The sequence below is a fragment of the Tamandua tetradactyla genome, chromosome 7 (assembly GCF_023851605.1).
Source record: "Tamandua tetradactyla isolate mTamTet1 chromosome 7, mTamTet1.pri, whole genome shotgun sequence".
NCBI classification, from domain to species: Eukaryota; Metazoa; Chordata; class Mammalia; order Pilosa; family Myrmecophagidae; genus Tamandua; species Tamandua tetradactyla.
In genome coordinates, this window is record NC_135333.1 from 81,533,998 (window position 1) to 81,606,086 (window position 72,089).

Sequence of the window (72,089 nt, forward strand, 5' to 3'; positions counted from 1 at the left end):
AATTTCTATTTATAAAACCCATCTCTGTTAGATTCTGGGAGTTCAAAAGAATCAGATTCTCTGAGGGAAGGGTTTGGAGATCTGTATCTTGTAACAAGAATCACGAGTGAGTCTCATAATCAGGTATATTTAAGAAATACTGCCTTACAGCAACATTTTTCCTAAACTTAAATCCTTCCTTTTTTAAGGAAAGCCTCCTTTCTATTGGTGTTCGAACTTTTGAACCCTTTGAACTTTTCTCTGGAGTAAATCTGTTTGCTTCTGAACTCCTTGGATGAAGCAAGTCTCTGTGACTAGTTTTCTTTTTATGAGCACTCTGTGATGAAGTCATTCTGCTTAGCTGATTCCAATGTTATCAATCAAGCTAAAGCTGTGTAAGCTCATTATTTAGGAAATTCATGGAAATTACTCCAACCCTGGGATTGGATAAACCTGGGTTTTAAATTCCATTTAGACAAACCTGGGTATTGATCCCCATAATATATGTAATAACCACATGACCTTGAGCAAATTCCTTAAACTCACTTACTCTCTTTAAACTTAGTGCTGGGTATAGGGCAAAATGCCCAACCCACAGTGATCATAGGGCACAGGAAAAAATGCCCATTTTGCTTTATTTTTACACGGAATTTTTTTATATTTTTCTTAGCCGCTATGACTGGTGAAACGCATATCAATACAGAACACATTGCTCACATAGAATTTCAAGATAATTGTGATGCTGCCCCAACTAAAAAGATACAGTAGTACTCAAGAAATAGTAGCTTTAATTACTTTTAAATATAATTTGGCTTTTGAAAAAGTCTTTGATTACCTGCAAACAAAGTTGATAGGGAAAAACAAACTTAACACCAAGCTGTGGACGAAAGGAAAATCAAGTTGAATCATCACTCTTTCTGATAGCTTATCTCCTATTTAAATAGCAAGAACTTTTTTTTCTTTTTTAACCTTCACCCTTTTGTTTTTCAATATTAGGAACCACAAACTAATGATAAGGTCAATAAATTCCAAAAACCAAACAGAGAAAAGCAGACTTCTTCCTTACCTGTTATATTGGGTTTTATCTATTACTCAAATCAGAAACACCCACAAAACCATTTTGCTCATTTTATTAATTACTTTTATTCTCAACAGTCTCTGGCCCACTGAGGATCCTTTCCAATGGTCCTGAAGTCCAAGAATTAGCAAGGACTCATATGAGAGAATATGTTGAGCTACTCGAAGTCACGCCTGCCAGTATTGCACATCTCCATTTTGTCAACCATGTTATCAGACAAAGGCGGTGATTCTTTTGCCCAATGGGCTCAAATGACCAATTCCTGAGACACTGGGGTTTCAAAGAGAGAAAAAGTTTATGACTAGATGTGTAGCAGGATAGCAGATGGCCTATCAGCCAAAAATTTGCAGTAATTCTGATAATTTTATAGAATTAAAAGATGGGCAGTTTTAGGATAGTGGGTACAGTGGCCCCAGATGATGTAATCAGAGGTGATCTAATTATTGAGCATGTGCAGATTGATTGTATGGTTAGTCACAGAACATATATAAGAAAATGGTGGCCTTGATATGATGATGGGTATGATTTTTAGTATTATAATGAGATGTAAGTGACTTGTAGGTCAACGTCTAAGCTGCTACCCATGTCAGGCAGGCCCTTTTGGTTAGATCTAGTCTCCTGGGATGGATTAGGTCTGGGCTGTCCCAAGACTCTTCATTAACAAACATTAGGGGCTGTCTTTAAAGATTATAAGACTTTAAATTTGAAAAACTGGATAAATGGGTACAAATGAAGGTTAGTCACATGGTTTTTACAATCACAGGGGCAGAAGATAAGGGCTATACAAATCATTATCAGAGATAAACGCAGCTGGATTACAATTTAAGATTTCAAATATTTCCTTCTGTCTACTCCATTATAACAGAAAGCAAAAAGGAATATCTATAAAATGATTATATCTATATAATGAATCACAATCATCTCTGAAATCCTAATCTCTTGGTTACAATGATAGCCCAAAAATGTTCTTCAATGCCAGTCAAACACACTGGAAAATATCTAACCTCTAACTCTGAGGGTAAAAATTTATGCTTCCTTTTTGCCTTCACATTTCTTTATATCCCAGAGCACACCTCTATAAGAGCTTTGCAATGCCTCTCTGTGAGGTGGTCTAAAAATATAGTTTAGTATGTTTTTATATATTTACACAGATTTAAATGGAAAATTTTTACATAGAGCATTTATATAATTATCTTGCTTGCTATGCTCCTCCCTATGAATGATAAAAAGCATATCAAGATAACATAGAAAACCTTGCTCAAGTAGAAATGCAATAATTTGTGCTAGCCCTCCAATTAAAAACACAACTATTATTCTAACTAGAAAAAATTCCTCCAAGACTTAAAAAGAAATTGATCAGAAATTAACCCATATGGCATGCTGAGAGAATTAAGAGAAAACATTAAAAAAAAAAATGTACTTAACAACAACACAGGGTTATTACATACAGAAGAGTTTATTTCTACTCACAGCAACAAAAATCTGAAACTAGTAGAAATTTTATTTTGATGCAATGCATCATAAAGCTCTGTGCAACCAGCTGTCTCTCTCAAACTTAAGCAGGATACTGTCAATCAAAGGCAAATGCCTACATTTTTTTTTCACTCCTGAAAATATCTATACACTAAGCCTTCCCTTTCTAAAATTATTCTGTTTTGACTGATACTGTAACTGTTGTTTCTTTAGCATTGTGTTAAGAGGTATGTTGGGTTTTTTGTTGTTCCCACAATTTCCATCTTTAGGTGGATGTTTCAAACCATGCTGCAGACATCTAGTTTCTAAACACCTTTTAAAGTCACAGTTGGCTAACACAATATCTTATCGTTAAGGTGGTGACTTTTATGCACAGCCTCAGAGGACAGTATGATGAACGATGTGTTCAAAACATACAGCACAAGCACAAATGATAATGGCATAAAAGTATCCTAAAGTTTTAAGACTTGAGTTTAAAATAGGCAGGTTTTAATCAACGTAGTGAGGAGACACAATCTAATAATCAAAGGTCCCAATCATATAGAATATTTATAGATCTTTATATAAGAAAGGCAAGACAATGAAGGATGTGTAAAATAAATGAGTGGCACAGAGCAATAGGGATATTATACATCACAGTTAAATTATTTCCTTGAAAAAATATTATATCAGCTAATCATCCCATCAGATAAATGGTCACATTTTCTCTGCATGGATTTTTCCAGCAAAAATTAAACATAGTTATAACTCACTTTTTCAAATTACCAAAATGATCTGTACTTGAACCACAGGAGTTCGGCATCTCACAGAATTACCTTGACTGAGTTATGCTTTAATGATGCCTTTAACTTCTATGAAACATTGCTAGAAGAAAGAGTTATAAGAAATTTGCCAGTCCATTTGCTGTTTAAAAACTCATTGGATCCATCCATCACTTAATGTCTCCCATAAAGAAAAGCCCTTCAGGGAAAAGTTTTCCTAGAATATGCTGCCGGATAAAACTTTGACTTTTTAAAGTAAGACCTGTGTTTGTTGCCTTTAAATAAGGAGAAACATGTACTTTATTATATTTCCACCTAAGCACTGACTACCAGAAGTCCACAAGTAAGTATGAAGCTCGATAAAGAAATTAATTAACCATATGGCAGCATTTCTCCATTTGTCCATGGTTTTGATATGCTCTATTTCAGTACCCTTGCATTAATATTCCTAACTGTGCTTCAAATTATTTTAGGGAAAGGATTGGTTATCAGTAAATTCTATAAATGAATAATGCTTCAATTATCCAGAGGATAGTTATCCAGCAGCAAAGGTTATTTGAAATATAGTTGATAATCAAAAAAGCAAAATAAAAGGACTCTAAACCATTCAAATACACTTGCAAAACTTTGCACTAAGGGTCACATATTGTGCCTAGAGAATGACTTTGTCCTTTACTTAAAGTTTATTTTGGCTTCATTTAGATACTATTCTGTCCAATAAATTTGGTTTTCTTGTTTCTTAGAGCACACCAAACTTGAAGCAGGAGTAAGAAACTGCTAAAAGCAGTCACACTGTTATCAGCAATAATTTGTAACTGACACTAAGGGAAGAGGGTAAAAAATGACTAAATGTGGTCAAAAGAGGTCAAACCTAGCTAATCCAAACCCATTTCACACAGAGAATAGTTCTTCAAAGTATGATCCTGAAATACATAAATCACCTGAGGATTTTTTGAAACTAAAAGGTCCTGACCCTACATCAGAATCTTTGGAGATGTGGCCCAGAAAAGTACATTTTTCACAAGCATATCAGGTAATTATTATTAGTTTGAGACTCACAAGTACAGATGCTGACAATTCTACATACCTCAGTAGGTCTTCAGGGCCTGACCATACATGAGACACAGAAATTAAAAAGAATATTTCAGAACATTCTTCTTTAAGAAGATGAGAAGATAAGTGATTGATTTTAGACAATTCACCCTTTTAAAAACATTAATATGCAAATATTTTAGTGTTTTGTTACCATCATGTGGAACAGAACAATTGCCAACACTTCCAGATGAATGAAGTGTTGTGATTTCAAGAACTGTGAAGGTAAAAGAGATTTTACCCTATTTGAAAGCTAACAGTTTACCATGCCACAGTTTCATGGATGCTGGCCAAAGACATGAGACTCCAGGCTCAAAGACAAAGAATATCATTACTCACAGTACAGCAAGAAGTGTGAGTTTTATATTTGGGTTAGTTTCACTAGTACACCAGGTCTTCTGGGGCCCCACAAAGGAACTCCGATGGGTTTGTCATAGCTGAGGAACCCCAAGCAAAGAAATTGCCAATATTCTATAATAAGAGTAAGCAAACCTGTTTGACCTTTGTTCTAGAGGGAAGCATTATTTATACTGGACAATAAACAAACTCTCTGCTCTCTGCTCTCTGCTCCTGAGGGAGACACAATCTTTATCTTCCAAAGCTGTTCACTATACAAATATCCTTTAAAAAAATAGTCTGAAACACAGGCCATTAATACCTGTATTGGTTTGTTAAAGCTGCTGGAATGCAACCAGAAATGGGTTAGCTTTTATAAAAGGAATCTATTAAGTTACAAGTTTACAGTACTAAGGCTGTAGAAATGTCCAAACTAAGGCATCAAGGGAGACATACCTTGACTTGAGAAAGGCCAATCTGGTAAAGCACTTGGCTGGTGTCTGCTGGTCCTTTGGCTTCTCATTTCAAATAGCTTCCCCAGGGGGAAGCTCCAATGTCTGCATCTCCAAATGTCTGGGTCTCATATCAGCACTCTCTGCTGGCTCTGTTGCCTCCATCAGCTCTGAAGATTTTTCTGAAATGATTCCCTCTTAAAAGACTCCAATAAGTAACTCCACCTTGAATGGGTAGAGACACATCTCCATGAAAACCACTTAATCAAAAGGTCCCACCCAACAATATTGAATCAATATTAAAGAACATGGCTTGGGGGGGGGGGGCACAAAATAGTTTCAAACCAGCACAGTACCTCTACTCACAAGGTGTACGGAAATGAAAGGGACCCATGGAACAATGTTTCCCAATGGTGACTTCTCTTTTTTGGGTCTGGAGTGTTGTGTCTTTTTCCTTTGAAAATGTAGGTGTTGTCACTTAGAAAAGAAAACAGCTCCAGACCTCTGAAGACTGGAATGCTCCAGGGCTTAGTTTTTTTCTTCTCAGCCTTCTCTTATCCCCCACAGTGATCTCATCAGGCTCATACCTTAAATAGCCCCTATACTGTCAACAACTACCAAAATTTATATTTCCAGCTCAAAATGTCCTCTGAACTCCAGATGTGTATACCCAACTGCCTACTGACACTTCCATTTGGATGTCTAATAGCCATCTCAAACTTTTATCCATGTTCTATCTGTGTGCTTCCCTAGTTCAGTTGACTGACAACTCCACCTGCCAATTGCTCAGGCCAAATATCATGGGGTCTTCCTTGATGCCTCTTTTTCTCTCAAATACCACATCCAGTCTATCAGGACATGTTGTTGGCCTTATCCTTCACATATATCTCACCACCTCCACTGCTGCCACCCTAACCTCATCCATCTTCTCTGTCCTTTATTGTTGGAAAAGGCTCCTAAACTGATCTCTCTTCCACCATTTTTGGATCCCACCTCTACCCGTACCCCACCATCAGCCCTCAATACACACACATATACATACACAGCCTATTCTAAAATCAGATCACTTCACTCTTCGACACAAAAGGCTAGATTAAATTCACCAGGACCACTCCACCCTTAGCTCACTTCTGTTAATGCTCCTTCCCTCCAGCCACACTGACCTTTCTGTTGCTTGAACTATTTTAGGCATAATCCTACTACTTAAGTTTCCTATTGTTGCTGTAACAAATTACCACAAATTTAGTGGCTTAAAACAGCTCACATTTTTCCTTTGATAGTTCAGTACTATACATAATATGCAGTATAATCTGAAATCAGTTTCTCCGGACTAAAGTCAAGGAGGTACTGGCAAGCCTGGTTCCTTTCTGAAGCCAAGCTGCTTCCTGCCTCCAGGTGGTAGAGGCCAGCTCACCCCTCCAACACCGGAGGTTCTGTAATTCTGTCTGCACCACGTAATTCAGGTGGTGAATTACGTTGTCTGACTCAGACAGAGTAGGAGTCTCAAATTTGTCTCCAAGAATTTGTTTTCTGCCCTGGAATTGATCTCGAGGTCTTATAACATTTCCAACCTATAGGGGATTGGCCTTGCCTTAAGAATTGTAACAGAAAAATTCATTACGATTCAATAATTACACAATTTCCTAAAGTCTAGGGCATTCGATTTTTTTATTAAAATTCTGCAAGGGGCTTCAATAGAACAGTCCAGAATAATGAAGTTCAGGCACCCAGGTCAAATCCCTTTTAGGGGCACTCCCCCAGTTGAGGATATCCATTTGCCTCTGCATCCTTGCTACTGCTCTGGTCTCCCTTCCCAATCTTGGCCACTGCTCAGACAGTGGCATGAGCGAGGGGCGTCACACATACACACAGTCCTGACAAAAACAAACAATAGTTTTCAGAGACAAAACATAATTCTCTAAAGAAAACATAATTTTCAGGACATTGTTCAGAGCAGATACACTCAGTTTTCCTGACTGTGCAGAACACTTGCCATCTCCGTCAGCAACATCTGCATCCTGTTACTGCACCACCTTTAGGCCTTCCCAACTCTAAAAGGAGGGGAAAAAAGATCAACTTTTGAAAGAAGCCTTTCATTTGCATCCTAAAAGCCTTAGTCAAGAGCTTTTTAAAACAAAGGAGCAGTTTACCCTCAAGGCTAATTTTAAATTGTCTGCAGAAAGCTATGAGGATTTTTGATTGGCAGGATTTTATCTGAAAACAATAACAAAAAGTTAAATTTGAGGTCCAGACTACATCTACTCAGTTTGTTGGTTTGTTTAAAGGTGTGATCCCTTTTCCATTGTGTCAATATAATGTTTCAAAAGGCAAAAAGGAAAGCAATTCTAAAATAGCAAAATCTTTCTATAAAATTTTCAAGTAATTTTCTGTAGAGCTCTGAGTACCTAATGAATGAAATACGTGCTCACAGAACAGCTGCCAACAAGGACTGTAGGTAGCATTCAGAGGTAAAAACAAACAAACAAAACCCAAGAGGATGGCAGAAGGGGTCTAGACCAAAGGCTTACCAGGTAATTAAATGTCACCTTCTCACTGAGGCCTTCTCTAGTCACCTTATGAAAACATTTCAACAACCACTTTCACCTACACAGACACACACACGCATGTGTATACACGGCAACTTCCTAATCTCATTTCTCGCATTCCTTGTGCTCTTTTTGTTCTTCTCTTCTTTGGTTCTCTCTACTTAAATGTCTATAATCTCCACTCCTCAGCTCTAGGCTTTCCTTCTCACTCTGCAGGCTCCCTTGTTGACCTCATCCAACCTCATGAGGTCAGCTAGCACCTGCATGGTAAAGACTCTTGGTCCTGTTTCTTTGGTCTTTTTTCCCTTCCATTTACCACAACACCTACATCACCAAGTGCCTAGAGATATTTACACGTGGATGCTCCACAATCACTTCAAACACAACTCATCATCTTTTATCCCCCCCAATGCTTCCTTCTTCCCTACTGGATCTTCCTCTTGAGTGTCTAACTTTAGAGTCATACCGCCATCCACTCAAGCACCATAGCCTATAACCTAGGAGCCATTTAACTTTCTCACTCTTCCATACCCTCTCTAATCATCAAGACCTGCAGATTCTACTTCTTCTATAATAATTCATATAGAAAAGAATAGAAGAGTAAAAAATTTTTTTCTTTTGGGGCCACTTCCACTCAAGCACCTATAGAAAAGAATGAAAGTGTGGAAATGTTGTTGTTGTTTTGGCCCCTTCCACTAGTTTTCATGTGACTTTAAAGGAATTTCAACCCTGAAATATATTAGAAGTCTTAAAAGCACATGAGAGGGCCACGGTGGCTCAGCAGGCAAGAATGCTCGCCTGCCATGCCAGAGGACCTGGGTTTGTTTCCCCGTGCCTGCCCATGTGAAAAAAAAAAGCACATGAGAAAAGCCTACTCCCTGAAAGTCTTAGCTGATCTTGAAATTACTTCAAATGGCTACTTGCTCCTTCCACTCCTTAATTCCCCAACCCTTCCCAACAACAGGAAAAAAAAAACAACAATGTTTTGTTTTTAGTGCTGTCAAAGGCTGTAGCTAAATAGCTATAAGCAGATGAGACTGATATGGATATATATTTGCCCCTTGAACTGCTGAATGAATATTAAAACAGTGTCAGATATCTTTTCCTACATAAGCTTTTTTTGATATATTTTTACTATCTTCACGCACATACAGTCCATCCAAAGTATACAATCAGTGGCTCACAATATTACCACATAGGTGTGTATTCATCACTATGATCATTTTTAGAACATCTGCATCACTCCAGAAAAAGAAATAAAAAATAAACAGACAAAAGAAAAAACCCATTCATCCCTTACACCTTACCCCTCTCTCTCAGAGACCACTAGTATTGCATTCTACACATTTTTTTACCCCTTACCTCCCCCCCCCCATTATTTATTTATTTTTTGTCCTTATTTTTTTACTCATCAGTCCATACCATGGATACAGGGAGCATAAGCTAAAAAGTTTTCACAATCGTATAGTCACAGCTATATAGACATACGCTCGTCTTTAAGAATCAAGGCTACTGGAAGACAGTTCAGCAGTTTCAGGTACTTCCCTCCAGCCACTTCAATGCACCCTAAACTAAAAAGGGATATCTATATCATGAATAAGAATAACCTCCAGGATAATTTCTCGACTCTGTTTGAACTCTCAACTGAGTTTCTAATGGTAAAATAGGAACAGTGTAAGGAGCAGACTCTCTTATTTAGGTTTTACCAAAAAAAATTCAACAATATTGGAAAATGGTTAAACATTAACATTTAGAAGATAATCTATGGCTATAGGCCAATAAATTCCCAAAAGGAATGGAGGGAGAAAAAGAGATTATAATATTAAGTACCCAATTTTTAAGAGAGACTGTAACCTTGCATTTCCCCACCATCCTGGTCGAGTTTTCTTTAAATGCCAGTGAGATTATGAAAGAAATCCTGGATTAACAAGGTTCCTAACATACCACTCTAAAAAGAAACTTCGGAATAATAGTGTGCCTGTCCTGCCTAAAATCTCTTTCTTTGTGCTACATGTCTAACAGGAGTTGTTCCAAGGCTATTTTCACTTTCCCTAATACCATCACTCTGAGAATGAAATACAGAAACGTATGTGTCTGGCTGTAACCTTAATTCTCTGTCTGCCTTGCATACTGTGCATAGAATAAGCAAATGTTTTGTGAGCCCAGGATGATGCAGCAACTATTTAGCATTCTAGGAATCGGCACAATGCTGAATACTGCAATTCATGTTTAGAGAAAGATGAAGGGACATTTCTCAGAGTAAAAAATATAGGATTTAGCCAAGCAAAAAAAAAAAAAAGCAAGTTGAGGGGAGCCCTTGGAAGAGATGAGGCTACAACGGTAAGGCAGGGCCAAATCAAGGAGAACCTTGCTGACTATGTAAAACAATTTAGAGTCCATACAGTAGACCTTGCAAGGCCATTGAAAAATTTGCCAACAGAGTAGACAAGGTGCTAATTGCATAGTGTTACCTTTTCTGAAATTACTATACATTTCAGCCAGATTTCATGAGCTATTTTAAAGTGATAATTCTCACTAGAAACTTGATAAATGTGACTACAGGATAATCATGCTGTAAACCATTCCTTCACAACTTACTACCCTCAGACTTGCTTGCTCTCTGTTTCGTAGATGCTTATTGTTTTCATCTTTGTTGCTTTGTGTGTCTGTTTACTTTCCATTACATTTATAAAAATCCATTTGGGAGTGAATCATCAGACTCCCATTACCTTGCTTTTGCCATACCTGATTTTCATTATGTACACATCATTTTCATTCAATAACTTGCAGCCAGGTACAAGTCACAGTTTAAAAAAATTGACCCTCTACAAAAAGGAAACCAAATGAAACACTAAAATTTCCTCCTTAATGCAAAGAGCAGGAAATTGGCTATAGTCTGGCGATATGCCAGGAAACAGCCCAGCCTTGGTTCCCAGATCAAGTAACAATGTTTGCTCAACATTTCTTTTGAAGGCCTATCCCCTTACTGTGTCTCCTAGGATAGTTTTAATGACATTTAGTAGGATTTCAGCTCTAGTTTAAGAGTTTCTGATTCTGTGAAAGTCTTTCTAAACAGGATTACACCCAAAGAATCATTTTGTCATGTACTCATTTCTGGTTTGTCATAATAATGCTTTATTCTAAACTCCCAAATAGTCATGGAAGTTACATTAAGGAAATGAGAAAACAGTCAGAAGCTTTTCTCATTTACAAGATAAAGCAAAGTCTAACCACAAACTATTTTGCCACTTGCATATTTTGGTTTTATTTTGATCATGAAACAAAGTCATAGTTTCAATACTTGAAAGCACTTCAAAGATGAATTACTATGAAAGTCACAGAAACAACCCACTCCTGGCATTGTCTTAAACAACATTCATTAGGTAATATACTCATTCATTTGCACTTGTTACCTACGAAACTATTATTCTTAATCTTACCCTTCTGACACTGAGCTATGCAGCAAGCTTCTCACTGAAAATACAGGTAAACAAATAGATAGCAATGCTTCACTATAACTGAGAAGTGAGTTACAAGGAAACTTTAGAAGTGTATTACAGGGAAACTTAAGACAAAGACCTCATTATTTTCAGGGGAAAAAATGCATCTAGGCTAAAAGTCTTTTTATCTATACCATTTTACAACTGAAAATCATTTTAATCTCAATTGATTCATAATTAGATTGTGTCAGAGAGAAAGACTTCAACAAAACATCTACAAACATCTACTAGTCCTAAAAATGTACAATTTTCAAACCTCAAATTAGAGTGAGGCATGCAACGATGTGAATGAACGTGTGGGACATTGGGTGAGGCAAAATAAGCCAGAAACAAAAGAATAACAATGGTATGGTCACCTTTACAAAATACTTATAAGAAAACAGGGGCCTAGATTGTAAACTTATAGAGCAGCACATTAATCCAGAGGGGTGATTAATATTTCTGGGTTTGAGAGTCTGTTTTATATAGAGAGCCTGATATTTATAGATAAGAACAAAGCTGTTCAGGTTGGGGTTACAGTAATTCAGAATATAGGGGAGAGGAAGACAGTGTCTATATTTTAGAACCACACATACTCTTTGAGACCAATGGAAGAAAGATTTATTTGATCTGGAACTGAAATTTTCTGTAGTGCATAATCTAATTCAACCTATCTGTATAGCTCATTTGAACAACTGAAACACAGGGAGCACAGAATAAGAAAGAGGTCCTTTAATTCTGTATAGATTATTGTAATGCCTGGAAACATCCTAGAGTATATTAAGCAGATAATCAAGAAGTATTGGCAAAGTCCCCTGAGGGAGGGGAGAAAGACTATGGAACTATTAAACTTCACCATCAGGGAATCCCTTGATACTGTGTCAAACTTTAGGGACACCCAAATCAATAGGCCATGCCCTCAGTCATGAGGCTTACTCTTGTGAAGTTTATGTAGGTAGTGGAGAAGCTTAGACTACCTATAGGCATGCCTAAGAGTTACTTCTGGAGGACCTCTGCTATTGCTCAGATGTGGCCTCAGTCTCTCTAAGCCCAACTCTGCAAGTGAAATCATTGCCCTCCCCACTACGTGGGACATGACATCCAGGGGTGAAAGTCTCCCTGGCAACGTGGGAGATGACTCCCAGGGATGAATCCAGATCTGGTACATGGGATCAACAATTCCATCCTGACCAAAAGGGGGGAAAAGAGTATAATTAATAAAGTATCAGAGACAGAGAGTTCAAATAGAGTCGAGACCCTGCTCTGGAGGTTGCTCTTACACAAGCTTCAGGTAGACCTTGCTACCTGTCACAACCTGCCAACCCCCACCAGGACCATTCCAGCCAATCCTAAAGAACACCTAATCTGTAGCTTCCACAAGGGTTCCAGGCACTAGAGTAACTTTCCAGAAACTTACAACCTCTAGATGGGTCCCTGGTCCAGATAAATCCTGAAACCTAGTCCAGCCTCTCCAGAACTTAGATTGTTCCATCTCCGTACCCCATATTAGTGACAGATACTTCCAATATCAAAAATTTAGAATTGCCATAGCCCAAACAATCCTAAAGAGAGGTATGGAAAGATCAAAGGTGATGGTGGAGTTATACATAGAAGACAGGATTTAACAAATAAGATAGGATTTAACAAAGAATATGAATGCGGAATCATTAAATTGATATCTCTTTTTAGTCTCCAGTATTTTAGAGCAGCTAGAAGTAAAAACCTAAAATTGTGAAATTGTAACCCATGTCAAAGTTTGAAATATGTTCCACAACTAATTGTGGTGCTGTGCTTTGAACTTTATAGCTTTTTTGTATTTATGTTATTTTTCACAAAAAAAGAAGGGAAAGAAAAAAAAGTTGATTGTGATGATAAAAAAATATTTAAGCCCTCTAACCTCCTACATTCTGAAACAGCTAGAAGGAGAAATATGAGAGGATCATATGGTAGCCCATGACAAACTCTGGGATCTGTCCTGCAACCACTTGTTGAACAGTGCTTTGAAAACTATTGCTTTTTTATTTCCTTGCTTTGGATATATGTTGTACTATACATTAAAAAAGTTAAAAAAAAAAAAAAAAAAACTCGGCCCCTGGTCCTTTGCAAGACTTCCTACTATTTATAAGTTAATGAAAATTAATTTCATTCAGCATATTTTGTTGCTCTGCAGATTATTTGTTCATAGATGTGTTTATTTGGTTGCAGTATTCTTTCTAGCAGAAAATGCTTTGCTTCTTCTTTGAAGCACCTAGTCCACTGGGAGGTTAAAAACAAAAAAATTGGGGTAGTGTGACGGTGGCTCAGTGGCAGAATTCTCACCTGCCATGCCGGAGACCCAGGTTCGTTTCCCAGGGCCTGCCCATGCAAGAAAAATATAAATAAATAAATAAATAAATAAATAAATAAAAATTGGCCAATCAAATAGCGCAGCTCAGAAGAAAAAACACTATTTTGTGGTTATAGATCAATGGACCCAACGTGAAAATAACTGCTTGGTTCTTTTGAAAAGGAACATTGAGGGCCCACGAAGTGGATGACTCAGAAGTCTTTTAACAGGGTGACACTGCTGTGAAAACAAATTTCTACTTGCCTTCTGCCTAGAAGGCACAGTCCCAAGTACTTGAAAGAGAAAGAAGGGCTTCTTATTAAAATCACATGAAGACAAAAAGCTAAAGTCCACAAATTAGTTCTTGTACCCAACTACCTGTGGATATTATTTCCCACATCTCCTAAACTGAATCAATGCCAGCCAGTAGAAATTTCAGGAGGGAAGGTCTGTTGTGGTCAGATTTTGATTCTTTCAATTTAAATATAAGCTTTCTTCCTAATACACTTTGATGCAATCAATATAAAGGGTATGATATTAAAATCTATTAACTTTTGTTTGTTTCAATTTTTCCTTTATGCTTATTTTAGCTTTTTATTTGAAATTATATTGGGAACTTTGGATTTTTTTTACAATATACAAGCAATACTTTTAAAACCAGGAAAAGAAAACAAATAAAAAGAAAATATATTTGAGGAAATGTGGTTGTCAAAGAGTTCTTAGTTATTTAATCTACTCATCAGAAGAAAGAAGACAAGATTTTTATCTTCTTTGCTATATTGCAAAAATTTCACCAAAATTCCATCCTTCTTTTCAAACATACTTTCTGCCAATTATTTCTATTTCATTATGATTTTATGCTCCCTTCTAAACGTTTTCACTGAGTAACCTGGGCTGACCTTTTCCCCTAAGCCCTGGGCTTAATGAACATTTTCCCAATACAAAGCACTTAGACTTGTGAAAAGGACTCTCAAATATACAAGCTGATACACCAATAATAGTCATGCCATCCTTACAGCTCCGTATTCAGAAAAAAATTACTTCGAATGCATCAATTCTCAATATTTCATGTTCACGAGGAAAAAATTGACAATTACTATCCTAGGCAAAATTAATGCTGTATCAAATTAAGACATATTCCTAAATTCCCCCTAAATCTGTAATGAGGTAGCTCAAAAATTTTTTAAAAACTAATGCATCTGTGGTAAATATTTAAAATCTCAACTTAGGATATTAGTTAATAAGCTGTTTCAGGAAGATACAATGTAAATACAGTTTTAAATGTGCAGCGGGCAAGGAAATAATAGTAGCATGTTTTTATTCCATTTAACTCGGACCCCAGGTATATGGTCCCTATATAGACTCTTGAGGTGAACAAACAAAGCAATGGCATGTACAGAGACAAGTCAGCCATGGCGCTCCCCTTTGGGTGCCATTCCTAGTCCAGAGGATGAGCGCTTGAACTTTAAAGCACAGCCATTTTAGTTTCACAAGGAGCTATTTTTCACAGTTGTGTCTCAAGACTGGCCCCGACCCAACGCACCCAAGTTGCAACTGCTTTTGAGTTTGCTCCAAAAAAACAGCTGGCAAGCAGGGTCTGAGGAGAAGCTCCTTCCTGTGCTGGTTTACTCTTTAGCATTTAGGGATGATTCTTCAAGATTTAAAAAGCCCATGCTTAGTTGTTTAGCATTATTCAGAAGTGAGCAAGGTGCAAAACATGTGAAATGGTCTTTTTGTATATTTCAAAGGGTCAATCTGCTCCATTGCTTTTAATTAGCCTATTCTGATCTAATTAAATTCATTCATTCATTAAATGCATTCATTAAATTCATTTGATTCATTTATTCAAAAACAGCATTTATTGATTACCAACTACTCAGTTTTAACCAGTTTAGTGGGCAGCTAATTTTCTCTTCTGCTGTAGTGTCCAGAGAAAAGCAATGAGTCTAGTTAAAACACATCTGTCTTTATCTCTTTTGTGTATATTCTATAGCATGAAGCCAGAGACCTTAACTGATTATAGTAAGGTGCTAATGAGGCCAAGGTTGTGGATTTAATCTCCGAATGAGCCAATTAATTTCACTTTGACAAAACCAGCATTCTACAGATGCAGAATAAACTCCTAAATAAATCCAGCCATGTAAAATACATTCTCTCAAGGGAATGTTAAGAAAAAGAATGTGCGTAGCCTAGGGCAATTTATCATCCTTGTTAAGAGAAAAGAGAAAATTTTCTGGGTCAATTATTAGCAATTAATATTGCACATCTTCAGCATGCAATGTAATGTGTCAGGTAAATGGTAGATAGGAAGAAAATCAAGGGCAGTAAAGCAGAATCTTACATTTTGCCATAGGATTTCAAGAGATGTCATGCTTAAAACAGAAAGTCTAATTTGATATTGAGACGTATAAAATCTAAACTACAATATAAGCATAAGTAAATAGTAGGCACAATAAGAGGAACAATAAGCATCATGAAATTTAAAAAGCACCATGGTCTTCCAAAGCACAAAGAGCTCATCTTCAGCTAATGTGATAAAAAATTACTTTATGTTGAAAATGAAATCTGGTCAGGAACTTACAGCATGATGACATTTCTATAGGCAAAAATGATAAACAGACAAACAGCCTAAGAAGGAGCAGCATAAACAAACTTAAAATGCAGAGAAAGTAAATGCACTGATAGAACAGAAAGTTATTCAGCATTTAAGATATACATAAAGGAAACAGAGAAAATTCTAGAAAGATAGGTCAAAACTGAATCACAGAGTGTCCTGAATACTAAAGGAAAAAAAAATTAACTTTTATCTTCTAAGAAACAGGAAAATATTACAATTTTTCAACACAGCAACAACCTGGTCAGAACTGGCAACAAAATTGGAAGTCATATGTCTGACACATTGTACACAGGAAAATCTGGATATAAGCAGCCAAAACAAAACTTTTTTGGTAACCTGTATGCAAATTCTCAGTAAAACAGATTCAGGAAATACTAGGAAAATGGAAAAAGACAAGATCTGGCAACTAAGCAGATGGAAGAAATTATCAAAGGGAGAGGACTCAAAATATACGAAGTTTAAAAATCAGTAGCAGGGGACATGATAGTACCACTCAGCCCAATTCATACAGAAGTCTTTTAGTCATAAGAAGGGAAAAGTTAATATCAAATGCCGCAGAGGAATAATGGAGAATGAAGAGAGAAAAAGATGTATTTACTTTGATAATTAGGAGGCCTGGTAGGTCAACAAATAGATTTCCTACCTCCACCTTCTGGGCATATGGTGGGACTGTACTTCCTTTCTTTTGCCAAGGCAACCTTCAATATTCCACATGTGAGCTGTTTCATCAGCCTGGGTCTCAGAGTACAGATGACGTAGACCAGAGCCCCTCCCACGCACAATGCAACAGTGGTCATGTATGGACCATTAGAAGTGAACCTTGGTGGTTTTAAGTGGCTGAGATATCAGTGAGATCTAGCCCATCCAAAGCGATGGCGGAGGATTTTTGGTGACCATTAACATATTCACATCAACAGAGTCACTAAAGTGGTAAGGAAAAAGGTTTTTTTGCAAGGTGTTTAGAAATGATAGTCTAGAAAAGAATGATGTATTCAGCAAGATCATCATATTAATAAATCTGGTCATGAAAAGATGGAAAGAATCCAGCAACTTTGAAGGTAACAGAAAAGAGAAATGAGTTGTGAGAGCTTTGGTTGTTACTGTTCTTAGTACAGAAAAGCAGTCCTAAGAGAGAAAGAAATCTTACTCAATCTTTTTCTCTGAAAAGAGCTAGAAGAGGGTCAATGGTTACCTTTAGAAGGAAGAGTCACAGTCCCTCCTCTAAGACAGAAATAATGAGTAAAAGAAGGATTAAGTCTTAAGTAGATATTAAAACAGAAGCGGACGACACTGAAAGAGATCCTGTCACATGGTTTCAATCAGGAAATGGTGTCATCTTCCTACACAAAGTGTGCCATGTTTTACTACTACCTATGATTTTATCTATTCATGAAATACTAAATAAAAGCAACATTGTTCATAAAATCAACCTATTTTTTAGTATATAATGAGTAACTACAATATTCTGAATTCATGCTGACCATTGTAAGGAATATAGGCCACCAGGGTATGAACGGTGATCTTTTCAGTAAATTTGCAATTTGGTAGAGGGGAGAAAATTAACATATATTTAAAATTAATAAACAGCAGAAAACTTCATATAACTTAGGGTTAAGGTGAGTAGTATAGAGGAGAGAATGATAACTAAGGCCTAGAAAAGTCAGGAAAAGTCTCCTTGAAACAGTAGATAGTGATATGAAAGATTTGAATAGACCATGGGAAAAGGGGGGAATTTCTAGTGAATAGAGTTTCCCATCCAAGCAGCACTCCAAGGTGAGCTCAGTGTGTTCTAGAAATGAGAAGACTGACCTGACTAAAGTCAGCGTGTGTGTGTGTCCAGTCAGATTTTATAGCTGTGTATAACAGGAAACAAGTTTGGCTAATTTAAGGACATGATGTATTACAATACCATCACTAAAAACATAGAACCAGGCTCAGAAGCTAAGCAGCCAGTTGATGTCGAAGTTATACTGCAAGACTACAGTCAACCAAATGACAGTGCCCCGGGGTGCTACACTCCACAGAATCTTTCACAACTAGCTACAACTGGCAGATCCATCTTCCAAAACTCCAGAAAACAGTAAAAGGGTCACAGTAGCTGAACAAGCACTTAAGCTTGTTTAAAGTTGCTTTAAGAAAATGTAGCTTTAAAAACAGTAAGAGACATTTCATTACTACTAAAATGGCCATCATCAAAAAATCAGAAAACTGCAAGTGCTGAAGAGGATGTAGAGAAATAGACTATAACTTTTGGTGAAGATGTAAAATAGTGCTCTGGAAGGCAGTTTGGTGGTTCCTCAGGAAGCTTGGTATGGAATCCCATTACTAGGTATATACTCAGAAGAACTGAAAGCACTCACATGAACAGACATCTGCACCATAAACAGACATTTGTTTATGGTGGCATTATCCACAATTGCCAATAGATGGAAATAGCCCAAATGTCCATCAATGGGCAAGTGGATAAACAAGCTGTGGTATACACATACAATGGAATATTATACAGCTGTGAGATGGAATAAAGTTATGCCACATGCAACAATACGGATGAACCTTGAGGATGATATGTTGAGTGAAATAAACCATAAACAAAAGGACAAACCATATGGTCTCACTAATATGAACTAACTATAATAAGGAAGCTCTGAAAGTTAAAATAGAGAACACAGGTGATCAGGAGATAGAAAGAGGGTAGAGATTGGGCATTTGATACTGAAGAAGTACCAAATGTTTAACAAGATTAATTGTCAAGATCCAGAAACGGATAGCACAATACTTTGTTATGGTAACACAATATTGTAAGTATAATGAACAAAGCTGAGTGTGAGTAGTTTGGTTGAAAGAGAAAGACTATGGGCATATATAATACCAGAAGGAAAGACAGAGAATAAAAATTGGGACTGTATAAGCGAAACCCAGAGTGGATAATGATGGTGGTTAGATGTACAAGTACAAGAAAGTTTTCACATGAGAGAGAAGAAAGGAACGTCACCATTGCAAGGTGTTAAAAATGGGATGGTATATGGAAAAATATATAATTAATGCAAACTAGAGTCTATAGTTAACAGTAACATTGTAACCATCTTTTTTAATTGCAACAAAGGCACTACATCAAAGCTAAATGCCATTAATGAGGGAATACAAGGAAGGGGCATGGTATTTTCCTTCTTCTTTTCAGAAGAAATGGAAACGTCCTCCTATAGATTTTAGTGGTGAATGCATAACTATGTGATCATACTAGGAGCCACTGTACACTTAAGATGGATTTTATTGTATGTGAATAAAACTTTAAAAAATATATAGAAAACTACAACTGCTGGAGAAGATTTGGATAAAGAGGTATACCTACTCACTATTGGTAGGAAAGTAGAATTGTGAAGCCTCTTTGGAAGGTAGTGTGGTGTTTCCTCAGGAAGCTAAGTTTAAATTGCCATATGATCCAGCAATCCAGTTACTAGGTATATACTTGGAAGAAATGAAAGTAGGGATACAAATAGACATTTGCACACCAATGTTGATGGCAGCATTATTCATGAATTTCAAGACATTCATGACAGCAGCCCAAGGGTCCAATGACTGATGAACAGAAGGGCGAACTGTCGGGTATACATTAATGGAATATTGTGGGGCTGTAGAAGGGAATGAAGTCATAAGGCATGCAACAATATGAATGAATCTCAAGGACATTATGTGGAGCAAAATAAGCCAGAAATAAAAGGACAAATATTTATGGGTTCCCTAATATGAACTAACTGTAATAAACAAACAGTGAGATTAAATTCAACAACACAGGTTATCAGGAGAAAGAAAGGGGCAAAGACTGGGCAATCGATGCTTAAGGAGTACAGAATTTTCAATAAGGTTGATTGTAAAGGTCCATAAATGAATAGTACAATAGTGTATAATGGAAGCACAATGCTATAAATGTAATTAATTGTTAAAAGAGGAAGGCTCAGGGTCATGGTGACCTCACCAGAAGGAAAGTAAGAGGATAAAAACTGGGACTGTATAACTTAACAAAACCTACAGTGGACAATAATGGTGGTTAATTGTACAAGTTATTACATGAACTAAAACAAATGTACATCACTATTATAAAGGACAGTCTATGAGAAAACATACAATTAATGCAAACTAAAGTATATAGTTAACATAACATCATAATATTCTTTTACTAATTGTAAGAAAGGCAATATACCAAAGCTAAATGTCAATAATAGGGGGATATAAGGGATATGGGATTTTTGGGGGGGGAAGAAATTAGGATATTCTCATAATGAATGTGGTGGTGAATGAATAACTATGTGATTATACTAAGAGCCACTGGCTGTACACTTAGATGGTGTAGTAGTTAGGTTCAGTTTTCAACTTGGCCAGGTGATGGTGCCCAGTTGTTCTGTTGCTGTGGACTTAAATCATCAGCATGTGAAATTTTCATCTATGGCTGATTAAATCTGTGGTCAGCTAAGGGGACATTTAATTTAATTAGCTGGAGACTGAAAAGAGAGGTAAGAAGAGAACTCAGCAGCTCAACACACCTAAGCTCAGAACTCAGAGCTGGCTCAAAACCAGACATTTGGAGATGCAGAAAGGATATGCCCTGGGAAAAATTGTTTGAACCAGAAGCCAGGAGAGACAGCCAGCAGATGTCGCTGCGTGCCTTTCCAAATAACTAAGTGTGTAACTAAATAAATTCCCTTCATAAAAGCCAATCCATTTCTGTGAAGCCAATCCATTTCTGGTATGTTGCCTTCTAGTAACATCAACAAACTAAAACAAATGGATTGTACGGTTTGCAAATACAACTTTTTCAAAAAAACATATAATAAAAAGCAGCAGTTTTGTGAACAGGCTTAATATTATAGAAAAAAATGGTAGGAGAGCTGCCTTTCTGCAGCTGCCAGTAAGGTGCTCATCTCATTCAAGGAAGCTAAGCCCATATTGGGGTAAGGCCTCACTTCACCTGGTGACTAGCACCATTCTGGGCAGCTGCCTGCCTGCAGTCACCCTTTGTGACCTCTATTTCCAAGCTCACCTGCATCTACTCAGCCCTAATCTTCTACAATGATGAGGTCACAATCATGGATGATAAGATCAATGTCCTCAATAAAGTAGCTACTGAAAATGCTGAACCTTTCTGGCCTGAAAACATTGAACCTTTCTGGCCTGATATTGATGTTGGCCCTGCCCAACATCAATATTAGGAAACTCATCAGCAATGTAGGGGATGGTGGACCTGCCCCAGCAACAAGTGCTCTACCAGCAGGTCCTGCCCCTTCTATCACTGACGTGGTGGGAGATGAGGAGAAGAAAGTTGAAGGAAAGAAAGAAGACTCAGAAGTCTGATGATGGCATGGGCTATGCTTTCTTTTTTTCACTAAACCCTTTTTGAAACATGTTCAATTAAAAAATTGAACTATTCACAAAAAATATATATATATAGGTAGGAGAAGTTTGTGGCACCCTTGTCAAACTATTGGATGACAGCCAGAAAGATTGGACCAGGAAACAGCTCACATTCCCAGAACTCACCCTGAAGGCACAGCAGCCTACGGACAGCTAAAGCAATATAAGAAACAGTTAAATCAGAGTGGCCTAGGGCAAAGATTACCTGCTTTAAGGCATAAAATAGAACACTGAGGAAGGGGGCAAAGTCTATTTCACAGGGAACAGAGGGGACATTCAGATTCATGTAAACAGGAAATTCCTAAGGCCACAAGCAAGTACAAGCCCAGGACAAGAGGCAGGCTCAGAAAAGACCAAGAGGATCCTGCTTTTCCTTTCAACTCTGGCTGATCTTCTTGATAGGAGGGCTAACCTTTGAAATACAGAACCAACTAACACAGAACTAGTTTGCAAATACTGTGAAAGGTATTTTTTGCATTGGTTTGTTTGTTTTTTTAACTCCTGGCATGTAAGGAAACCTCTGTCATATTGCTAACTGAATACAAACTTAAGAAACAGACAGCTCAGGGACTAAATCCAACAGTTAAATTAAAATTTTAAAACATACAGTGTGCAACAAAACTGTAAATTACAAGACAAAAACAGGAAATTATGGCACATCCAGAAGAACAGATAAAAATCCAGAAACCATCACTGATGAACACGAGACTTTAGACATACTAGACGAAGCCCTTTTAAAAATTTTCTTCAATATGCTTAAGGAGAAAAAGTAAAACATGGAGAAAGAACTAAAGGCTATCAGAAAAATTATGACTGAACAATATAGAATCGCACTAAAAAGAAATTTTAAAAGGAACAAAACATAAATACTGGAGCTGAAGATCACAATAACTGAAATAAAATATTTCCTACAGTATTTCAACAGTAAATTTGGGCTGGCAAAAGAAAGAATCAAGGAATTCAAAGATAGGACATTCGAAAGGATTCAGGCTGAGGAACAGAAAGAAAAAATGAACAGAGCCTATGACAATTGTGGGGCACCACTGAGCATCCAAATATATATATTATGGGAATCTTAGAAGGAGAAAAAAGAAAGAAAAGGGAAGAGAAATATTTAAAAATAATCATAACAATAAAATTCCAAAATTTAACAAAAAGTATGAATATGCATACTGCAGAAGCCAAATAAGCTGAAACAAGGTAAACTCCAAAAGAACCATGTCCAGGCACATAGTTAAACTGCTGAGTGCCAAGGACAAGGACAGAGTTCTGAAAGCTGCAAGAGTAAAGCAACGTGTTATATACAAGGGACCTCCAACAAGAATAGGGCCAATTTATCATCAGAAACCATGAAGCCAAGAAGGTAAAAGGTACAAAATGTTGAAAGTGCTGAGAGAAAACTACTGCCAAACAAGAATTTTATATCCAGTAAAACTGTCTTTCACAAATGAGGTAGAGATTAAGGCATTCCCAGATAAACAGAAACTGGGAGAGTTTTTCACTACCACACCTGCACTGTAAGCAATGATAAAGGGAGTTCTTCAGACTGAAAGGAAAGGACATGAGACAGTAGATCAAAGTGTCATAAAAACATAAAGACCTCTGGCAAAAGATAACACATGAGTAAGTATAAATACTATTATATCGTATTCTTTGATATGTACCACCACTCCTTTCTTCTCACAGGTTCTAAAATGCAAATGTATAAAAAGTAATGATAACTCTACAGTTTAGGACATACAATGTATAAAGACATAATGTGTACAAGTACACAAGAAAAAGTGGGCATGCAGGAATTTAGAAACAGATTTTGTGTATGTTATTAAAGTTAAATTGGTGTCAAATTAACATGATGATTATAAATTTAAGATGTTAAATTTAAGGTCAGTGGTAACAACAAAGAAAAAATCTGAAAAATATATAGAAATAAATGAGAAGAGACCCAAAGTGAACACTGCAAAAAATCAAATAAATAAGAAAGTAGGTATTAACTGAAGAATTGAGGATCAAAAAAAGGTATAAAAATTGAGAGTGTTGATTATACGACTAAATGAGGATAAGGTGAGACATGGACTATTTACTTTGGACATTATACATGATACTCACTGGTGGAGGTTCTTGAAATACATGAGGTGAAATATATGAAATATATGAGGTGGCTGAAAGAAACACTGAGAAATAGAATAGTGAACTGTGATGTATACATATGATTGAATATTGTGCTGCTACAGAAAGGAAAGAAGTTGTGAGGCATGCAATGTTGTGAAGGAATCTGTGGGACATTATGTGATACAAAATAAGCCAGAAACAAAAGAGCAAATATAGTATGGTCTCATTTAGAAAATAATTAATTGGGGTTTAGATTGTAAGCTCCTATAGCAGTCACATTTAGTCCGAAGCTGTAGTTGTTATTTCTAGATTTTGAGAGGTTTTGCTATATATGTATAACCTGATATTTCCCTGGAACTTTGGGTACCTGTGTGACACCTAAGACTCAGAGTAAGAGTACTGTACTGCAGGTCTGAAAGGCAGTATCACCATGTACACAACTATTGAAGAAACTGAAAAAGAGATCAGGTTTCAATTAGAGATAAGAACAAGGCTGATAGCTCAGGACTAAATCAGAATACAGGGGTAAAGAGGACACTGTATTTTTGAACTTCACCTATTCTATGTAACCAAAGGAAGAGAGGTTTATTTTGTCCAAAACCTAAATTTTCTGTAGCACATAATCTAACTCAATTTGTCTGGATAGATCATTTAAACAACCCAAACACATGGGGCCCAGAATGGGAATGAGGGTTTGTAACTCTAAACAGCTTAATGCAATGCCCAGATACATCCCAGAATATGTTGAACAGATAATTTTAAAGTGTTGGTAGGAAAATATGGAACTATTAAACTTTACCACCTGAAAAACCTGATACTGTCTCAAACATTAGGGACTCCTTGTTACAAGCCCAACCCCTTGATCTTGAGGCTTGTTCTTATGAAGCTTACTTATGTAGCATAGAAGCTAAGCCTACCTATAATTATGCCTAAGAGTTCTTCCAGAGAACCTCTTTTGTGGCTCAGATGTGGCCAATCTCTCTCTAAGACCAAGTCTGCAAGTAAAATCATTACCCTGCCCCCTACATGGGACATGATATTCAGAGGCAAAAGTCTCCCTGGCAACGTGGGATATGATTCACAGGGATGAGCCTGGCCCTGGCACCATGGGATTGACAATACCTTCCTGACCTAAAGGGGAGGACGAGTTGTAATAAATAAGGTATCAGTGGCTGAGAATTCAAATAGAGTCAAGAGGCTATTCTGGAGGCTACCCTTAAGCAAACTTCAGCTAGATATTGATAATTACCATGTTTTGCCAAACCCAACCAAAACAATTCCTGTTAACCTTAAAGAATACCTAGTGCTCAATTTGAGATTCTACAGAAGTTTTATGCACTAAGATTACTTTCCAGAAACACACAACCTCCTGATGGGTTCCTAGGCGACATAAATCCTAAAACCCAGAGGGTGCAGTCTCTCCAGAACATCTACTAGTTCCATCCCCTTATCCCATATTAATGACAGCCCCTTCCAACATGAAAAAGTTAGAACGGGTATAGCCCAAATACCATTAAAGGTTGGGAAAAAGATCAAAGGAGAAGAAGAGATGTCTGAAGAGCATATGCTATGGCATAGCCACAATGGAGCTATGCCATATTTTCTGACATCAGCAGCCTCTATAACAGGCATGTAGCTCTGCTCCATAAAGTGAGGAATTCTTCATAGATAGAAGTGAGTTCCATTGTTGAGTTGCTATAAAATGACAAAAATCCACTTCAATGGCTATGACAAAGAGAAATATGATTGGAATAATTTTGGAGGGTAGAGCAAATGAATATAAAAGCCCTGAAAATCCGGACAAGAATTTATATTTTCTTTGGAAGGAAAATTGGAACTATTAAAGATTTCAGAACAGAATAGAGCCATGTATCTGAACCAGCGTATTTTCTATATAAGCAAGCATTTACAGCAGTAAGACTGGATGGATTAGAAAATGAATTAACAGGATAAGTCTATATATTAGGCTGCCACACTGAACTAGGCACAAGAGAACATCTCTTTTTTTTAATATTTTTATTATAAACAATTAACAAACATACATTCTTGACATGGTTACAATCAATGGCTTACAGTATCATCACATAGTTGTGTCTTCATCACCGTGATCATTTTTTTGAACATTTGCATCTCTCCAGCAAAAGAAAAAAAAAATTCATACATACCGGGTGCACAGGTATTCACTGGTGAGAATGCCTGCTTTCCATGTGGGTGATATAGGTTTGATTCCCAGACCATGAATCCAAAAAAAAAAAAAAACTCATACACGCCATACTCCTTACCACTCCCTTTCACTGACCACTATTATTTCAATCTACTCAATTTATTTTAAACTTTCCCCCCCTATCGTTTATTTCTTACCCATATTATTAATCATCTGTCCATACCATATAAAAGGAGCATCAGACACAGGGTTTTCACAATCACAGTCACATTGTGAAAGCCATATCATTATACAATCATCTTCAAGAAACATGGCTACTGGAACAAGTTCTACAGTTTCAGGCACTTCCCTCTAGCCTTTCTAATAAACTAAAATGGGGATATCTGTATAATGTGTAAGAATAACCTCCAGGATAACCTCTCGACTCAGTTTGGAATCTCTCAGCCACTGACACTTTATTTTGTCTCATTTCGCTCTTCCCCCTTTCGGTCAAGAAGGTTTTCTCAATCCCTTGATGCTGAGTCCCAGCTCAGGGAACAACATCTTAACCAAAGGAAGTAGGAATGTAAATGGAGAGAAAACCATCCATATGGAAAGCATTACTAAGGAAAATTCAAGTCCCAGTGATTTTCTCAGTATAATAGAAAAAAGAGTGAATTATTTCCAAAATGTTTCCAAGGTTTTATACCTAAATTACTGAGGAAACTTAGAGCAAAGCTGATTTGGGTGAATTTTCATTTTAAAAACTTTTAATTTTTTCCTGTCGTCTCCAATCTTCTGTTACATCTATCCAGTAAGTTTTTCATGGCATTCATTTACTTTTCAGCTCCATGATTGCTTTGGTGCTTTTTCATAATTTTAAATTTTCTCCTGAGATTTTCTACCTGCTCTCATTAAGATCATATTTTCCTTTAATTCTTTGAACATATTTATAATATTTGATTTAAAGATTTTGCTGAATTCAACATTGGGCCATTTTAGGGCCTTTTATTAACATCCTTTCATCAATATGGGTCACATTTTCCTGTTTCTTGACATGTCTAATAAACTTTTTACACTGGATATTGTGGATAAATTATTGTAAAGACTCTGGGTTCTGATATCTCCTAAAAGGAGCTGATTTTTGTTTTCATAAGCAACTCTATCACTTAATGATCACCTTGAACTTGTATAGGATTTTTGCTGTTTGTTTAAAAATCGACTTTATTTTTAAATTTCCAAAATTTACCCACCACTCAACAACTCTCCCTTCCCCTGGCCCACCTTGGTAACCCCTAGTCCACTTTCTGTCTTTATGAATTTGCTATTTTGGGATATTTCATATAAGTGTAATCACATAATATTTGTCCTTATGTGTTCAGAAAGGGTTTTATTTTTTGTTGGGGAAGATCTATGGAAAGCACAAGATGTTTCCCTAGTCCTTCTTATTCAGTAGAATACAACTTTCAAACTCCATCTCTCCTGAGAATCTTGTCAGGGCTTGGTCTTAGGCATTGCTATGCCTGACGTACTCTAGGTTTTACTCTAGCGTGTGGTCCTTAGTGGCCTTTCTGGTGCCTTAGCTGAATTTTAACAAGGTATTAATGAGGTGGTAATCAGATTTCTCCATTATGACTTGGCTGGATCTCCAATGTTCCTCAGCACTGCTCAACCTTTACTAACTCAATCCCACTCTCAACCCATAACTGCAAGCTTCAACTCTCTGGTAAGCCTTGAGCTGTCTCACCTGGCATATGTACATTCCAGACTTCAGTAAAACTAGTGGAGCCCTCCACATAGACTTCTGATGTTCCTTGTCTGACAAGTTTTTCCTCTCCAACGTCTTGACCCACAAATTCTAACTGTTTCTATTGCTCTGACCTCTAATCTGTATGTCTTCAGCTCAGTAATACCACAGTGGACTCTAACTCCTTGTGCAATTATTGGGAAATGTTGTCCAGGGAGAGATTCAGAGCAATCGTGAGACTCACATTATGAGTTTTCCTTCCCTCAGGGGTCACAGTCCTGTGTTGCCTGTTGTCTACAGCCTGAAAAGCACTGTCACATTTGTCCTAAGTGCCTATGGTATGAGACTAGCCTAGACTCAGTAACTCTATCATGGCCAGAAACTGAAGAGTGAAGATATCAAGTAGAATTAAGTGAAAATTCAATAGACTTCTACCATATGCTTTGTCTCAGGTCCTTATTCTTAGGCCAGTCAGTTCACACTCATTTCTTAGGAAGCCTGTGAGTACAGACCTCAGCCAAGCCCCTCTCTCTGGGATTTTTCCAGACCATTAGCTAGTTTGACATTCAACTTCTCTCCTCAATCCCTCAAGTTTATTCTTCTTGGTTTGGCGAGTTGGGCAGTTTCTCTTAATCACTGTGAATTCTTGCCAGCCTTGAAAGTAGGAGCTGTTATACTGATTGAATTTTTAAGTGAAACTTCTTCCTTTCTCACTTCTCACTGGCTTTCCACACATAAGGGGCAAAAGTGACATAACTAATTGTTCAGACCGGGAGAGAAGTTGCTCATAGTAGGTGGCCTCTCCTCTTTGGTTCTTGTTCTCTTGATAATCAGCCTGTTCCCAGGCTGCAGACCTTCAGCCCTCCATGAGATGCAGGGGTTGCCCTGCAGGTGTCCAGATGTTCTGTCTGACACAGGCTAAATCAGTTTGATTCAGTGGGAGAAAGATCAAGAAACTACTTGGGTCTTGGGCACAAGGCACATTTTCAAATTGAACCCAGGGTAGAAAAATGTATGATTAATAGCCCCCCTCAAATTCCAAAAATGCTCTGGCTCAGTCGCTGCACCCTGCTTTGGTGACTCACTTAGAACCTTTTTTTGACTTTGAAGTTCAGCTCTTGACTTTTGCATGCTTCCTCAGTTGTATCAAACCTGACTTCAAGTAAGAGAGACCTTGTGCTTGCTCCAGCCCTATAGGAACAACCCCCATTCCTACTTCCCTATTTTTTTACTGAAAATATGGGATTAGAATGCCAAAGGAGATTTGACTTCTTAAATAAGCTTTGTTTTGTGCACATGTTTGATGGTTGATTAAAGCACAATATATACTATACCAACAGCAAGAGGTCTGCCCCCCATGGACTAGTTAATTTTACTTTGTTCTACACACTTCATCTTAGCTAACTGTCTAACTCTCTATCCAAAGGGAACCTGAAGAGAGAGTATAATTAATTAATAGAACACAAGGAATTTTAGAGGGACAATAGTTCAAGGCTCATGCTGGACTGCTGATTACTAGTAAGCAAGATGAGCATTATCCTTACATACATTATCAATAGAAGATTCCCCCAAACCAAAGAAATAGCCTTCTTTGATGTGAGACATGGGGATAAAAGGTCAAATGTTGGAAGAAGATACAGAATAGATTTTTTATCCTCAGAGCAGTCAGGTCAATAATTATGAATTATTTATTATTATTAGCAACATAAAAAATTTACTCAGCAGATATTATATGCAAGGATCATGCCAGGATAATCCAATGGAGATTAGAGAATGAATACCCTCAAGAAAAATAAACTTATTGAGGAGATAAGATATGTTCATATGAAATTATTGCCAGCAACAAAAAAATCGTACAAAAGAAGTGCCAAAATAAATGGTATAGGACTTGTGGCAAGAAAAGAAGAGAGATTACTCTGAGGCTGTACTGGAAGCTGTCTATATCTAACCTCACATTGGATGTTGGGATCTGAGTTAGAATTTATAGTTTGAATAAGATTTATTCGATTGAATTATAGAAAATTGTCATGTTTATAGGTAACAAAAGATTGAACATTGGCAATTTCATGTGGTTCAGCCAATAGCTAGGTAAATCTCCTCCATATATGTAAAAGAAAGCATGGGCTCCACAGCATTAGGACACACTGAGACTAGAAATTCATCAACTAAGTGCCAGGGCCAAGCATGTTGTCTGGTACAGAGTTACATATTGAAGACTCATGCAAAGTATAGTTCTATAGCACTCTTTGTTTTCAGTTGTTTGCCTTAAAAAGCAATAACTGCATGAAGATCATCAAAGTGGTAACGAGTTTAAGTCATTTGCCACACTTTTTTTTTTTTTTTTAAATGGGCAGGCATCAGAAATCGAACCCAGGTCTCTGGCCTGGCAGGAGAGAACTCTGCCTGTTGAGTCACCGTGGCCCGCCCTGCTGCCACGCTTTTACATTAGACTTTTCATTGTTTCTTGAAATCAAAGGTATTTTCTTAAAAAAAAAAAAAAAAAAAACTCATTTCTACCAAGGTCTATTACTTGATAAGTTTTAAGACCTTGGCAACATAGTCTCTAAAAAATAATGTTGGAAAATAGTTTGCTCAAGTTAGCTGATTTTGGATTAAGGAACTGAAAATCAAAACTAAATTTTATCCCCGTTACAAAATAATAAAAAATTATTCCCCCCTAAAGGCATAATTTATACCTTTGAGATCTCAGAGCAATTCACTTACAGCACATGGAGGGAAATGACACCATGGCCTCTGCATGCATTGGTCACTACTTGACTTTCTATAGATCATTTAACCTTTTTCCATAAAAAGAATTCTGAATCCACCTTCTAATGGAGGAATTACTTTTTCAATGCATATAAAAGCCTTCTGAATATTATTGTTTCATTCCATCTGAACATCTTTTTGAATTGCTCATCTTTGGTGAACTTTGAAATATAAACAACACAAACTTTTAAAATATTCATGCAAGTTATTTGTTCTTGCAACAATCCTTCTGAAATCTCCACTCTCTGCTTCTGTGTCTTCGCTACTCATTCACCCTTAATTCCATACAATCTGGCTTTATTACTCATCCCTTCTTCTAACATCAATAATCTCTTTATTGTTAGATCTAACAGTTTTTACTTAGTACTCATCTTTCTTAACATCTCTGCCACATTTCACACAATTGATTCTTTCCCTCTTTTCTTTCCTCCTTTGCCTTCATTAAAACTTTATTGTCCTTATTCTTTTATTTTTCTTTTCTTTCCCCTGAGCCCGCAAAACATATACTTTGATTCTTAACCCCTTCTCAATTGTCTCCCTTTGCAACATCACCTATTCTTCTAGCAGAGCTTCATTTTTCACCAGGACCCATTTTTTCACTAACCCAGAACACTCTTTTTTGCTCCAGCCCAAACATTTAGATGCTCACATTATATCTCCACCCATCTGTCCCTTCACCTCCTTTCAGTTAAACATCTCTCCAGTATAATTCCTCTTTTTGTCACCCCCAAATCTGCATGACTATTTCTATTAATGATATAACTAACCTCTGCTCAACTTGATACAGAACTTTAGAGTTGTTTTAATTCTTCCTTCTCCTTTGACTCATACTTTAAATCAGTCATGTTCATAGAATTTTTCAAATCTCTACCTTTTTCCAACATTGCTCTTAGCATATAGCAGTAGCTAACAGGGGATATTTTCTGACTTTTATTTTAGTTCTCTGTGCAAATACCTTTTCAGTTTGCTAAACTGTATGCTCTAAAAAGGAAGAGATTGTGTTTAGTTCATTCTATACAATCCTTTACTTGTGCTGGAAAGTCAGGAAGCAATAGGCTCTAGAATTCCTACAAAGAGAAGGTTAGAGGTGGAAATCTGGTTGTGGGGAAAGGGAAGGTACCTGAAACTGGTATTGAAGCTGCATTTGTTTCACTTAGGTTGCACAATTATTTGGTGTGGTCTCAGGAGATTTTGAGGGTTATAAAAACCCCACCCATCTCTTAGCACTGCCTCAGCTAGGCACATACATTTCCCAAAAGTAAATTTTATTGTGTGAGGATCAGGGATAATTCCAGCTTTTAGTGATGGTAAAAAGAGCACTTTACATTTCCCTGGAGTCACAGCCAATACCTACTGAGTACAACTCAGAGGAGCATTGTCCTAGTTTGCTAGCTGCTGGAATGCAATACCAGAAACGGAATGGCTTTTTAATAAGTTGCTCGTTTACAGTTCTAAGGCTGAAAAAAAATGTCCCAATTAAAACAAGTCTATAGAAATGTCCGATCTAAGGCATCCAGGGAAAGATACTTTGGTTCAAGAAGGCCGATGAAGTTCAGGGTTTCTCTCTCAAGTGGAAAGTCACATGGAGAACATGGTCAGGGTTTCTCTCTCATCTGGAAAGGCACATGGTGAACAAAGCGTCATCTACTAGTTTTCTCTCCTGGCTTCCTGTTTAATGAAGCTCCCTGGGAGTGTTTTCTTTCTTCATCTCCAAAGGTCACTGTCTGGTGGACTTGCTGTTTCTCATGGTTATGTCATTCTGCTCTCTCAGAACCTCTTGTGTTCTTCAAAATGTTTCTTCTTTTATAGGATTCCAGTAAGCTAATCAAGACCCTCCTGGAATGGGTGGAGACATGTCTCCACCTAATCCAGTTTAACAACCACTCTTGATTGAGTCACACCTCCAAGGAGATAATCTAATTAAAGTTTCAAACATACGGTACTGAACAGGAATTAGAAGAAACAGCTGCCTTTACAGAATGGGATTAGGATTAAAACATGGTCCTTCTAGGGTACATATATCCTTTCAAAGCAGCACAAGCACCAAGAAGTCTGTTCTTCCCTTTTGTCTCTTCTTCCCCTGGTTCCCTTATCCACTTACCCCCTACTCTCTTCCCACTTCTCAATCCCCTCATCTTGGGTCTTGCATACAGAAAGAAGGGAGAAAGGTGAAAGCCTGTATGTTCAGAATCAAATGAAACATCTTCATCTGATTGAACAATTCTGATGCATTATTCTAAAGAAACTCTGTTTTCTATCCTAGTTTAGAGTAATTCAGAACCCCAGGAGGGGGTGTAAGTGCCTCACTCTATGAAGAAGTGAGGACTGAAAAGCTCCATTTCTCAATATACATAACCGCTCCCAAAACTCAACCCACTGATTAGCATAAATAAATATTATGTGTATAAATTAACAAATGTGTTTTTGTAAAGATTCAGATATGAAATGGAAGTCATCTTAAAACCAAATACACTAAATTTTTATAATTGTATAATGCTTTATAAAAGACTTCATTATCATTTTATTTTCTTTGGATTAATGGTGCCTTTCTAATGAATCTAGGTTGTTAATGAATTTGGCTCAGCTCTAGTAAAATCAATGAAGCATTGCTCTCAAATCAGTATTCAGAGTAAGTCTCGATCGATTTCAGGATAATACTTAATATGTGAACTACCAAAGTACAGTTATCTACAATCCAGTGCTCAAACATTCCCTCACTTGAAAAGATTAAGAAAAATGCTAATGTTATAGAAGTAACCAAAAATATAGAGTTCTACACATCATCAAGTAAGATGTGAAGCCTTACATTATTCCAGCCATTTTTGTAAACTGTGTTCTTTATATCCACTAAATAAACTTTATTTGCACTAGGGAAACCTTACATAGCTGAAATTGGACATTTTGATTGGTGAAACTTGTTTCTCTACAGTCAGCTTCATCAACCATTTGCAAGAGCGAGGCAGAATATGAAGACTACAAAAGAAAAGAGTTAATTGTGTAGATACTGAGTCCAGAAAGGAGGAAACACCAAGGCTGTGTCTTGTCCATTTTACAGCCTGCCCTGGAGACTCAGTCTGAACTATTATAGAGAAAGGGCTGCAGAGAAAGTTTAATGTGGCTAGGATTATAAGGAACTTCATGGGATTAGTGCCCAGGTTTACAACGTTCAAGGCAGAGCATTTTACCATTTGTGCAAACAACACAGCATGGCTCCAATGTTGCAGTGAAGATGGAGAGAAATCCAGTCTTATTTAGCAAAAAGGAGATTCTGCAGCTTTGGAAGCTCTGTAAGAAACTATGCTGGATGGAAAGGCAGCATTCCCGCAGAGGTCACTCTAAAGCAGCTTGCAGCCAGCAGCTTTCAACAAGGATGCTTGACTAGAATAGCATGAGAGGGTTGTTGTGAACACATAGGAATCCCAGGAATGGGTAGGGATATTTGAGGTTGCGTTAAGTGACAATCGACCAGCTAACAAAATAAAGATATAAGCTAACATGGCCTCATTTGTAACAAAGCCACTGAAATCTAGAGATATTTAGAATATAGTCATAAATGTGTAAATCAATATCCTTGTTATTCAAAATCAACCCTTCTAATCTCTGTGTGTCCATGATTACATTCAAGAGTCTCCGGTTTTCAGGGTTTGGACACCAGAATATCACCCTTAATTTGATCCGACTGTCTCTTCTTTTGATTATTCATGCTACCCAAATAGAAACTATTGAGAGTTTTCATTTGGATAAACTATATTAAGCAGTCTAGAAGAATAATAAAAGAAATTTACAGTCTTCCCCAAATGAACACAAAATGTATTTGGCAATATGAAATCACATGTAAAGTGCAACTAAGAAATAGATCAAGAATATATGCTTGTATGTACATAGAATATTTCTGAAAGAATACATAGAGACAGTGTTTTCTTCTGCAGAACCGAAAGACACTTCTTTTCATTGTCAGTCATTGTACAATTGAACAACTTGAACATTTTACCATGTGCTTGTTACCACCCTTTCAAAAATGAAATTGAGTTGTCTTTTTGCTGAAGGTGGTATAGAATGGAGAATTATAAGTTAGTTATTACTTGAACAAAAGCGCAGGTCTTTGGAGTCAGTCAAACCTGACACTGTTAGCACACCTAAGTCAATTAAGCCTTTCGGGATTGTACACTTCTTTTTGATAGATAGCTGTAATATCTGGCAATTAATACTAGATGAGAACTTGATCACAATTCTATTACCCAGCAAGATCATATAATGGAAGAAAATCTCAGGTCAAATTTTGCAGCACCGGTAAACTCTTATTAGTATGCAGACATGAAAAAACTGTCATACAACCTTTTGCTTGGCAAAGTCAGGAATTCAAACAAGTGTCTTGTAAAAACAGTAGATGTGAACATTTTTTAGCAGCACTATCAGCTAATCTACTTGGATTTTACAACAGAATCTTCCATTAAGAGGTAGAATGCTGGACCAAATGGAATTCTTGACTTAAGTGCCTCTTCAAAGAGTTTTAGGCTGAAAGGCTCTCTAATTCATATCAATACATAATATTATAATGCAGAATTCTTATGCAACATTTATAGAAGTTTCTGGCTAATAAACATATCTTAAATAACACTTATTTCACTAAGGAAAATTATTTCTAACAGAGGCAGCAAAGTGTAATGATTAAAAATACAGGCTTTGGGTGGGTCACAGTGGCTCAGGTGGCAGAGTTCTTGCCTGCCATACTGGAGGCCCGGGTTCAATTCCCGGAGCCTGGTCATGCCAAACATATATATATATATAAATTTATATATATATATATATAGGCTTTGTGGTCAAACTGCCCCTTATCAGCCACATAACTTCATCCTCTCTATATAACCGCTAAAATTAAAATGACTGCCAATACCAAGTATTGGCAAGGATGTGAAATAACTAGAACTTAGCTGTATTTCTGGTAATAATGGGAAATGTATAATCACTTTGGAAAGAGTTTGGGAGTTTCATGTCAAGTTAAATATACACGTTATATGTCTCAGTATTTCTAAGCCTAGGTATTTTTCTAAAAGAAATAAATGTGTGTAAAAACAAAACTTTCTATAAAAGTTTTCATAGCAGCTTTATGCAAAATAGCCAAAAAATGGAAACAAATGACTATTGAGAGGTGAAGGATAAATAAACTGTGATATAATCATGTAATCCATATAATGGAATATACTGCTCAGCCTAAAAAAGACAAAAGAACTAGTAATGCACACACAACATGAATGAATATCAAGTCATGCTGAGCAAAAGCAGCCAGACACAGATGTGAACATATTGTATGCAACCATTTATACAAAAATCCAGAACAGACAAAACAAATCTATAGTGACAGAAATCAGATCAGCTGTTCTGGGGATGGATGTTTGACAGCAAATGGACGTGAGAAAGCTCTATGGGTGATGGAAATGTTCTATATATCTTGTTTGGAGTGGTGATTACAGGGATGTGTATATGTAATATGTCAAAACTTGTTAAACTATACTCTTAAAATGGGTACATTTTATTTTATATAAAATATACCAAAAGTGATTCTTTAAATCATGGTAATTCTCATTGACTATATGAGCCTCAGTAGGACTTACTTACTGAACCTTTATTTATAAAATATGAATAGTAATATGTACCTTACTATAATGGCAAGGTAATTACATTAAATAATTCATAGAGACCATTTAGTACAATGCCTGGCTTATAGTAATAATAATAGTAATATAAAATAAATAAGTGCTGAAAAAGCTAAGAGCAGTGTGGATGGTGTTATCCACTAACTTTACCTGGGGAGGTGATTTCTGAGATAACCATTAAAGAAAGACATGAATTATTAGGAGGACATCCATATAAGAACTGTCAAAACTCTGAGATAAAGTTACCAAGATGAGTGCAGTAATGGGCAACCATCAGGTACATTCTGTTGGGTGGAACAGTCTACATTTGGTCTTGTAAAAAAGACCATTTGGTCTTGGAAACTTGTAAAAAAAAAGTTCATGGGGGGAAGACAAATGTGAGAGGTAATCTGAAGCTGAGCTAGGAAATATTAGGACATGTTAGAATCAAGAGAAGAAATTATATAGAGAGACACTGCAGGGGAATATTTAGCTCTAATTAGAGGTAAAAAAAAAAAAAAAGGAATTGGAAGAATAGACTGTCTGTAATATTAATTCCCAAGCACACACCATGTGCAGCAGAAGAACACAGAGGCCTCTACACTGGGATTTCCAAGCTTTTCTCTTGGAAAACTTGGTCTTCTGACACGCCATCTTAGAGCCTAGCAAGCATGCTGTTAGAACTCCAACCTGCCCATGTGGAGATGCTACAAAGAGGACCATCAAGCTGGGGCTAAGAGCCCCCACTGAGTTCCTGGCCAGCACCAACTTGCCAGCCATGTGAGCGAGCTTCTTAGAATGGGGTCCTTCAGCTGTCATCAAGTTTCCAGAACCGATGCCATCTGGAGCAGAAATGGACTATTTGCTTATAGAATTGTAAACAAACAAATGATTTTGTTGTTGTTTTAAGACACTAAGGGTTGGGTTTTTTTAAGGTAGCAATGGATAGCCGAAATAATCAATAATTTTATATGATAATTCACTGAAAAATAATTATTTTGTATATTAATAAATCATTCCTCAATAAAAGGATATCTTTGCATTATAGAGCCAAGATCATGGGTTTTGTACAGGACTGATTTGGGTTAAAATTCTGATTCTGCCACTTACTAGCTGTGTGATCATGGAAAAAAACCCAACATGTAGACCTCAGTTTCTACATTTATACAAGAAGCATGGAAAGAACTTTCTTCTGGCTTGTGTGAAGATTATAGGCAATGGTTATATATAAAATACCTGACACAAAATCTGTGCTCAACAAAGGGCGATAGCAATTGTTACTGTTTTATTACAATTATCATTCATACCTAAAATATTTATGGAGCATCAGCTAGCCATGTGACGTGTGTGTGTGGGTGGCGGGAATACAGGGATAATCATATCCCAGCATATCCTTCCTCTGGAGAATCTGTACATTCAAAGAACTGAAAGAAGGCTGATGGGAGGCACAAGCCTAGTGAGTGAGTGGAGATGGTATAATAGGGACGAAGAATGTTTTATTGGTTTTTATTAATAGTTAACCCAAAACCCATATCCTAAGAGGCTGGGCATATGGTGCCATAGCCCTGATGTTCTCAATAGCCAACAACATGCAAATACTAGCTGGATAATAAAGGTTAATGACCCAGAAGCAGAAATTTTCAAATGCTAGTCCATAGGTTGATGCCATGCTGTGAATAATAAGTGTCAGTGCTTGGAGGTGAAAATAAATAAATAAGGACGAGGCAAAGAGTTTTTGATAAAGATTAATACATTCAATTTTGAATTTTATAATTATGTTCTTCCTAGCTTTTCATGAAATAATAATGACAATAGTTGGTTTTATATGCAATGCCCTTGCATAAAAAAATCAAAAGGTCCCCCCAAAATAGCTGCTTTTTCACCTAATTTGGGGGTGTCTCTTGACATTCGTGAAATCTCCAAGTCCAGGAATTATTGTCTCAAAGGGTAACAAGTTCTAAATTCGTTCTTATCTTAAATAGCTAGCTCTCTCACAAGGATCAGCAGAGGACAGAGAGAGGCCTCTTCTGAATCCTTAAGGTGAAATTATTGAATCTTTGTTTGAAATTTTTGCTTATAACAAAAAAAAGTAATGTGCTACGACATGGATGAAACTTGAAGATATCATGTTGAGTGATATGAGCCAGACACAAAAGAGAAAATAGTGGATGATTCCACTTTGACAAAATATCTAGAATAAGCAAATTCATAGATACAAAAAGTTATTTACAGGTTGGGGCAGGGGCATGCTGTAGTAGGGAGAATGGGGAGTCATTGCTTAAAGGGTATAGAGTGTCTACTTGGGGTGATGAAACTGTTCTGGTAATGGATGATGGTGATGGTAGCACAATATTGTGATGTAATTAATATCACTGAATTGTATACATGAAAGCAGTTAAAATGGGAAATTCTATGTTTTATATGATGCCACAATCATTTTTTTTTAAGTAGCACATCAGGAACCGTAAATTCACATTCATACACATAGAATATTCTTTACGCAGACAGTGCTTTAAGGAAACAGCACTGTAATTTTTCCATAAAATATAAATGCCAAACTCATGCATAATTTATTCAACATAAAACCAGTAGACCATGCAGTTTTAGGTGTTTAATTATGATCCCATGGTTCTACCTGATGAGTGCTGTAAATCAGTCCAATCAGTGTCTGAAATGTCCTACCTCTTTCTACAAATAAACACCCCAAATGGAGGTTGTCAAACTTAATTGAAATATTCTTTTATACAAAGCATTTCTTGGCCTAAATGTAACAAGCACAATTTAAAAGCAAATAATCAAGCGATTGATGCAAACAACAATAATTTTTTCCTGAGATTTTTAGAGATACATGGAAAAGTGTAATGTTAAGCATCCTGACCTTTACTCAAGCAAAACTTTCTGCTACCTAGTTAGTTTTTGAGATTTTTTTATTAAAGAAAACCTCTGAAGTTGCCATTTTAATACTGTTAAATTTAGAAGGGTTCTTCATGCTTTTGTTTGTTTGTGTATTAGGATATTCTGACCCATGGATATCTTAACACCAGAGTAACCTCTCAACGGTTTCACATTCTCTTACTCTCCAAGAACCCCTCCATATTTTCAAAGAGAAATAAATTACACTGATAAGACAGGCTGTGAGCATCTTGGATTTTGTTTTCACTTCACAAATCTTAGAGCAGCCACATTGCAGCGCCATAACAACAGAGATCCATGAGATGTTTTCGAATGTCTTGAAAGGACTTTTCTTTCCACGCAGGCTACAGACATTTATAAGGTGAACATTACCCTGAGTTTCCTCAAAAATAGATTGAAAGCCTGATTTTAGCCTATTTCTATCATGCTCAAAGCAGCCTTGTCATTTGTAAAGATGTGCCCTTGTCCCATCTCCTGTAGCCAGACAAATTCAGGAGGTGGCTTCTCCAAATCATGTCCATAACTTCTTTCTCCCATCAATCACTCTACACTCAATTATTTCTTCTCCTCTGCAATCTCTCCCTATAGAACACTGTAGTACAGTGTCCCTTGCTTTAAAAATGTTATCTAGTAATTTCACCCACAAATATATTTCAAACGCCAAATTGTCTATAAATTTGAAACATAGTACTGCTCTTTATTTCCCTGCAGTTTATTCACTTAATGGGCTTACTAACTGTCCATAGGATGGATACATAAACAGCAGTCTAGCATCACAGTCAACAGCAACAACACTGAGTTTGAACCAAGTCTGAGTCCTAGCTCAGCCACTTACTAACCATGAAGCTTTGGAAAAGTTATTTAAATTCTCTAAGTCTCAGGAGTCTCATCTTTAAACCAGTGGTATTGCTATCTATCTCGTGGGTTGCCTGTAATAGTGAAATGTTAGTGACATGTCAGGCTTAACATATAATAAAGGTCTAATAATGCGTCCTATTGTTATCATTGTTCATAACTCTCATTCGACAACTATTTATTGAGCACCTACTCTGCTGCTGGCACCTTCTAAACATTAAGTAATGAGTAGTGAATAAAACAGACATGGGCTTTGCATTTTATGGGGCTTACATTCTGCTAGAGAAAATAACTAATAAACAAGCAAATCAAGTCAGTATGTATTTACAAATAGTGATAAAGGCTAAGAAAGAGACAGGGTGGTGCAATAGAGAACACCAGAGGAAGGAGGAACACATTTAGTTTTGTATTTGGGTGGGGGGGTGGGGTGCATAGTCCAAGAATTGAACCCAGGCCTCCCACATGGAAGGCGAACACTCTACCACGACCCATCACACACCTGGGCTCTCATTTAGATGTGGTCATCAAGGAAGACCTCCTTGGGAAGGTCATCTTTAGATCACCACCTGAAAGATGAGGAGAAAACCGTGCAAGCAGCAGAAGGAAATGTACAAGGACAGAGGGTGAGCAGGAAAGCACCCAGCAAATTTACAGCAATGAAGACCTTGGGTCTAGTGCACACTCAGTAAGAAACATAGACTCCAGAACTCAGAAAATACTGAGTTCTTTTTGAAAGCACATAGGAAGCAGTTTGGAATTTACTCTAAATTCAATGAAAAACTATTAAGAGGTTTTAAGGATGAGAGTGTCATGATTTGATTTCTGTTTTTAAAAGTTACACTGGCTAGCATGCAACAATTTGAAAAAACACAAAAGCACCTGATAGACAACTTAGGAATGTATTGCAATAATCCGGGCAGGAGATGATGGTAACTTGGACTTAATGGCGCAGATGATGAAGAGAAGGAAGTATTTGAAATATATTATAAAGATACAAAAAATAAGTCTCTCCAAGATATTGACTAGGTGGGGATCAGGAGAGTTGCTATGGGTAACATGAATTTACTCCTGCATATATTTACTCCTGTGACTATCACCAGTCAGCCTTTCAGCTCCCCCAAAAGGGGATGTGACAGAACAATCATTTTTAGATATTAACCATTAAATGTTTTATTTTAATCATTTACTTATTCTCCAGCAACCTTCTCCTCCATTTCAGAAACTTAACACATTTCTCCATTTACATTACTATTTTCCAAATCCTACAATAGGACTTAGGGAAAAGTGGCCCATTATCCAAAAAAACATTGTTGAGCCTTCTTCTCTATAGCACCAAGTAAAGATGTTAATAATATGTGAAGTCTTATTTTAATCCATGTAATGTAACAAAAATTACTGAGCCTCCCCTGAATGAAATTTGTCTTTTGGTTGCCCAGAAGCTACAAGGATCCCCATATCACTTACAACAATTTTTTTCAAGTTTAATTTTTTTGTTTCAAATTCATATGTTCACTCTTATTCCATATATAAATACCAAGAGATGGCATGGAATATTTGATAGCATAATGATTGAGGCTGAGTTTAGTGAGAACTCAAATGTTGAGTCATTCTTCGAAAAATAATTCACTGCCAAGACTGTCTTAGTTTTCTAGCCACTAAAACAAATGCTATGCAACGGATTGGTTTAAGTACCATGGCTCATGGTTTCAGAAGCTAAAAAGCTTGTTTCCCCCTGAAGTCATTAGCATTTGGGCTAATCAGTGATCTCAGGGTTCCTTGGTTTTCCCATCACATGGCAACGACCTCCCCTTTCTCTTTTGGGTTCAGTTGATTTCCTGTGGCTTTCTTCCCCCATGTGCTGAGGCTAAAGATAATATCCTACATCCAAGCAGCTGGGGAGCTACATGCGACACTATATCTTGCTCTGCAGCCAGTACCCTATCCAGACCCCACCAACATGAGATGTTTCTCTCCAGCCATACCTGCTGTGGTTTTGGCAATAAAGTGCTTCCACTTGGCTCCTATCAACTCATGAACTTATCACCCTTTTTTATTTAAAGATCCAAGTTCAATGACACCAGTTCCCATACAACATCTTGTTAGTGGACAAACACGGGATTCTTTCACCCAACGCACTCAATAACCGATTCCTGAGACACCAGGGTTTCAAAGAGAAAGAAGTTTATTAGTACGCATGTAGTAGGAGAGCAGATGGCCTATTGGGTCAAAATCTATCTCCCCACACTGCAGTAATCCTGACAGTTTTATAGAATTAAAAAATGGGCAGTTTTAGGATAATGAGTACAGTGGCCCCAAACAACGTAATTATAGATGATCTAATTATTGAGCATGCACAGATTACATGCTTAGTCATAGAACATATGTAAGAAAATGGCAGCCTTAATATGATGATGGGTGTGATTTTTAGTGCTATAATGAGGTATATATGATTCATAGGTTAAAGTCTAAGCTACTGCGCATATCAGGCAGGCCTGAGTGTTCTTGGTTCTCAGTTACCAAGATAACTTTGGACTTGGGGTAGGTTAGTCCTGGGTTGACCCAAGGCCCTTCATTAATAAACATTAGGGGCTGTCTTTAACAATTACATAAAATAGGTACAAACAAAGGTTAGTTATAAGGTTTTTACAATCACAGGTGTAAAAGCTAAAGGCTGTAAATCATTACAGAGATTAAGGCAGCTAGATCACAATTTAGATACTTCAGGCATTTCCCTCTGTCTACTCTACTATACCAGAATCAAAATCGTCCTTAAATCCTAATTTCTTGGTTATAATCTGACCTACAGAGAAGAGCAGTCACAGAGCTCTTGAGAGTAGTCAGAGCTGCTCTCGCAGATTTATTTTTTCAGTCTTGGTGAAAGGTGTATCCTCTGGGTGAGCAGGTCTTACAGGATAAATCAACTCTATCTTTCCAATCTCTGTAAGCTTTTGGTTCCTCTCATATACATTATACCAGGGAAGTTCTGGCATTTCAACTTAATTGATTTTGGCTACCTTCTGCTCCATTCTTCAGCTAACCAACTAACAAACTGTTAGTGTCCTTTCTAACCCCTCCTCCTACAACACTGAATCCAGAATCTCTGCTTAGTGGACCCATAGCAATAAGTTCACCCTAATTAAACTTTATGTTCCTTCCACCATTATCCCACTCCCTTAATATCCATTCCACACATATTCTCCTGATTTCTTTCTGCATAAATTGGAAAAACCATGCAGTTCTTTTGGAGGGCATCACATCCCTTTACAGGTCACACTTTGTAACTCACCTTTCAGGGCCTGTTGGGACTTCAGTCTAGTTATGGGTCTGGAAGAAAGAATGGGGTAAGGGTATGGAAGCATCCATGAGAGGAATTCACAGTGCTTCGCAAGTCAACTACTCAGGGCATTCTTTTAAAGTTTAAACACTGGGTTTAATCTCTTCAGAGGTGGTATGATGGTTGTTTCCTCAACAGAGGCAATTTTTTAATCCTCGGCAAAGCAGGGTTAATATCTTCAGACAAGGTAGTATGGCCGAGTCCACAGGACAGACTGTTACAGGTTTTCTGGCAAAGAAGACTCAGCAGAATCTAGAGGGTCAATGTCACCACCATCATTATTATCAGCCCATAGGTACCCATTCCAATTTTCAGGGCCCCATTCCTTTTGAATCATCACCCTCACACTGACCCTACAAGATTGGGAATTCATTTTGTATTATAGTTCAGCCACTCACACAATGAGACTCTGAATCTGGTTTTCAGAAATTTCAAGTCCACAGCTATAAGAAATAAGAGATTCTTTTAGGACATACATGGAAACTTTCATGTCCTTCATGCAGCTCTTGAGCTAGGAATCTGAAGCCCTGAGCACATCTTTTCTTTAACAACTTTATCCAGCATATTTAGGAATCAGCCAACATCATTACATTTTCTACCTTCACAAAACTCTGCTAAAATATCAAATATACTATGTTCCAGCCCAACACAAGCAAGAGACCAACTAACATGCCAAACAGAAGATTAGACATGGGTTTAATTAGGGACTTAGAGACAGGAGAATAATTCTTCCCAGTGGCTGCCAGCTGGAAATGGAAGTCTGTACTCCACCCAAAACCATGAGAAGAGCAGTGTGCCCAAAGGGAAGCTTATAAAGTTTAAGAGTCCCATGAGATTTGGTGACTGTGGGGTTTCAGCAGACTCTCATGAGATTAGGTTCAGCAGAGTCTCACGAGAGTTGGTTACCAACAGTGATTAGGTGAGGGGCGTTTTACATTCTTCGATCTTTCCCATCCCTGTCATGTAGGCAGCCACATGCAGTGATTTGCTGTTACTGATCAAATAAACATTTCTCTACCTGATATGCAAAACAGCCAATCTATGACAATGGGGTTTCAAAGGGAGAAAGAGTTTACTGCAACGTGGAACAAGAACAGATATCTGTCTGTCCAAGTCTAAGGAATTTAGGGTTTTATGGATTCAAACAAAGGAAGATGCAGTTGTAACCTTTACAATAACAAGTATAAATGACAATAATTTACAAATGTAAAGGAGCAGAGCAAAACTAGAACTAAACAACCATTACAATAACAAGTAACTTCGCTTTAGTCAGTGGTTAGTTCTGGGCTGACTCAGGTTTCTTCATTAATATTAGGCAGTTGTCTCTGATGGTAAGACTCTAATATTGTAAAACAGGATAAGGGGTGCAAGCAGGGCCAGTCATGAGGTTTTTACAATTTGTAATTTAGTGGGATTCAGTAATTTCAGGTATTTCCTTTTGGCTATTCTACAATATGTAGAAAGTAAGGAAATGGCACCTATATAATGATTCAGTCACATAGTTATTGATTTAATCAATTCTCAGTTACAAGCTTTGCCTTTTATAAGCATTTAAGAAACAGTATCCAATGTTGATAATCTATTGCCAGTTCATACCATGGACTGTCAGTGCCCTCTTGATCATAGGAAATAAAATCATTAATGCTTTTTAATCTAATCAGATTAGCGAATTTGTGACCATTCCCCTAGCCCCAGAATAACCCAGAAATCTCATCTTTATGTTTCTATTTCTTAAAAACTTCTCCTGGTACCAAAATCTGTATTAGTCAGTGTTCTCCAGAGAAACAGAATTGAGAGAATAAATATATGTAAATATTAAGAGGTTTATTATAGGAATTTGCTCATGGGATATGGAAATTGGCAAATCCGAATTCTTGAGGGCAAGCTGCAACTGACTAATAATTTATATTCATCTGTGAAATACCCTCGGAGTAACATGAGGCCAGTGCTTGCTTGGTCAAACAAGTTGACACATGAAATTAACCATCACAGACTATGAAAAGTTTAATGGTCTATATCTAAAGAATACCTAGGGAAGCACAAAGTCTGACCTGCAGCTCTGAATTTAAAATCATATATACCTGAAATAAGAATCATTTTGCACTTAACCACAGACACTATCTCAGCACCATGGAAAAGTATGAGCGACCCCATCTTTCTCTCCATCAGAAAGTTGATTCTGCAATTGAATACAATCACCACATTATACATAGTCCATCAAACTAAAGGCTACCCATGCATACAACATATTCTGGCTAATTAAACATTTTTGTGGCTTTCTGTTAGTAATAGAAATACTGATTTTTAGCTGGGTATGTGGCTGCCCAGCTAGACACTATATTTCTCAGACCCCCTTTGCAGCTTGGTTCTAACCAATAGGTTATGAGCAGAAGTGATTAATTCAGCTTGTGAATCATATCTTAAAAGGAATATGTTTGCCCTGCACTTCCTTTTTCCCTCTTCCAGTGGTCAGAACATTGACATCGGAGTGAAAAATCACCTTAAGGGATGGTGTGACCTTGCATTTGGAAGAAGCCGGGTCCCTGGTTGATCCTGTGGAATAGGGCCATCTATTTGCGGTGGACAGCTCTCCTACCTCTGGACTACAGTATTAGGCAAGAGAAAAATAAACTTCTATCTAGTTTGAGCCACTTATTTTGAAGTCTTCAAGCTATAGCAATTTAGCTAGTACCCTAATGATACAACAGTGCCTTCAAAAACAGGAAAATTTTCATATACTTTTGGTATCATGGTCAATCTGTCAAGCGTCATCTTCAGAAATGAGAGAGAATGTTAAATGCAGGGTTCCCATATAATTACTCACATTCTCACAATCTATGAACACCTGAAGGATCAAAAGGGAAATTTGGTTCTCTTTTTTTCCTATATTACTCAGAAAACAATTCTCTTTTGACTCCTGAAATGAACCAAAGGCTTTCCATTCAGATGGCATGGGAACATAAATACAGTAGAGAAAATAGCATGACTATCAGAATTTATTTGTGATTAAATAGCATATGTTCATTTAGTTATTTAACCAGAAATATTAAATGGCATAAGATGCTATCATTTGATTCAAATGGTCTCTAAGTCATGTAATAGTCTCCTTCATTGGAAACATAGACTTAAAAAAATACGGAAGATTTTAGAAGGAGTATTTAAAAGAACTAACCATTCCCCACCAAACATGTATGGCTTTATATCTGATATTGTAACGCTCCCATTCGAAAGTCCTCCCCCAAAATCATGCCTTTGGTGGAGAACTTGTCAAATGGACAAATGCATGCATATCTATTGTTATTGGTGCCGTTTTTTGAATTCCAAAGATCTTCCCTTAATTATTTAAATATTTCAAGCAGTTCCAATAACTTGAATAAGAGGTATCGATTAGTCTCTGTTCCTCTAGTGAAAAAGTAGTCCAATATCAAAGCTGCCTGGGAAGGCTGTTCAATTTAATCTAAACAAGAAAGTGGCTTAAAGTAATTTCTGCAGCCTCTTTAATTCACAGGATCATTGAATTCATTGTGTTGGCTGCGCTCATAATGATTTTCAAATATATTTTGGGGAGGTTAGCCATCCTAGCGAAGAATGAGTTTTTATGGTAAGTTTTAATCTCTCCATCTCCTGTTTTTCATCTGTGACTTTATTATGTTGTGAAATCATTCCAGATCTTTATTGCACATTGTCCCCCTTTTTAAAATAAAGAGTATCGAGAACATTCTTCTAGTCTGAGAAGAGATATGAGATATACAATCAAATATAAGATGGCAAGTTTCAAAAGCATTCTTTTCCACGTCTGGTTGTTCCTCCCCCACTAGCTTCTGAAAGGTTATACTTAAAAGTTAAGCTCCCCACTGGGAATATATCAATTAAGACTTCTCTCTGCTCAGTTTCTGCAAGAGAAAATTCAAAATCTTTTACATATTAAAAACAATTCAAAGATTTGGTGTTTCCTGCTGATGCAAAACATCACAAATAAAGATCATCCTTTTCCTATTGTGGTACCAATAAAGAAAAAAAACTGTAAGAAATTCATTAAAATGTTTTCCATTTCACTCAAGTTTCAAAGTTTATATACCGTTACAAAACCAAACAAAAATTTACCTGTCACTAGATTGGATTTGCTAGTTAATAAGTATTTAAATGCTTTTGTGAGTCCATTACAAAGATTAACAAAAGCGATTGCTATCCAGGCAACTGATATGCCTGCTTTTAGTTTTAAATTAAACCATTTACCATATTCTTATTTTGATGGACTCCTAAATGCCACAAGCTGAAATACATTTTTAAGTTAGATGGTTACCATTGCCTTTCTTAGATATTAGGATTATCTGATTCTTATGCATTATGGATTTGACATGTGATGTGAAAGGCAATTGAATAGATAACAATTGAAAGAACTTGTGTTATTCAAAAAGTAAGTCTATAAAGTCAAATGTCAGTGTATTGTGTGTAGTGCAGTAATTTTTTAGATCTATGTGACAAAAGTGTATAACTCACCAACTATTGCAATCTGTTATATTCCGTGCCCTAACAGAGCATGACATAGTTGATGCTCAATAAACAGTAAGTTGAAAGAATGATTGAAAGAAATAAGGATTACATATACTCTTTAGTTTAAAGTGACTGCTCTCTTAAAACACCTGGTTCTCAAATGGCGTGAATACAATGTTTTATTGCTAGGATCATACAAAAGAGAGGTTCGTTTTGAGAGAATCCATCAAAAGAACGAGAACACTCTTGATTAGTTGTGTCACATTGAACAAGTTTTCTAACCTCACTGAGACCATTTTCTCCTTCATAAAATGGAACTAACATTAATTGTGAAGATTAAATAAGATATTGTACACGTTATGCCTAGCATGTAATGAATATCTACTAGATGGCATTAATTTTTTTTTTTAGATGAATGAAAGGAAAACTTTATTCTACCTAAGTTTATTCTACCTAGTTACACAGGTCTGAGTCTAAGGGAAAGTAATAAATTTCTGATAATATGCGTGAATTTTTCATCGTATGCATACACTGTTCTTTCTCTCTCTTCTTTTGCCGAGGAATGGAATAGACCAATACCTGGCCAGAAAACAGCTGCATCTTTAAACTCAAACCCACAGAACAGCACCTCCTTCATCTCCGTCCCCCTGTAACTCTGTTGTATTTTTTCTGCCTGCTGATCTTGATCCTGCCTGGACACCATGTGAGGCCATCTGTGGTGCTTTTGTTTCTCTCCCCTTTGAATCTCCCTTTGAGTAAGAGACAGAAATGATTGCTAGAGCTCTAACCAAAACAGTTTTTTTATCAACACATAGAGTACATAATCATAATAAAGGGACTTGAAACTATTTACCAACTTCACTTATATACAATGAAATCACCATTTACAGGGTGTTGCATTACGCTAATTGCTTGTCTTGCTCTGAGTAAGGACTTAAATTTCAGCTTACAGGAAAAATGGATACCAAGAGAAGCAACCTCAGAAATGATAACCAGCAAAACCTGAGCAGCAGCATTAGAGATTGGGGGGGTGGGGGGTGAAGGCAAGAGAAGCAAAAATAAACTTAAACCAAAACTTTCATCTCAGGTCTCATTCTAGAGTAATAATTAATTGAAAATATGCTAATTATCAAGTTTCTTCTCCCATCCATGAGGCTGCCTTTCATTGTCTCTCTGGATGATTCTGAATGGAGATATTGTACAACTCGGGCAGGGGAGAGAAACTGGTTGCTATCAACTTTGATCACAACAGATGTAAAACAAGACTCCAATATTCTTTCAGAAGCTTTGACCTTGTTTCTCTGGAAACTATAAAGGGAATCTTCTTTGTTGCTGTTATTTTGCTTTGTTAGGTGATTTGTATTGCCTCCATTCAGCCTTGTCTTAAAAGAAAAAGCTTTATTCTGCATATCTTTTAGCAAAAAAAAAAAAAAAGGAGGTTTTGGGATCCCTACACAAAAGAACTCTGTGGAAGGTGCCCAGTCATAGGTTCAATTTGTTCCTGTTTCCTCAGGTGACCAATCACTCATAGCAAATCTTCGGATAAGATTGTGGGATTCAAGAAGAATCTTAAAGCACGCTGAATCTGATAACCTGAGAAGAATTTTAAAAGAAAAAAAATCAAATATTAAAAGAGATGGAATGGTTCACTAAAAATAAACAAACCAAGATCTGCATAGATGAAGTAGCTGATAGCTTCAGCCCCTTTTCCAAGCTCTGCCACAGCAGCATACAAAAAAAAGTTTTCATTTGCACAGCTGCTTCCCTAAGAACTTAATAACAAACAGCAGAAACTTTCACTTGAGTTTGAAAAACCATCAAGTGACAACCAAAATCACAAATATCAGGGAAGCAAACACAGTAGCAAGAAACTTGGTGAGGTCAAGAAAAAGAATCTTCTAAAGAGTAAACTTTCTATGAGCTTGAAGGATACTCAGCCTGAGTGTTGGAAATGGGAGTCTGATAAAGGCAGAGCCCCCAAAGTCCCCACCCCATGCAGCAGCTGGGTGGTGGTCAAGTCGGCCAGGGGGACAGTCCACGGCTTATGCCGTGGGGTGGAAAAGGCATCAGTTTCTTCGGTGCTCTGAAGCTGGACATCAATTTGGTGCTCATGATGAAAAGTTAGGGTCAAGTGAGGGATAAATTCAAGAAACAGCCTGTCTGATATTATTTCTTCTAACTTATAGAGTCCCCCTTAGAATGTGTCTTTGTCATGGAGAGATGAAGTTTCCAGGAAAGACAGGAGGAGCTGGTAGTTTGTATTCATTCCTCCCTTTTAAATGATTTTCTTGCCCTTTATTACTTTTTTTTTTAGGTTCATGGTCCAGGAATGGAACCCAGGTCTCCCACATGGAAGGCGAGAATTCTACCACTGAACCACCCACGCACCCTGTCCTCTACTTTTTAACTGTAAATCAAACCTCACAAAAGAAAAGGTAACTAGTGGTTTATGAGTAAAGCCTCTTGGTAAAATAAGTTTTACACTGAATAAGACTATCTATCATTTATAAATTATCAATTTCCAAAAGAGGTTGAGGCATGCATACAATAGAAACTATAAAACAGTGAAACAATTAGAACATTAAATCAGGAGTAACAGAGCAAGATGGAGGGACAGAATTGGGGACAGCATCTTTTGTGAGGGTATAGGTAGAGGAAATAATTGAACCAGACAATATCAAATCAAACTTCATCTTAGCCATGCCAGCTATGATATGTAAAACTAAAATATAAGTCCAATTGCAACAAATTCACTTCATATTTTCTGCTGCAGGAATTTCAGGTATAGCTCTAGTAATATTAGTTCAATAAATGCTGATAGACTACCTAATATGTGCTAGGGTCACTTGAGGTCTCAGAGTCTAATGAGAAAGAAACATAAACAAATAACCCAGTGCAATATTATTGGGTTTTTTTTTGCATTTTATTCCATAAATGCTACAGTAAAGGTGTCATGAGCCTAGAAAAAGAAAGCTTTAATTTGATTATGCAGAAAGCGGAAAATCATTAGAAACATTTCATATGAGTGACATTTATACTGTGTTGAAGACCAATTTTCCAGATGGAAAAGAGGGAGAAGGGCATTTCAAAAAGAAAAAGCATAAAAACAAAAACTAAAATTAAAAAAAAAGAATAAAACAATAAAAACGACCATCGCAGGTTCAGGAAACTTTTACCAGTAAAGGATCAGTGAGAGTTAGAAAAGTGTCTTCCAACTTTGAAAGTGAACCTTGCAAATCTTGCAAATAGAGAAGACACTGAAGATTTTTTAAACAGGTAACTCAAATTATCCTCCTTGAGTTTTAGAAGACAACTGGGTGCTGCAATTTGGAGAATAGATGAGATAATGTAAAACTATGTATGTGAAGCTATTATTATAACATATGTGAGAGATGACATAGGGCCTGGAGAGAGAAAGATCAATAAGAGATAGGAAACAATTGGAAATGACAATGAAAAAGGACATTATGAAGATGACATCAAGGTTTTCAGTTTGAAAGCTAGGTGGTATTGAAACAACAAACTAGACAACCAAAAAGCTCCAAGGATATATATTTCTCTTAAATTATTTTCTTTTTCCATAATAAGCTTGTTTGCTCTACTCTTGGTATTATAGGCAGATCACATATTTTCTTCTTATTAAGAATTACATCATCAGTTCCTCTAAGAACCATTATTGCTCATTGACAAAAGGTATTTCATTGAACACATTTCACCAATAAAAAATACACATTGTATCAACCCATTTTGAAAAGTGTATTTACTTAACTTCTTGTTAAATATGGTCAATTGAATACAATCCTTTGCCTCCATTTCTACCCAAACAAAATGAATGAAAACATGAGTAAAAGAATTCATAAGAAAAGACAACAAGAGAGAGATAGCAACAAAATTTGGAGAAGTTCAAGTACACGACTGAGTGGTAAATCAGAGGAAAATAGAAAATAAGATGGAAATCAATTCAACCATGAAACTCCGGGAGGGCCCACCAATTGAAAAAATAAGGGACCTGTGAAGGGAAGTGGGATGGTGTTTAAGTAGGGTAGAAAACAGAACAATTTTTTAAAAATTTGATGGAAAAATTACTTATATCTCTAAATTAACCCCTCAACTCCATGCAGCCATATGTCTTGACTTTGGAGAAACTGAATCAAATGGAATATGATTTGGGGGACTGTTAATAGGCATAGCTGGGGGCGGGCAGTGTGCCACAACAAAAACTAGGATTATGTGAAAAATCTACATTCTGAATGGCAAAATTTTCAGTGCCTTTTCTCTGTTTGTTCCCAGAATGCAGGCAGCTAGATTATGAACCTCAAAAAAAGAGATTAGGGTATACTGTCTAGAGAAATTTGTTGGCTCAGGAGAAAAAGATCCACAGAGGCTGAGTTGGAGACTCCCCATTGAAAGAATCAGGTTTTGTTCTCATCACCCAACAGTGACTGCCGTCGGAGTGCTCCAGTCGGTCAGGCCGGCTGGCACACCGGGTGGGGTTCGGGAGCGAGCTCGCGGAAATTAACCTGGGAAGCCGAAGCCGCGCCTATCCCCTGCCGGCGGTCACGCGAATGATGTCCTCACAGAGGCCGAATGTGGGTTTAAGCTTTTATTGTTACAGCCGGGATGGGTCACCCGGGGAACCCGAGAGGTGGGACATGGGACAACGTGCAGGCTGCACGACGAGCCCGCGAAGACCCGGGGCTGAGGGAGCGCTGGGCTTAAGTACACTCGGGGGGAGAGGCGGGGTTAAGGGCTCACACGTCAAGAGGAGGCAGCCACTCACACAAGCTTAGCGGCAGTTGCTAGGCAGAAGGGTATGTTTCGGGGATAGGGAAGTATAGAGAATAACAGGAAGGCCTGTTGTTTTGTGGTGGGCTATGGAAATGGGCGGTCTAGGACAAGAGGGGGAAGGGGGGAACAGTGAGCTAGGTTACAGATATGGGGGGCAGAGAGTGAACCTAGAGAGGGAGAGAAACATTAAAAAATTTTAAGTTTGGCTAGGCTCCAGTCCCTGAGAAATATGCCACAAGTGACAAGCCTGAATGCGTCATAAGAACCATAGGTGCACATAGATTTCAATCAGCTTTCAAGTATCTTACTATTCAATACAAAAAGGTGACCAAGGATCACTGGGCATAAGGAAAATCTTTTAACATGAAAGTTGAGGCCAAAACAGGAAAAAAGAAAGTGGATGACACACAACACAAGAAGGAAAAGACAATGTCAAAAATTAAAACCCAAACTAATAACAACAAAAATCTTTAATATTCTCAGACAGGGAAGGAAAACTGCTATATCCATGAAATAAAACCAGGATACTTTTTTAAAAAATAACAATCAAAGCGCAAGAAAGAATTATGGGCTTCAAAATTGAAGGGACATACAGAAAGGAGTCACTAAAGAGAACATTGCTCATAATTCTCCTGTCCAGTAAAAAAATTGTCCTTCCCCAAAGGGAAGATCTGGCTTTTGCCCTCGGTTTTTGCTCTGGGTTTTTGAGTGTCATACCTGATAGGACCAACTTAACAATGTGATTCACAGTGGGGCTCTTCAAACCCTTTTAGTCGTTGTTGACCAGGACTACCAACAACATGAATTAGGATGGGGCTTTGGGTCAGGTGGTATCAGTTGATTTAGAGACAAAAATCACTATGTGGGAAATCAGTCAATCTTGTCTATGTAATAGGGCCCCAATAAAAAGTCTGGACACTGAAGTTCACATGACCTTCCTTGGTTGGCATTACCATATCATATTGTCAAACATAGATACTGAGAGAGCAATGTGTCCTGACACTACAGAGAGAGGAAGACAGAAGATCTGTGTTTGGAGCCCTCCTGAACTCTGCCCTGCGAGTCTCTTCCTTTGGCTGATCTTAATACATATCCTTTCCCTGTGGTAAACTGTAACCATAGGTTATAGGTTCAGTGAGTTCTGTGATGCTTTCTGCTGAATTATTAAAACTGAGGATGGTTTGGAGAGCCCTCTGAATTTGCACTTGGTTTGGAAATAAGGGCAGTGTTGGAGACTGTTCCCTCTAAGTTTGCAGTTGGCCTAAAAATCCTTGTATCCCCTATCAGATTTTGGAAGTATGTTGTTTTCCTTTTGATCATTCCTGCAGAAACAGATAATCTCAATCATCTAAAAATTTCTAGCATGCATAAAGTTGCCATGTCTCTATCAGTCTTTTAACATTCACAAACATGAGCTCTTTTGGTATCATACTTCCATTTATTCAATCATGCATTCATTAAAAAAAAAAAATTAGTGAGTTCCTACTATGTTCCAGGCATTTACTAGTGAATTTCTTAAAATTATGTTTCCTCTATGTATAGTTTCCATACTTAGGGATTAAAATGTTTCAAGGTTTTTATAGTCACCCTCTTTTTATGTGTTAATTAGAAGAAGCAATCTTCTGTGTTGTAATGATTAATTAAATTGAGTATAAACTAGATTATCTTTAAAAAGGAAAAGCTCCAAGATTTAATTTCTAAATTTAAATTAGGACAGTTTAAATTTTTTCTTACCCAACTTGTTAGTAGGCTTTCTTATCACAAAGAAATGTTAATATTTATCTGAAAGAGTTATCTACCTCCTGCTGAAAGCTTATGAGAAAATAGACTACTATGTTTCCCTTTAAGAGAAAAGTGCACTTCTGGGGTAGAACAGTATTTTGAGGTCTTAACTGGTGTATCCTCACCTCACTTTCCACCTCAACTATAAGCAACTTGGCATAAGTCCACCATTGCCCAATGGATAGTTATGGCAGAACAGAGAACAAAGGGGGCAAATATTTGGCTATTACATTTATAAGTAGTGATCCAGGTACAAAACAAATTTGGAAGCATACTTTCCAAACAGTTTATCCCTTCTGAGTTGAGTTGAAAAAAGTCATAGAGGAGTGGGATGGTGTAAGAGACACTGTAAGGTTCTCTGGAGAAGGGTCCGGCATCCTGCTTCTTGCCACTTTTTCTTCCCCTAGCTACAAGGGAGGAAAAAGAAGAGGAGCCTAATGTCTAAGACCAGAGCATAGGGGACCTATACTAATTTTTCTACTTGGAATTCTGGGAGTATGTTTCAGTTTGCTCAATACACCAGAAATGGTCTGGCTTTTACAAAGGGGATTTATTAGATTAAAAATTACAGTTCTAAGGTCAAGAAAATGTCCAAATTAAGGCATCAACCAAGAGGTACCTTCACTCACAAAAGGTCGATCGTGTCCAGGGTTTCTTTGTCACATGGGAAGGGGCATGGCAACATCTGCTGCTCCTTCTCTCCTGAGTTGGTTTCAAATGGCTCTCTTAGCTCCTGTGGGTCTTTCTGACCTCTCCTGGGTGTTTTTTTCTCTCTTAGCTTCTTAGCTTCCGTGGGTCCTCTCTTAGCTTTCCCAGGGCAAATTCTGGATTTCATCTCTTAGTTTATCATCTCCTTGGGCATCTTTTGTCTCCACACATCTGTCATCTCTCTCAAGCATTGTGCTTTCACTCCAGTAAGTAGATTAGACCCATCTTGAATGGGCGGGGTCACATTTCCATAGAATCAATTTAATCAAAAGGTCCCGCCTACCAGTAGGTCTGCCCCACAAGACTGGATTAAAAGAACAGGGCTTTTCTAGGATACATAACAGTTTCAAACCTGTACAGAGTGCAACCTTGCAGAAGCTGCCCACACTACTGGCATAAAAGCAGCCAAAGAGATGGCTGTGTGGGATACCACAGTTCAGTTAGTTGCCAAACCAAGAACTGAAGCACAGCAGTGGTCAGTGGCATTGAAATTGGGAAGTCACACTCCAGATACAGCCGATATTAATATAAACCTTCTATTATCCATATGTCCATCAACACTAGAAGCTCGTCTGATTAGCATAATTAATATTGGAAATGGCTTTCATTATTGAAATTAATGGAACCCAGGATATGTCGTTTAATTTACAGAATATAAAAATCCCCCAGGAGGGACCCACAGTGGCTCAGCAGGCAGAATTCTCGCCTGCCATGCCGGAGACCCTGATTCAATTCCCTGTGCCTGCCCATGCAAAACCAGGAAAAAAAAATCCACCCAGGCCTGTTGCTTGTATCCTTAAGGATAATGCCTAAGACATTATCAGAGAATTTCTGGTTGCCTGATGCCAACTATAAGGGTACAAATTGCATCTGATTTTGGTGCATTTCACGCAAAATGGTGGTTGGCACCCCTGAAAGAACAGACACCTGAGATTTCATTAATCTTACAAAACAGCTTGCATAAACATTTTTGAGTCTGCTTGCTAATAAATGTTTGTTTGAGATCTGTATTCATGGTAGAATGTGTGGAGAGTAGCTAACTTCACCCAATTCTACTCTGTAATGGTTACTACAATACCAAACAAAACCAAACTCTCTAAGGCTTACAACAGCCTAAAAAAGTATACAGGTACTACAAGGACTTTTGTAGTAGTGGCAAGGGAACACTGCAGCATAAGACGCTTAAATAACAAAGCTTGAAATTAGTAGGAGATGAATAACTCAACGGGCATGCCTTTAGAGTGCAGACAACAGCTGAAAATCTCATAGGATTATCTCAGCAGAAGCCAGCATTGACAGCCACTGATTTAGGCCCAGTCCTGCCTTCCCAGGGGCTATGAGGCTACTATTTACATGCTACCCACAGGAGGAAAGGAGGAAAGGGGACTAACTGAGTTAAAACTTGCAATAACTGAGTTTGCCAGGAGGTGACCAAAATTAGGGTTATTTCCGTCAGTAAGAATAGGGTCATTATATAGATATTAAGTTGGAATTTAGAAAAAAAGAAATTTTCCTATCTTGTACATCTCAGTTTGTGGTCTTAAGAAATTCATGCTTACTATATTCTATATGAAGAACACGTTGGGGCTCTCTCAAAATATTTTTTATCTTAAAGACCTTACATTTAAGGTATGCTACCTGTGTTTCACTGTCTTCTCCATTGGGTCTTCATGAGTGACCACATTGTCCCAGATTCTTCTTAGTGATCCAAAGCTTGATCCAAAATCCAAAAGAGGGATATTCCTATCAGGCTGAAATACTTGTTCAAATCAGGGAGAAAAGGCAGACATCATCTTAACTGTGTACCCGTGTGCTGCAGTCAGAAGGAAAAAAACTACGTTGAATCTGGCCCTAGGAGTTTTGATTCCTGAAAGAAGCTGATAGAATCAGCTTGCATCCATCGCACATTTACTCATAAGCCAGATAATGTGTTAGGGAGGCACTAGTTTCAGCAAAATGATTAAAATATTTTCTGACTCAAATCAGGTGATATAACATAGCACACTAAGTGGGGTTAAGTATAGAGGCAACGTTGGAGTTTGGGACAGCCCCATCTCTGACTGGGGAGTCTTAAAAGGCTTCTAGAAGAGGTAGCTGGATCTTAATTTATCCAGCAGTGATTGACCTTTTGGGTCATCATGAAAAGGGAATGCCAAGACAAAAAAACGACTGAAAGAAAACGTAATGAAGTTCTGACCCACGCTACAACAAAGATGAACCTTAAAAACATTCTGCTAAGTAAAAGAAGCTAGACAAAAGAACAAATATTATATAATTCCACTTATATGAAATATGTAGAATAAGCTTATTCATAGACACAGAAAGCAGATTAGAGCTTGCAAGGAGCTGGTAGGTGGGGAGAGTGGGAACTATTGCTTAATGAGTTTCTGTTTTAAGTGAGGAAAAAGTTTTGATACTGGATGGTAGTGATGGTAGAGCACAACATGGTAAATCTAATGAATGCCACTGACTTGTACACTTAGGGTGGTTAAAATGGAAAATGTTTTGTTATATATATATATATATGTTGTTACCACAAAATTTTTAAAAATATAAATGAAAGGTCATAGAGTATTAGAGAATGTTGAAAAGTCCAGGAGTAAGAAAGTATGTGGATAGACTAGCAAAGGTTATACTAGAAGGGCAAAGTGTGATCAGATTGTGAAGAGTGGTAAACACTTTTTGAACAGACTGGCCTTTATGAAGTCAATCAGGTAATTCTACACATCTACTGATTCCAAGAAAGTGCCCTAAGGGAAGTGCAGGCTGGGTTGAAAGGCCAAAGCTTTGGCCTCCTCCATGTCACCCCTACCCCCACTTTATCTTTTTTATATTTTTTATTTGAAAGTAGGATCTACCTGGCTTTATTTCTATTGGATTTTCTTAATTAGAGCAGGTGTAAATTTATAGAAATATCATGCAGTAAGCACAGGGTCCCTGTATGCCTTCCTCTCACACACAGAGTTTTCCCAATTATTGACATTTTGCATGAGTGTTGAATCTTCATTACAATTCATGAAACAATGCTATTACAATTGTGCTATTAACTTTAGTCCACTGCTCACATTATACTCTTTGTATAGTACAGTTCTATGGGTATGTATGTAGGGGGGGTAACTAATACACAGAACTAAAATTTTCCTTTTTATCCCTCTTTAAATATACAATTAAGTGATATCATTACATACTCATGGTTGTACCTCCAACCCATCATCCATTGCCAAAGTTCTCCCATCCTCCCAAAAAGAAACCCATACCAATAAAATATTAACACCCCATTCCCATCTCCCACTCAGCCACTGGTAACTTCTACTCTAGTTTCTGACATTATGAATATACATATTCCGCTTATTTCACATAAAGGAGATAATACAGTACTTGTCCTTTTGTGTCTGGCTTATTTCACTCAAAATAATGTCTTCATAGTTCATCCATGTTGCAACATGCATCAGAACTTCATTTCTTTCTATGGCTAAGCAATATTCCAGTATAGGTATATGCCTAATTTGGTTTATCCATTCATCTATTGATAGACCCTTGGGTTACTTTCATCTTTTGGCAACTGTGAATAATGCCCCTATGGACTTAAATGTGTAAATGTTTGAGTCCCTGCTTTCAATTCTTTAGGGTATATACCTAGAAGTGGGTTTACCAGGATACATAGTAATTCCATCCTGAAATTTTCCCTGAGGACTCCCTATACTGTTTTCCGCAGTGGGTGCACCATTTTACAATCCTACCAACAATGAATGAGTGATCTTATTTCTCTCCATGCTCTCCAACACTTATTTCCTTTCTTAAAGATATTAGCCATTCTAGTGGGTGTGAGATGGTATCTCATTTGTGGTTTTGATTTGCATTCCCTAACGGCTAATGATTTTGAGCATCTTTTCATGAACTTATTGACCATTTGTATATTTTGCTTAGAGATATGTCTATTCAGATTCTTTTCCTATTTCTAAATTGGGTCATGTGTCTTTTTGTTATTGAGGTATAGAAGTTCCTTACATATTCTAAATATTAAAACCTTATCAGATACATAGTTTTCAAGTATTTTCTCTCATTCTCCAGGTTGTCTTTTCAGTCTTTAGATAAAGTTCTTTGATGCACAAAAACTTTTAAAGTTGATGAAGTCCCACTTATTTATTTTTCGTTACTTGTGTTTTTGGTGTAAAAACTTAGCTGTTGTTTTTTAAGTTTTAAAATCACTCAAGTAAGCAGCTGAAAAGTCATAAAAGTTATTTAATTAGGGAATTTAAATAATTATTTTTATTTATTAGAAAAGTAATTCTGGTGCAAGAAAGGGAAAAGATGAGAAAAAGGAGACATAAAAGATGGAAACGCCATTAGTTAGACTGTTAAAGTAGCCCAGTCAGGGGATGACAAAGGGTCCAAACCAAGGTAATGATAGTAGAAATAAGAGCAGAAGTAGAAAGAGGAAATAGTTACAAGAGATATTTTAGAGGCTGAATTGACAAGAAATTACAACTTCTACTATCCTCACAACAGTTTTTGCCAACCATTGATTGGGCATAGTAGCCAGAAAATCCTGGACTAATCCATTGGTGGACTGACATAGTGTCAGTTGCTTCACTTCAACTACAAAATATTGCCACAGGGCAGTGAGACAGAGGCCTCTCCTAACCTTCTAAAGCTTCCAACTTTTGAGGGTACCACAGTTTCTTGACTGATATGACTTCATAGGAAACTGCATTAAATTTAGGAACTCATGATTGAACTTGAAAAACATCACATAAACTGAGTGTTCATTTGATTTACCAATTCCAGAGTGTTAGAATGATAAGCTTGAACCCCAAAAAGGGGCAAAAACAACAGAAGTAATCCCCCATTAACACCCGGGTGATATCAAAACAGACTGACCTATCCACGTCTCAATCACCATTCCCTCCCTTCCAGGCCAAAAGTTCAAAGTCTTCTCCTGTTGAAAGAGGCTCCCTCCCCCCTCCACCCCCTATCCCGCCCCAGGCCGCCAACTCAAGGTTCTTTCCCGTCCTGTGCCCACCCGCCAAAATGTCATGCTACTTATCATGCAGCCCAGTCCCTCAGATATAATAAATCCTCCTTTGTTCTCCCCAGTGGGCTGAAGTCTGACTTCAGACCCCCACCATGCTGGTGCCTGTATAAATCCTTTCAACTGTGATCAGTTTGTCTGCAAGCCTTCTTCAAACCCAACACAGAAGACTCAAGGTATTTTTGTTCTCTCTTTTCTTCTTTCACTTTCATTTTCTAAAAGTAATATTTTAATCAAAATTTTAAAACCAACTTGGGAAAAAAAATGGATTTAGTAATGATAAAGAAGGTCATCAATATCATTAATTTTGTTGTTTTGTATCATGGTCTGAAACTGTATGTAGCCCAGAAAAACATATTCTTAGATTTAATACATTCCTGTGGGTATGAACCCATGGTAAATAAGATCTTTTGTAGAGACTGTTTCAGTTAAGGTGTGACCCACCTCAATCAGGTTGGGTTTTAATCCTTTCCATGGAATCCTTATAGTGGAATGAAATTACAGAGAGAAAAAGTCATGGAACCAAGAAGGTGAAATCCACAAAACCCAGAAGAGAAGGGAAGGACCAGTAAATGTCACCAGGTACCTTGTAATATGACAGAGAAGCCAAGGATCACCAGCAGCCAATATTCGGGAAGAAAGCATCACCTTAATTATGCCTTAATTTGGAAATTTCCTCAGCCTCAAACCCATGAGCTAATAAATTCCTATTGTTTAACTGGACCCATTTCATGGTACTTGCTTTGAGTAGCCTAGAAAAATAAAACATAATGTGATGTGATGCATTGCTAGGACCCAAAGTTACTGGGGACTGCCCTCATAAGTGAGCAGAGTGGATTACTGAAACCATTGTGATTTGACATGATGATGAGATACTCAACTCTCACTTCACACATTAAAACATTCAGCATGTAATTACAAAGCACCTATTTTGCAAAAGTTCTTATGATAGGAAACCACATGGTGCACCAATACAGATAAGGTTTTTAGTTTAGTAGAGTTTTCAGCCTTAGCAGAGGAGAGAAACACCAAACTAATTACATAATTATTTGATCACTAACTGCTTTAAAGATGAAAGAAAATCTACAAGAGATTATTGAACAGTAGATCTCAATTTATTTCTGGACTCTTCACTGAGGAAGTGACTCTTGACTTGAAAACTGAAGGACAAGTTTCTTCTGCTGCGAATAAATGGGGATGAGGAATCCAAGCAGAGTAGACAGAGTAAAGCAGAGCATGGGCTTTACATAGCTGGGAAAAGGTCACTGAGGTTGGAGAATGAAAATCAACAGGGAAAGTGTCCAGATGAATTAAACAGGCTTGGTCATGTAGTTTTTTTTATTTTATTTTATGCTTTACCGTTTATTTCTGGATGGGTTGGTTGTTTGTTTTTTGCAGAGACAGGCACCAGGAAATGAACCCAGGTCTCCAGCATGGCAGGCTAAAATTCTGCCACTGAGCCACCGACCCACCACCTGGTCATGTAGATTTCTGGGCAATGCTGCAAGTTCTGTTTTAGCCTACAGACCAAAGGAATGCCATTAATGGAATTTAATTGGGGACGGTGAGGTGGGGGGAAGAGAATTTCCCAGACTAATATTTTTAAGGACTTCTCTGACTTCTCAAGAAAAACATACTGGAATGGGACAGAAGTGGTTTTAGGGAGACCATACAAGTATCTTTTAGGAGTAAACAGCAAATTTCTCAGTTGCAGACTCTGATAATAACAACTTGAATTTCAGAGATAATCTTAACCAAAGTAAACTGTGTATGGAATAAGGCTTGGCCGCCACCAGGCAGCAGAGTCTAAAATGTATATAGTAGCTCAAAGTTTGATGCCCCATGCCAGGTCTGTGCCCTGGTACATATATGCCACCAGATCACAGCCTCACTTACTGCTGTTGGTGTGGGCCACATGCCACTTACTGTTTCAGGCTTGCATTTTTGCCCTCTATTCGCTACATGGGACTAGAGCATATTCCTAAAACCTACTTCAGACTTCTACCCAGCTTTAGCAGCCCCTAAATTTTGCAGCTGTGGACCATGAACCCTATTGGGCAGCTAGGATAACAGAGCCTTCCCAAATAGAGTTATTTCTATCAGCTGCCTCAGTCTCAGCCATGGACCCCCTCAGTGGCTACAGCTCTACCCCTGAGGTCAGGGCCCTCTCCTGGTGCATTCCCTAACCCCTCCAGATATGCCTCTACGCTGAGGCTGCTGGAGTTATAAAAATAAACTTATAATAAATAGTATCTGATGAGGTATCTATTTAGACTATCTTCCCTTTAGCCTAAGAAAACTTCCTTGTTCTTATGAGATAGCAAGGTAAGTTTTTTTTTAAAACAATTTCGCTAAAACTACCATTCCAGTGTTTTTTTAAGGCACTGATGCACATGGTTATCAAAGTATCAGGACATGTTTTACAGTAACAGGTATTGTAAGATTTGTAAGTTCAAATATTTTCTCAAAAATATTTAATTGTTTAGGTTTGTTTGCTTTTACCTGACCTGAGTGTCTAACTCCCATGTTTGTCAGGATTTTCTGCCAGTAAAAATGACACACTTCACTGAAGAGAGACATTGGATTGTGAAAAGAAGTGTTACGAATCAAGGAGCTACTGGCATTTAATCTGTAGCAGGTGTGCTGTTAGATTTAATAAGCATTTCTGGGCATTCAGGTTTTTTCTTTCATTGTAAAAAGGCCTCTCACATGAGCAAAACTTACATCAAAATATGAAGTATAAGCCTCGCAGGATACAACAAATAATTCTCCACCTTTACCCCTGAAAGAAAAGAGCAGGAACAAGTTTTCCCTCAGTTCACTAGGTTACATTTCCTTTTCTTTTGTTCCCTTTTTTTCTTTTACCAGTTCAGGCAAGATAGAGTTCTTCCATAGAAATTCATTAGCTTTTCATTTCCTAAGACTGAAATCTGAAAAACATTAATAAGCTTTCAGATAATATTTTTTTAATCCAACTTTTTGGTTTTTTTAAACACTTCTTTCTAAAAATAGAACTCTCAGTATAACCAGAACAAAAACTGAGTGACAAATATTTCTGCCAAGTTTTAGACTGATGTGAGTTAAAGTGGCTGAAATACAAACCCGTGTTATTGTAATCTGAAGTGTTAAGGTGTGCCCTTCATCTAAGAAAAGCAAAATATTTTCAAGACAAGTGTCATGTGACACCCAGTGTATTGGGCTGTATTATAACAGCCCTCCAGAGGTCAACTGTCAGGCAGAGAATCTGGGATGTTTTGCTAAAATACTCTGGCTCTTTCCTAATGCAGCTTATAATTCTCAGGTTTTTTATATGTGCTATTGTACATTTTACTCTGTTAACCTGATTACTATTACAAGTTCTAAAGAACGTAAGTTTTTTTTTTAATTACAGGGATAGGAAAAAGATGCATGTGAGTGAATGATGAATCTTCAGCTATTTTTGTTTCGTAATTGTTTCTGCTGTTTTGGAGAACACTAACCATACTATTAACTTGTCTGCTTTAGCACTTTATACCCTGTCCTCCAATTTGGGAGTTTCTTTACCCTTTCTCCCATGTGCTCTTACAACACGTATTTCTAAAGCTCTGCATAATCTGTACATTAGGTTAATTTTTCCACAGTGGTGAAAACATCAAAGAGCTTCAGACACTTGAACTGCCAGTTGGAAATTGCAACTCCCAGATCCACCTAACCAGAAATAAATAAGCCTCAAAAGGAAAGGAGAGTAGGGGCCTCAAAGGGATCCAGTGGCAAAGCTTCTGTGGGAATTATGGAAGAACAATGTTATTTCTGCTCACAAAACATATGAACTCAGTGGAAGGGAGAACAAAATCTGAGGCTAGAGAAAAGCAAATACCAGAAGCTTCGACTTGCCATACCAAAATTGGTCAGGAGGGAAACGATGTTCTTTTCAAATAATTTCCAAGAGAGCTTCCTACTTCATAATATGTCCTCCATTCAGTTCATCCTTGCAGTCTATTCCTTTTATTTCCTTTGTTTCTATACTTAGATGCTTAGCCTTTGGCTTTCAGAATTTTGCAAACTCCAACTCAGTCATTTTTTTTGCTTCTCGTATTAAGTGGGTTATTCCTAGCATCTGATATTTTCTGGCTGTATTTTTTAAACCACTGCCTATAGCCACCCATTTCTATTACTTAGGATTCTAGCTATCCTTTTTTTTTTTTTTTTTTTTGCTTTTGTCCTCCATCCAGCTCCATCTAAACTGTTATTCTGAGCTGGCTCAAAGTTCTAATTTGTTTTTCAGTGGATGCCTCCTACCTCTGAAGACCTACTTCTTAAATGAGGAGTGGTTAAATGTTCTCCCTTGGTCCAATTTCTTTGAATTCATAGTCCAACCAAATACAGCATAAATGGAAGCTGAACAATTATCTTATAAATGCTGGAGAGTGTAGTTGAGAAGGGCGATGTGTTTTTTGAATTATCTTGATGACTAACAGAAAAACGATTCCCTTGATCTGAGTTACTTTGAAATGGTGGCTCGGTACATCTGGCTTTCAGAGAACAGAAACATTTTTAGTTTACCAACCACGGAAAGATCAAGGCTTTGAGGAGACGGGGCTGAACTTTTTCACTTTGAAGGGGTACTCTTTAAAAAAAGAGCACAAGACTACAAATATAAACTTGAAAACAAACATTGATAAATGCCTGAAAAATAAATGACGACGAAATACAATTTTTAAGAACAATAGCTAAAAGGTGGAAACAACCCGATGTCTATCGATAGATGAATGGATAAACAAAACATAATATGGAGTCATATTCAGCCATTAAAAGGAATGAAGTTCTGATGCAGGCTACAATGTGGATGAACTTTGAGGACATTATTCTGAGTGCAATAAGCCAGACACAAAACCACAAATATTGTATGAGTCCACTTAGAGGAGATATCTTGGATAGGAAAATTCAGAGAGACAGAAAGTAGATTAGGGAGTACCAGGGGTGAGTGGGAGGGGGGAATGGGGAGTTTTTGCTTAATTGGCGTGGAGATTCTGTTTGAGGTAATGAACATTTTTGGAACTAGATCATCGATCTGGTAACACAACATTGTGAATATAATAAATGCCATTGAAATCTATAATCAGGGCAAGGAAGAGGCATGAATCTTAAGATGTCCTGGGTTCACGGTAATGTTGCTTCTGCATCTAACCTAACTTCACCTTTTAAAACAGAATGTCACTTTGTTTTTTTGTGGAATTACATTCATTGACCAAATAAATTAAAGGCATTTACTCTGCATTAAGATCTGTAAGTATATTTGCAAACATATTGGAAAATATGACAGTAATAACAAAAAGGGATTTCTGTGATATGCCAGAATAGCTGATTTGTGTCTTGTCGAACATCGGCCCTTTCTATATACCACGTAATTTCATCTGCTTCCTACACTTCCTATAAGAAGTTACCACAGTTATTTCTTTATCCATTTCCTTTTCTTAAAAATCTTCCTTACTGCCTTCTTCACTAAAAGAGGGAAAACAAATGATACAGAGTAAAATTTCAGTGGCTGAGAGATTTCAGATAGCCATGAGGGAAGTCGTTCTGGAGGTTAGCCTTATGTAATATATAGATATCCCTTTTCAGGTTTTGGTATATTGGAGTAGCTAGAGGTAAATACCAGAAACTGTTGAACTGTAATCCAATTGCCTTGATTCCTGAAGACAACTGAATAACTATAGAGCTTTTAAGGTCTGTCCGTGTGATTGTGAAAACCTTGTGACTAACACTCCCTTTATCCAGTGTAAGGACAGATGAAAAAGAAAAAAAATAAGACAGAAAAATAAACAATAGGGAGGGATGGGATGTTTGGGGTGTTCTTTGTACTTTTACTTTTATTTTTATTTTCTTTTTAAAAAAAATGTACTGAGCTCCTTTTTGGAATGATGGAAATGTGTTGGTAATGAATGCTGGTAATGGTAACATGACATTGTGAACATAATTAACAGCACTGAAATATGTGTCTGTGGTTAAAAGGGGAAATGTTACATTGTATATATGGTAATAGGATAAACTATTTTTAAACCATGTAATTGCACTATACAAACAGTGAATCCTAAGTTCACTGGACTGAGGTCAATGGTACAATTATAAAAATGTGCTTTCACCAACTGTAACAAACACAAGGTATTAATAATAGGGTGGAATACAGAAATCCTGCTTTTTATGCATGATTTTTCTGTAAACTCACAATTTCTCTAATAAACATTTTAAAAACAAAACAAAACCATCCTTTCCTATATTTTTGTTATTGGAAAGATATAGAGTAACATCTGCCAATAAAACTCTTGCATTCAATATTGATTATCCAAAGCCAGACTGATTTTTTTCCAGTAACTGTGGTGGAATAAGTAAACAACTAAATATGAATTTATGGACAAAACTAAAATACCTATGAATCAGCTAAATAGCTATGTACAAGAAGGCATCTTCTGACTACCACCTAATTAACTTCATATTTTTCTACTACTCATTTATCAATTCAACACATTTTTGCTTTACATGGATCTTACAATATAGTGGGGCAAACAGCCATGATTCAAATAATCCCACAAATATTTACCTTAATGGCAAACCATCATCAGTGTATTAAGAAAATGTTATAAAATATAATATTAGGAAGATCTGACTTAATTGGTGGGAGGCAGGGAGGCAGGGAAGGCTTCCTTGAGGAAATGACATTGGACTTGGGTCTGAAGTTTGAAGAACAAGAAAACTAGCATTGCAAGTATAGGTCAAAGTATGTGCAAAGGTCTTAAGAAAGCAAGATTTTAATCACTCAAAGGATGAAAAGAAAACTTAGGTGGCTGGAATACAGCGAGCAAGAAGGAGAATAATATACAAGGAAGCTAGAACTTAGGTAGAGGACTTAGGGTTAGGACAATAAGTGATTGAAGAGTTTTAAATAAGGGAGAGCAAAACCATATTTATACTTTAAAAAATATAATTCTGAGATTAGAAATGAGACCAAAAATTGCAAGTGATACTTCTCTAAGTTTATCATTTTTATCTTATTTGCTTTTGAACAATGTTAATGTTTTAATACTCATAAACTAATAATGAACACTTTTTTACTAAAAAAATACAAACTAAAGTGAATGAACATTGATATATTTCAAAATAAAAATGTAATCACCCGGGGGGAGGTGGGAAATAAGAAGGGACAATTCATGAAATTTTTGAATATAGCATATTGACCCATACTTTCATTCTAGCGACAAAGAACTGTAATAAAGTAATGCACATGATTTTAACATGTATATTATTAAAAAGGAAGAGACGAATAGGCAAGGGTTATTTGTGTATAAATGTGAATTGCCATATGACCCTGCAACCCCCACTTCTAGATATGCACTCAAAGGAATTGAAAGCAGGCATCATACAAACATTTGCACACCGATGTTCAAAGCAGTATTATTCACAATTGCCAAAAAATGGAAGCACCCCAAGTATCCACTAGCTGATGAATAAATAAATAAAATGTGGTATATACATACAATGGACTATTATTCAGCTGAAATAGGAATGAAGTCCTTATACATGCAACAACATGGATGAACCTTAAAGACAGCAATTTGAGTGAAGTAAGCCAGACACAAAAGGACAAATATTGTATGATCTCACTGATATCAAATAACTAGAAAAAGGAAATTCATAGTTCAGTAACTAGAATATAGGTTACCAGGGGCCAGGGTGGAAGTAGAGAATAAGGAATTAAGCTCAAATTGCACAATTTCCATTTGGGTTGATGGAAAATTCTTGGTAACGGATGGTGGTGTTGGCAGCACTGCATTGTGATCAATTAGCAGCACTGAATTATATACTTAAACGTGCTTAAAGGGGAAATTTTTAGGTTACATATACATTACTAGAATAAAAAATTTTAATGGCAAAAAATACAGGACTGTACAACGCAAACACGAACTTTAGTGTAAACAATGAACTACAGTAGTACAATCATAAAAATTTTCTTCCATGAATTATACCAAATGTACCACACTAATGCAAGGTGTTAATAATAGGGTGGTGTGCAGATTTGAAAGGATTTATGTACCCAAAAAAAGCAATGTTTAATCCTAAACAATCTTGTGAGAGCAAAGGTTTCTTCTAATCCCTATTCAGTAAATATAGGTTGGAAACTTGATTAGGTTATCTCCACTAAGATGTGAATCACCCAATTGTGGGTATTAACCTTTCATTAGAGAGAGATGTGATTCCACCCATTCCAGGTGAGTCTTGATTACTTTACTGGAGCCCTTTAAAAGAGGAAGCATTTTGGAGAATGCTGCAGAACCACGAAGCACAGAGTCCACGAGTAACCTTTGGAGTAACCTTTGGAGACTCTGACAGCACGGAGAAGGATGACAGAATGACATAGCCACGAAGCAGGAAGTCCACGAGCCAGGGATCTTTGGAATTGAGGAAGGAAAATGCCTCCCGGGGAGCTTCATGAAACAGGAAGCCAGGAGAGAAAGCTAGCAGATGACACCGTGTTCACCATGTGCCCTTCCAGATGAGAAAGAAACCCTGACCATGTTCGCCATGTGCCTTTCCACTTGAGAGAGAAATCCTGAATTTCACTGGCCCCCTTGAATCAAGATATCTTTCCCTGGATGCCTTAGATTGGACATTTCTATAGACTTGTTCTAATTTGGACAATTTCATGGCCTTAGAACTGTAAACTAGCAACTTACTAAATTCCCCCTTGTTAAAAGCCATTTGTTTCTGCATATTGCATTCTGGCAGCCAGCAGACTAGAACAGGTGGTATCTGATGTGCCAGTTTTAAAGTATTATATACACCAGAAAAGCCATGTTTTAATCTTTATTCAATCTTTTGGGGGCAGCCATTTCCTTGCTTCCTGATTTAATATTGCAGGGCAGAAATCCTTTTGACTAGATTATCTCCAGGGAGATGTGGCATGCCCAATGTGGGTGTGTCCTTTTGATTAGATGGAGATGTGACTCTGCCCATTTTAGGTGGATTTTGACTAGTTTACTAGAGTCTTTAAAAGGAGAAAACCTCAGAAACAGCAGAGATGCTTAGAGATGCAGACACTTAGAGAACAGAGCCCACACAGCTAGAGACCTTGGGAGAGGAAGAAAGAAAATGCCCCTAGAGAAGTCTTATGAAATGAGAAGCCAGGAGAGAAAGCTAGCAGAAGTTCCATCTGCCTTCCCATCTGAGTGAGGTGTTCAGAAGCCACAGACTCCAGCAGACACCAGCCATGTGCCTTCACAGCTGACAGATGTGTTCCAAACAGCATCAGCCTTTCTTGAGTAAAGATAACCTCCTGTTGGTGCCTTAGTTGGGACATTTCCACTTGTTTTGAACTGTAAACTTGTAACTTATTAAATTTCCCTTTTAAAAGCCATTCCATTTCCAGTATATTGTATCCTGGCAGCTTAACAAACTAATACACATGGGAACTGTGTATTTTACGCATGATTTTTCTATACGCCTTCAACTTCTCTAATAAAAACAAAATAAAACAAAACAAAACTCATTAATGGTTACTTAAATTAGTAGATAAAGGTTTGATGATAAATTAGATAGCTGCATAGTCTTACAAGTAAAATACCTGTTAATTAAATGTAGAAAAATAAAAATTTTACAGTGGAGAATTTTAACTTAACTTTGATTAAAGTTAACATCACTAGTATTAAGACAAATCAATATCATGCTTCTCATGATACAACACACTGAGAAGAGTGCATCACTTCTATGGTACTCCAGTCAAAATGGGTAACTTCAATGTAATTATGAGGCAGCAGCAGATAATCTAACTCAAATTGAAAAAGTTCTATAAAAAACTGTTTGTATTCTTCAAAAATGTGAAGAATATGAAGGATAAAAGCAGAACTAAGAATGTTCTAGATTAAATGAGGCTAAAGAGATGTGAGATGTGACTTCAGTGCAACCTGTGATCTCAGATTGAATACTGGTCCCATTTTTTCTTTTCTTCCTTTTAATTTTTTTTATAAAAAGCATATTTAACAATTGGAAAAATATAAATATATACTGTAGATTAGATAATAATTGTATCAATGTTAATTTCCTGACTTTTTTTTTCTTTCTTTTTTTGCATGCGCAGGCACTGGGAATTGAACCCAGGTCTTCAGCATGGCAGGCGAGAACTCTGCCTGCTGAACCACTGTGGTCTGCCCAATTTCCTGACTTTTACAACTCTACTGTGGTTATATAAAGGATATTCTTTCTAAGAATCATCTAGTGGTAAAGGAATATCATATCTGCAACAAATACTTAAATGATTCAGAAAAATAATGGCAATATGTATATTTACAGATAGAAAATAGCAAAGCTAATAATAAATTTGGACATACTTCCCAACTCTGAAACTAAAACTAGGCAAAGATATTACAGGAAAAGAAAACTTCAGACCGATATCCCTCATGAACAGAAATATAAAAATTCTTCTAAAATTTTTTAACAAACAGAATCCAAGGATATGTAAAAAGGATAATATACCATTATCCCAGATGTTACAAGATTGGCTTAACATAAAAAATCAATATAATTCACCATATTAAAAAACTAAAAAAGAAAAACCATGTGATAATCTCAATAGATTCAATAAAAGGACTTGACCAAATCCAACAATCGTGACAAAAACTGTCAGCTAACTAGAAATAGAAGGGAATTTCTTAAACCTGATAAACACAGCTACAAAAGCCTCCGGTTAACATCATACTTAATGGTGACAGTCGGATTGGTTCCCCCTAACATGAGAAACAGGGCAAGGATACCTGATCTCACACCACTTCCATTTAATATTGTACCGCAATAAGGCAAAGGAAGGAGAGTTATCTATATTGGAATGGCAGAAATAAAACTGTTTTTATTCATAAACAACAGAAACATCCATGGAGAATATCTTATAGAACATACAAAAAAAAGCTTCTAGAACAAATAAGTGAATTTAGCAGGGTCATAGGATACAACATCAATATATGTGTACTTCAAATGCAACTGTATTTCTATATACTATTGACAAATAATAGGAAGAGAAAAGTTGAAAATATCATTTACAGTAGCACAAAGTATACGTAATATTCAGAGATAAATCTGGTAAAAGATGTGCAAGATCCAAAACTAAATACAATAAGTTATGCTCAGAGAAACTAAAGAAGACAAATAAATGCAGAGATATAGTGTATTTATGGATCAACAGACTCAAATTACTAGAATGGCAATTCTCCCCAAAATTGATGGATAGCACAATACCACTTGTAATCCCAACAGGGTTTTTTGGTAAAAATTAATGAACTGATTATAAAATTCATATGGAAATACAAAAAAACTAAAGTAGCCAAAACAACTTTTAAAAACAACGAAATTGGAAGATTTATACTGACTTTAAGTCTTATTAAAAAGCTACAGTAATAGGGTGCATGCGTGGTTCAGTGGTAGAATGTTCACCTTCCATGTGGGAGACCCAGGTTCAATTGCCAGACCATGCGCCTGAAAGAAATAAAAATAAAAAGCTAAAGTAATAAAAACTGTGGTATTGTTGTCAAGATAGACAAACAATCTTGACATAAAATGTATGGCCAATTGATTTTCAACAAAGGTGCAAAAGCAATTCAATCCTTTCAATAAATGGTCCTATAATAATGGAAATTCGAATGCAAAGAAACGACCCCACACCATATACTAAAATGAACCCAAAATGGATTATATCCTGAATTCTTTGTAAAAGTTCATATGAAATCTACCAAAAAAAAGCTTCTGGAACTATTAAGTGATTTTAGCAAAGTTGTAGAATATAAGATCACTATACCAAAAAAAAAAAAAAAAAACCTAGAAAAATTTTAGGAGAAAATCTTTGTGCCTGTGGGCTAGGCAAATATTTCACAGCCAAACACCAAAAGCATGATTCATAAAAGAAAAAAGTGATAAATTGAACTTCATCAAAATTAAGAACTGCAGCTCTTCAAATGACACTGTTAAGAGAATAAAAAGACAAGCTCTGGGAGAAAATATTTGCAGATCATATATATGGCAAAGAGCTTATAACCAGATTATATAAAGAATCCTCAAAACTCAACAGTAAGAAAACAACCCATTTTTTTTTTTATGGGAAAAAAGTTGAACAGACACTTTGACAAAGTAGAACAGAATAGTATGTGAAAAGATGTTTAACATCATTAGTCATTAGGGAAATTCAAATTAAAATCACACTGGGATACCATTACATACCTA

General features: G+C 37.0%; 1 pseudogene; it reads left to right on the top strand.

Moving 5' to 3' along the window:
- The first annotated feature begins 19,711 nt into the window (after positions 1-19,711).
- LOC143690514 (large ribosomal subunit protein P1 pseudogene) lies at positions 19,712-21,988 on the top strand (annotated as a pseudogene).
- Positions 21,989-72,089: the final 50,101 nt, after the last annotated feature.